This window comes from Euleptes europaea, chromosome 5 (assembly GCF_029931775.1).
Source record: "Euleptes europaea isolate rEulEur1 chromosome 5, rEulEur1.hap1, whole genome shotgun sequence".
Classification (NCBI taxonomy): Eukaryota; Metazoa; Chordata; class Lepidosauria; order Squamata; family Sphaerodactylidae; genus Euleptes; species Euleptes europaea.
Window position 1 is genome coordinate 87833712 of NC_079316.1, and position 72089 is coordinate 87905800.

General features: G+C 42.8%; 2 protein-coding genes across 2 annotated transcripts in view; both read right to left on the reverse strand.

Annotated features, from left to right (window-relative positions):
- Window positions 1–24237: 24237 nt before the first annotated feature.
- IPMK (inositol polyphosphate multikinase) lies at window positions 24238–54202 on the reverse strand. The gene is made up of 6 exons (XM_056850560.1): window positions 53995–54202; window positions 41332–41417; window positions 36685–36781; window positions 35884–36056; window positions 26404–26485; window positions 24238–25054 (listed from the first exon to the last, which is right to left on the reverse strand). The coding sequence occupies exons 1-6, from the start codon at window positions 54200–54202 to the stop codon at window positions 24432–24434; spliced, it is 1269 nt and encodes a 422-aa protein (XP_056706538.1). The 3' UTR covers window positions 24238–24431.
- A 5690-nt stretch (window positions 54203–59892) lies between these two features.
- CISD1 (CDGSH iron sulfur domain 1) overlaps window positions 59893–72089 on the reverse strand; it is a 12605-nt gene continuing 408 nt past the window's right edge. Inside the window, exons 2-3 of the mRNA XM_056850564.1 lie at window positions 64347–64552; window positions 59893–60189 (exon numbers count right to left, since the gene is read on the reverse strand). Of these exons, the coding sequence (XP_056706542.1) occupies window positions 60100–60189; window positions 64347–64552 (296 nt within the window). The 3' untranslated portion in view covers window positions 59893–60099. The remainder of the gene's footprint in view (window positions 60190–64346; window positions 64553–72089) is intronic.

Here is a 72089-nt window from a genome sequence, read left to right on the forward strand (position 1 = left end):
ACGCCTGCCTGTGCCTGCTCAAAAAGGGTAACTCCTACAGCTTAAACTGGAGAATTGCATTGTACATTGGCTATAGAATTGGGACATTTTCTCCAATCTGCCTGAAATCTGGTAGGGAGGCCCCCTTGAGGGAGGGGTTATGATTCCTGAAAATGTCATCCTCGCTCAAAGCCAGGGCATGGTTGGCCGCCTTTAAGTTACAACTTAAGGTGCACTTTAGCACTTTAGCACATGCTAAAGCATGACCCTTTTAAATCCTCATGGGGGAAAAATCTTAGATGAGAAACTGTCATTGTTTGGCTTCTCGCAGGATATGTTATTAGATCTTGGGAAAACTGAAGCTTTCACCAAAATTAAAAAGCGCATTAAAGAGCTTGATTATAACAGCCCTACTTTTCGTGCTCGCCACGTTTGTTCATCTCAGTTCTTCGAAATACCGCCACCACGCGGTTTGCCCGCTTATACTTACTAGCTGACAGCTTCTCGTCTTTCTAGAGCCTTCTGTTTAGCTAGACTGAATGCTAATCCCTCTATGGTTATGCAGGGCAGGATTTTGAATATACCATACCCAGACAGGACCTGTCCTTGCTCTTCTGGCTCTATTGATTCATTAGCTCATGCCCTCTTGGAATGCCGCTTTTATGAGGAACGTCGATCACGTTATATCTCTCCCCTTTTAACGTATAAATCTAATTCCTCTATCTCTGACATAATGCCTTTTTTATTAAGTGACAGGGATCCCAAGGCTACATTGTCAGTGGCAAGATTTATTTCAGTCCTTATATCCCTCAAACATTAGATATATGCTGCTCAAGATCAATGGATCAAGGAGCTTCTAAGGGATAAAGGGAAGGAAAATGTCATCCAGATGGAGGGTTCTTACACCCAGAAATAGGTACTGAAATGACCATCTTATTGAAAGCCTCTGAAACCATTATCAGATTGATTTCCTAATGCAAGTAGAATCCAAAAGAGTCCAACTCTTGTTTTTTAAAGAACAAAATACAATCCTGTCCCAAATCCAACCTCTTATTATTTTTTTAACCTCTGCAGCACTATTAATTGTACATAACCACCAGGATATAAATGCAGACATAGCCCAGCTGCCCTGCAGAACTGCAGACATAGATGGATCTGCCTGGAATGGAACCAGCAGCAAACATGGAGATGTAAAGTGAGGGATCTAATTTATTCCTGCATGGATGGGTGGGGTGGTGGATTTCATTCCTCCAAATAATCTATCGTTACCGCCACTTTAGCAACTCAGCAAAATGTTGCTTAGTACCAGGTTTCATTTATCTGCCACAAAGCTGAAACTGATTTGGTCGATGTGATGTCTCGGGGCGATGGCGAAAGCAGAAGGCAATTTCTATTCTTTAAGGTTTCATATTCAAGTGAACAGCAACTCCTGCTGCTACTACAAAAATGCATAATAGCATGGGTACACAATGCTGAGCAGCTGCAACAGCAACTGCGCAGCCCGTGGGACTTCCTGCTGGTCTGCAGCCGGATGTCGGAGCTGTGCTTCCAGCACCGCACCTGCGACCTCAGCTACCAGGTGCTGACTAGGGAGCAGGAAGCCTGCCTGGACAGCTGCACAGGGAAGCTGGTACATTCCAACCACTGCCTAATGGCCGCCTACATGCGGCTCATGCCTACCCCGGTGCAGCACCGCATGGCCAACTACGAAGCCTCCAATGCCCACCTCCTTGTCGCGGGTCCCGGGCCCTAACCGCCCCCTCCCCGCTCCAATAAATGGCCTTTTCTCCTCAAAAAAAATATACATGTACACAATGCAGATTCACAGTTTAATTTCTAAACAGACAGCTTATACTGATCAAATGGCATCCTTCATCTTCAGTCCAAGTTCTGTCCCTACCAGAGTACAGAAACCTTACATACTTTATTTAGGTTTTGTATTGTTTCCCTACTCTGATTATTTGGCAAGAGATTCCTTGTGCGCTGTGTATGCAAAATCCAGAAGAACATGATCAAACTGCTGAAGCAGACATGAGAAAGAACAAATGACCCAATTAGCCAATACTCTTCATTTTTATGCGTCTAAAAAGGTCACAAGGACTCACAAAATTCCAAGGGTTAAGGCAGCCATAATGCAGTGAAAAGGCAGTAAATGAGGACTGGAAGTACTCAACGTGACTCTTACCCGGCACCTATGCTAATGGCTATGTGCACATGGTGAGAAGCAAAGGTGACAAATTGAACCATGTTATAGAATAGCAAAATATGCCTATCACTGAATATTATGAGCAAAAATAGAAACATCCGTAAGCCTGTGTTACAAATTTGGGACAATCACAGAAAGGATCTAGAGCATTAACAGCCACTAATCATGTCAATTTGTTCTCTTAAAGACCGCTGTCCCTAAGGATGTGAGAAATGTTGACAAGAAATTTCAGTTGGTCTGAATGATTAGTTACAATTACAATATCCAGTATGTGTGCAACATCATAATGGAAATCTCATCTTATAATGAAAATAGAAGGCAGTATGGAAGTGGCTCCATCATCAACCAAAAGGGAGACTGCAGCCAAGAAATCAGAAGGAGATTGAGACTGGGAAGGGCAGCCATGAAGGAGCTAGAAAAGATTCTGAAGTGTAAGGATGTGTCACTGGCCACCAAGATCAAGTTAATTCATGCCATTGTATTCCCTATTACTATGTATGGGTGTGAAAGCTGGACATTGAAGAAAGCTGATAGGAAGAAAGTAGATTCCTTGGAAATGTGGTGTTGGAGGAGAGTGTTATGGATATTGTAGACGGCCAAAAAAACCCGAATCAGTGGGTTATTAATCAAATCAAGCCTGAACTGTCCCTAGAAGCTAAAATGACTAAACTGAGGCTATCGTATTTTGGTCACATCATGAGACGACAAGAGTCACTGGAAAAGACAGTCATGCTAGCAAAAGTTGAGGGCAGCAGGAAAAGAGGAAGACCCAACAAGAGATGGATTGACTCAATAAAGGAAGCCACAGCCCTCAATTTGCAAGATCTGAGGAAGGCTGTCAAAGATTTTGGAGGACATCGATTGATAGAGTCGCCATGAGTCGGAAGTGACTTGAAAGCACTTAACACATGGAAGTGGCTTAGAAATACATATTCCGAAAGAATCAGGATATGGAACATTCGTAAAAATGGGACCAACATATTCCCCTAAGATTTCTATTAAAGCAACATTCCTATTTCAATATTGTTGTACATCCATAAAGAGAAAGTTTCCTAATGCAATGAACTATTGCAGGTATTCTATAGATGCCTTGTGCCGGGTGGCCCAAGCTAGCCTGATCTTGTCAGATCTCAGAAGCTAAACAGGGTTCGCCCAGATTAGTACTTGGATGGGAGACCACCTGCTTGTCCCTTGACTTGAAAACCCTTATAGGGTCACCATAAGATTGTGACTTGATAGCGCTTTCCACCACCTCCACCATATAAAGGATATAGTTTTTTCATATATACATCAGTAGTGAAAGATGATTAAGAAATTCCGAGAAGACCATTGTGGGTCAAAGTATTGTGGAAATAACAGCAACAGAATCTGCTTTGCTCTTTGAGTCTCTTGCATCAGAGCAGCAAGGCTCCTTCCTCTGGAAGAAAGTTCATCCACAAGCAGAACAGATCCACAGGATACAGCCATTTATAATTAAATTGTTAATTTGAAAGGCCATCCTGGGAGGGGGGACACAGATGCTTAGTTGGCAATTCACGAGCAACAGCCAAAATAAATACAAGAAAATCCCAGAAAAGTAACCTTCAACAAATTGTTTAGTAAGGTCTGGCACGTGATGCTAACAAATAAGATAGGTGTATTTAAATGAGAGTTGCAGGAGAAGGCTTAATATCGTTTCCCACTTGTGAGATAACTATTAATGCCTGTCAGCTTAGCTTACTTCTAGGGCTGCCCAAACTCCTGCCGGTTTGGGTGGCATAATAATTGCCAACCATGAATACGCCACTGATTAGGGTTGCCAACCTCCAGGTTCTCCTGCTATTACAACTGATCTCCAGCCGATAGAGATCAGTTTCCCTGGAGAAAATGGCCTCGTTGGCAATTGGACTCTATGGTATTGAAGTACCTCCTCTCCCCAAACCCTGCCCTCCTCAGGCTCTACCCCAAAAATCTCCTGCTGGTGGCGAAGAGGGACCTGGCAACCCTAAGTAGAGGGAGGGGTCTCTCCCTGGTTTTGCTGCTCAGCATGCACAGAATACTCCATGTAGAACAGCGAAAATGGAGAACAAACGCCACCCCCCAACACTGTTTCCAGGCAGGACAACAGCTTGGGGAAGAAGCAGGAGCGTTTCCTCCCCTTGCAGCAGCATTCAGAGCCCTTTGGGGCCCTCCTTTATTTTTTAAAAGCCATTCCCAGCAGCAGCAGGGAACCTGGACTCAGGTTGCCAACCACCAGGTAGTAGCTGGAGATCTCCTGCTATTACAACTGATCTCCAGCCAATAGAGATCAATTCACCTGGAGAAAATAGCTGCTTTGGCCATTGGACTCTATGGCATTGAAGTCTCTCCCCTCCCCAAAAACCTCCCGCCAGTTGCAAAGAGGGACCTGGCAACCCTAACCTGGACCCAACTCTTTAAAAACACTAATGTGTAGTTTGTAGGGTTGCCAGGTCCCTCTTTGCCATCGGCAGGAGGTTTTTGGAGCGGAGCCTGAGGAGGGTGGGGTTTGGGGAGGGGAGGGGCTTCAATGTCATAGACTCCAATTGCCAAAGCAGCCATTTTCTCCAGGGGAACTGATCTCTATGGGCTGGAGATCAGTTGAAATAGCAGGAGATCTTCAGCTACTACCTGGAGGTTGGCAACCCTAGTAATTTGGCCTTCAGACAGGGTTGCCAGCTCCAGGTTGTATTCTTATATATGTACTTGACATCTGAAATAAGAATACAACAAGGATTAGTCTCTTACAGACAATAAACTGTGAACAAATTAACAGCATTGTTATACTTACCTTATATAGGACAGAGCAAAAAAAATGGACTATTGGATATATGTGCACTAGTTGGTGTGTTGTATTTACTGGTGATGTATATTTGATAATTGACAACTTTGTAATAGAGGATTTGTATTTAAATTATATTGTGACTGTATTCTTTGGCTTGTAACTAACAATTATACAGCAGCGTCTATTTTTGCTAATTCCCTGGAAATTGGCAACCCTGTTCCCTGTAGAGTCATATAGAGTTCCCTATAGAGCCTATAGAGTTCCCTATAGAGTCGTAGGCAGTGCGCACAGACCCCCCCCACACACACACACACACACTGGTTGTCTCTCCTTGATCTATCACGAATTGTTTAAATGAAGAATGAAAAAGCCAATGATATATAAACAAACAGTAGACAGTATCCTATCCCTCTGTGTGGAAGGGGTAGTTGTCCCACCTTCCTCTACATCAGTGGTACTTAGCCTTTTTCCGACCGTGGCCCCCTTCCGACCTTGTTTCCTTCCTGTGGCCCCCCTGTCCTACTGGTAGAAAGGTAGCTATCTAAATATTTGTTTGTAAATAGCCAAGGAACAAAGAAGCATAAACAGCCACGCAAAAGGCACACGTGCAGTTCTTATTGGGAAACTGAAATTTACAACAACAAAATACCCCCCAAAAAGGGGAAGACAACACGCTAATAAACAACAGTGCTCACCTACAAGGGAGCACAAAGCCTCTACCACCGTTGCACAAGATTACAGCGATACAAAAACCCACAACTGCAAACGATGCATAGAAGTGCAGTGAAGAAAGTCATGAAGAAACAGTACCCCGCACACTGACACTGCTGCAGCCGCGCACCTTGCCAGGGACCAACGGGATGCGGACAGCTTGGTGCGCGCAGCGGTGGAGTGTGGAAGTGGGAGGGAGAAGGAAGCGGAAGCGATGTTGCCGCAGAGTGCACATGGCGATCTATCCACTGGGAAGCAGGTCACGTCTCTGTCCGCTCTACTTCTCTGTTTTCTATTTTCTTCACTTCTCCGTTTCCTTTTTTCTTTTGCTTTCTTTTCTTGGTCACTTCTCTGTTTTCTTCACTTCTCACTTCCCTCTGGGGGCCCCTAGTCTCGTGCCGTGGCCCCCCATTTATGCAATTTTCACCTGTGGCCCCCTTGGAATATCCTGGGGCCCCCGGGAGGGCCATATGGCCCCAGGTTGAGAACCACTGTTCTACATCACTGCAGCTCTTTCTGGGCCCTGGCAAGTAGAGATCTTGGTGTTACAATTTTTTTTTCCTTTAATGAAACTGGATTGCATTTTTTAAACTTAGTGGCCCTCATTGTATCGATTGACATAATCTATATTTAGATATCTACAAGAATACAATTTGGGTCTGAATTGTCTGGCGGAAAATGTCCTTGCCTACGTTATTACGTTATGAAAAGAATTTAAAAGTGCGCAGAGAATGTAATTGTAAAGGGATAACACAATCGTTTAATTTGGAGAGGGAAACCCAATTTACCCCCTTTAACGGAGTTCTTTGCAGAATTGTTTAACCACAAGACCAGCATGTCTGAAAAGCAAAGCTTTTAGTTTTCCACCCAGGTTTGGTATCAACAAGAAGAACGACAATGTATGCAGGAACACTCCTCAGGAGTTCAATTGCATTTTGGAGGAAACAGTTTCTCCTTTGGAAGGGAGAAGGGAATCTAATAACCTGTTTCATATTATTCTTTGTTCACGGCATTACTCCTTTAAAGGCTTATTTCAGCTGCAGGCGGAACAAAAAAAGCAAGGGGCTGCATTAGGGGTTCCTCGTCTTACTTAAAAACCTTAACAGGCTTCGCTTTCAACAGCATCTCTGTTCCTGGGGCTAGGTGGGAAAACCTTAATACAAAACAATAAGCCAAGCCTCTGTCAAAGTTTTCCCTCGGTGATGAATAGCTCCCCGGACTCCATGACGATCAGCATTTTTATCCAGGCCAATGGGGGGGTATTCCTTGACTGTTGTACTTCTGAATATACTTCCTTTAGAAAGTAGGGCAGCAGCTGCATTGCAGAACCATCGCCGGTCCCTTTTCTTCCCATCCCATGACGAGCAAAGCGGTGCCTTCGCGGTGCCTGGTGGAGTTCATGCAACAGCATTCAGGCCAATTCACGGAAGGCTTTTTTTCAAAGCAGGGTCACTTTTCTTTTGTCTGTTTGCAGAAAACAGGCACAAAGGCTTGGAATTCCAGAGGAGCCAGCGTGGTGTAGTGGTTAAGAGTGGTGGAGTGTGATCTGGAGAACCGAGTTTGATTCCCCACTCCTCCACATGAGCGGCGGACACTAATCTGGTGAACTGGGTTGGTTTCCCCACTCCTACACATGAAGCCAGCTGGGTGACCTTGGGCTAGTCACACTCTCTCAGCCCCACCTATCTCACAGGGTGTCTGTTGTAGGGAAGGGAAGGGAAGGAGATTGTCAGCCAGTTTAATTCTTCCTTAAATGGGAGAGAAAGTCAGCATATAAAACCCAACTCTTCTTCACCCGTTGCAGCAAAATTAAGCAAGAGCCTTGTGGCACCTTAAAGACTAACAATACTTTATCGCAGCATGAACTCTTATGGACTAGAGTCTACTTCTTCAGATGCAATGCAATGGGTTGTAGCTAAGGTTGCCAGGTCCCTCTTTGCCATCGGTGGGAGGTTTCTGGGGTGGAGCCTGAGGAGGGCGGGATTTGGGGAGGGAGGGACTTCAATGCCATAAAGTCCAATTGCCAAAGCGGCCATTTTCTCCAGCCGAACTGATCTCTATCAGTTGGAGATCAGTTGTAATAGCAGGAATTCTTCTGCTATTACCTGGAGGTTATTAAGAAAAAAATAGCACGAAGCTCAATGAATTGAAAATACAAATTCTATATAATAACAAGTTAATTACAACTAACAACTTACAAATTGCTAACTATGTGACTAGTGAGTGACACCACCAAAGTGCAACAAATATGACAATACAAACATATAAAGACACATTCAATAAATTCTTTTTGCACATGGCATTGTTGCAATTATATCAAAGTTCATAAATAGTGCATCAAGTATCCAACAATGATGTTTTCTTCTTGCCTAACAGGCTAAAGACAAGTGGTCTTGGCTTGTCAACGAAGTTTTCACAGCCAAAAAGGGAAATAGCTTTGGCTAGTCAACAAAGTTTCCACCGCCAGAAAGGAAAATAGGAACGCCTTCCGGATTGTTTTTGCAGGTTTCCGCCTCAAGGGGGCTTCATCAGCCTGGCAGAAAATACATTATGTTGAACAATGCTAATTTCACTTACAGCCAAATTTAATATAAGTGTTGAAATAAATGTTTAAATAAAACTTAAATCAGCAAACATGGATAGGTAGACAAAAGCAATATGTAGATAAAAATCTAATAAAAAAAATACAGAAACTATTCACTAATTTTACTAAGCTAGAGCCCCGTGGCGCAGAGTGTTAAGCTGCAGTACTGCAGTCAAAAGCTCTGCTCACGACCTGAGTTCGATCCCGACGGAAGTCGGTTTCAGGTAGCCGGCTCAAGGTCGACTCAGCCTTCCATCCTTCCGAGGTCGGTCAAATGAGTACCCAGCTTGCTGGGGGTAAAGGGAAGATGACTGGGGAAGGCACTGGCAAACCACCCCGCAAACAAAGTCTGCCTAGAAAACGTCGGGATGTGACGTCTCCCCATGGGTCAGGAATGACCCGGTGCTTGCACAGGGGACCTTTACCTTTACCTTTAGCTAATGCCTGCAATGGGTAGGCCATCCTGGGTTTTTATAAGCTACCGTAGTTAACACAGCGAGATAAAAATCTCTCAGCCAAGTTCATGTGTGTGTGGGTGTGTAAGTGGTATTCTGGATTTTAAGAAACTCTATTACAACCTTTAGCTGATTCTTTTCCCCAAAAAGTTGTAAACAGCATTAACAAAAATACATGAAAGTAGCAAGAAAGTTAAAATAAAAGCAAGCCACGATTAGTAACCATAAAATCAAACCTAATATATTTCTCTAGACCTCTTCAAACTTGTAAGTGAGCTATTGGGGGAGGAAACCCTCACGCATAGGTTCCAATGTTTATATCAAGTCCAATTGTTATCAACGGCATTCACTCCATCACAGCCATAAAAGCCCTCTGAAAAATGAATTATCAAGAAATGAAAAGCAAATAACTTGGAACAGTGGATGAATTCTCCTTTCAGTGACTGTAATTGGAATTCTGGCCTGCATGAGCTAACTACAAAAACAATATAATCTTTATTTTTAAAAAAGTGAAGGAGGAAGCAGAAGATTTTAGAGCAAGATAAAGGATGGATCCCAAAATAGAACACAGCTCTTGCGGAGATAAGGCATCTTTGCAGCTGCAGGTCCCTCCGTTTCTCTACCAAACAAAAAACACAGACACAAAAAACCATGTGCTGCATGGAAAAAGTCCTTCTACAAGAAGCTCCCAGCCTGAACGCCACAGAACTTTTGTGTTCTTCCGGTCTCGCAATCTTTCTTCCATATCCTTTGCCTGGCCGCTGCCCAAAAATAAACCTGTGAGAAGTCTGACTGCTGCCGCAATCAGATTATTAGCACAGATTATTAGCAGTTTAAAGCGTTTGCAGGAAAGGCGGTAACCTCTCCATTTCACAATAGAGAAGAAAGGGCGCTACTTCAAACAACAGGAAGAATTGGGCCGGGGAAGCCGTTAAAACAGGAGGAAGGAGGAAGGAGCTAGTTCACACACCCTGTGGTTTGTTTCATATTTAGGAACTCAAAGGGCCGGATCCGATGGTGCAATTGTGCCAGTGTATTGGCACTTCCACGGGTGGAGGTGGGGGAGATTTTTGCCAATTCCCCCTTACTGTTACAGATACCCCACTTTGCCTGTCCCACAAATAGGGTTGCCAGCTCTGGGTTGGGAAACACCTGGAGATTTTTGGGGTAGAGCCTAAGTAGGGAGGAGTTTGGGGAGGGGAGGGACTTCAATGCCATAGAGTCCAATTGCCAAAGTGGCCCTTTTCTCCAGGGGAACTGATCTCTATAGGCTGGAGATCAGTTGTAATAGTGGGAGATCTCCAGCTAGTACCTGGAGATTGGCAACCTTAACCACCATGCTGTTATGTGAGGGTTTTTTTAACGCCCCATATGAGCATATAAACCTGCATTACACTGGGTCAGACCACTGGTATCTTTAACTCAAAACTTTCTGCTTTGATTCAGTGCAGCTTTCTAGGGTCTCAGGCAGAGACTGAGTGATGCTACCTTTAAACCACTGGGGAACTTGATATATTCAAGATGGTATCCAAGTCCACTAAAATAGGGGGGGAAATCTAATATATTCCTGCAAGAGATAGGACAGAACTTTGTTTTCCTATCTAAAAACTGGATTGGGGCCACAAGGACGCCACCATTTTTGCAGCCACCAAATGAAAGTGGGGAAAATATTTCAGGTAATCAGATATATTGTTTTGATCTTGTGGATAGTTCTCATATTTATGTGCTAGTCTATCACCTCTGCTGCCTCATCTTAAAAAAAAAAACAACACACGAAACATCCCAGAAGTTGTGTGAATTGGTTTGTGTTTTATTATCTTTTTTTTTATATATATATAGATTTTATTGGATTTTATACTAAAAATTTTCCATTGCATTATACAACATCTATGACAATATAAAATTTCAATTCTAACCTAAAGTTGTTATAGTTCCATAACATATAATAAAGAAAAAAAAGGGAAAAAAAGATGTTTGTGTTTTATTATCGAAGCCAGGGAGGGTGTCTCCAAATGTGGAAAGAATACAGATTTGACCAGAGCACATAGATAAACCTAGATGCTCGGGCTAGCCCAGCCTCATCAGATCTTGAAAGCTAAGCAGTGTCCGCCCTGGATAGTACTTGGATGGGAAACCAGGGTTGGTATGCATAGCCAGGCAACAGCAAACCACCTCTGTTGATCTCCTGCCTTGAGGGTCACCGTAAGTCATCTGTGACTTGACAGAACTTTCGAACATTATTTACAAGAAAGGGTTGGAAGCAGATGGTTCTTTGGCCATCAGGAACTGTGTTTCTACGCACACATTTACAGATAGACCAGGATGTCTAAAATGACAGGAGGTTGGAACCCAAAGTGCTTTTCTGCTGGCATAAGTGCACTTAACACCAATGAAACGACACATAGGCAAGAGGAGGCAGAACGACTTGTCAATTTCCACACTCCCTCTACAGATGCCTGGGCCATTTAGGAGGGTCCTGAGACTCAAGAGAAGAATTTCAGGAGGCAGGGAGGGGAAGGAGCCCTATGCTGTGAGCTTTGTTCCGCCAGCAGTGCATTGGATCCAACCCATGCTATTGCTGGAGCAGTTCGGATTGACTCCAGCCCTCAGAGAAAATGTGAAATCAAGAACAGAAGCAAACCCACCCACCACAGACAGAAAGAATGCCATCTTCCCTAAACACTATCAGTGTGGCCAGGTGTTTACAACAATCCGAAACACCGTGTCAGTTAGGGTTGCCAACCTCCAGGTAATAGCTGGAGATCTCCCGCTATTACAACTGATCTCCAGCCTATAGAGATCAGTTCCCCTGGAGGTAATGGCCTCTTTGGCCATTGGACTCTATGGAATTGGACTCTATGGCATTGAAGTCCCTCCCCTCCCCATACCCCGCCCTCCTCAGGCTCTGCCCCCAAAACCTCCCACCGGTGGCGAAGAGGGTCAACCCTAGTGTCAGTACAGGCAAAGGGAACCTGTCGTGCACCACAATCCGGGCTTTATAGTGCAATGCTAAAGAGAATTGTCGAAGGCTTTCACGGTCAGAGTTCATTGGTTCTTGTAGGTTATCCGGGCTGTGTGACCGTGGTCTTGGTAAAATACCAAGGCCATGGTCACACAGCCCGGATAACCTACAAGAACTAGAGAGAATTACTCCAGACTAAGCCCATAACTCTCCTGTTAATCAGCCAGGTTTCATCAGTTAATCCTGTACCCATAGCCCCGATGGGTTGGTTGCACAGATTTCTCCAGCATACAACTTGGAAGCAGAGGGTGTGTTTACACTTTGCTTACATCTGGCAGATTTGTACCACCATTTGGGTGCATGGCCCTACGGTGTGTACTTTGCAATGCAGGATTAATAGGGTTGCCAGGTCCCTCTTTTCCTCCGGCGGGAGGCTTTCGCGTTTAAGCGTGTGCGCACGCACGGCACGTCCGGTTCAGAACCGGTTCAGAACCGGAAGTGCCGCCTCGCAAAGGGCCTTTACCTCTTAGTTTGAGTGGTAAAGTGGCCGTTTACCACTCAAACGAAGAGGTAAAGGCCCCTTGCGAGGCGGAACCTCCGGTTCTAAACCGGAAGTGCCGCGCACGGTATGTATGCACGTTTGCCCGCCGACCCTCAGGTGGTCAGCGGGCAGAGGGGGCAATTGCCGGGGGTTTGCCCGCCACCAGCGGGCACCTGGCGACCCTAATGATTAAATATATATCACACCTCACTGAAACATGTTGTCTAAGTGTCTTCCTTGCCACTTACGTGTCTATTTTTGTTTAATGACTGACTATGTTGGGGAGGTTGCAGAAATGAACTTTTGTGCCCAAAAGCCTACATGCGCACACACAACTTACTTAGCTCTCACAGATGCTGAATTACATCTGTTTTCTTGTTCTATTGGAAATCCCTCAAAGGTGACATAGCTCAGACTTGGCAACAAAATACATTTTTAATTGCCAATTAAAAGCCCAACAAATTGCAAAGTTCCTCTAGCTGTTACTTCTAGAAATGCCTCAGTGTGCCAAAACAAGGGCTTTTGAGAAAGTGGCTGGCCGTTTGTCCAAGGCTGCAGTTTTACAAGCACTCTAAATGCAAACCATGCTCTTGTTTCCCCCACAAGATAAGCTATCAATTTTTTTTAGAACATGCAACTATAAACTGGCTTTTTTTGGACAGGTTTAAAGTGTTGATTTAAGTTTTAGATGGGGCATGCAAAACTCTAGACAGCAGCTCTGTCGTTACTTCAGAAGCTCATGCTGAAGCTCTGAAGCGGGTAGGCGCATCGACGCAGCTCACAAAACATTTCCAGAATGAACTACCGCATAGCCACCATATAACATCTCAAAGCTGTAGCTGTTCAGGTAACAGGAACAAACTTGTAAATGTTAGCAGCGCCATCTGCTGGCCACTTGGCCACATTTGCATAGCCTCAACCTTTTTTTTTTTTGTAATAGAAACCATTCCAAGTGAATCGAAAGGCATTTTTGTATAAAATATTGTCGAAGGCTTTCACGGTCAGAGTTCATTGGTTCTTTAACCTACAAGAACAGGTTAAACTTGGTTTACAACCAAGACCACGGTTACACAGCCCGGATAACCTACAAGAGCATTTTTATATACTTGACCAAGGGCACATCTTGAGTTCCTGAGAGGAGCTACAGTAGTAGGAAGTCAGACCCAAAGGGGGAAAAAACCACTTTCTGTTGCTAAAGTTTTGAGTGTGTGTGTGTGTGTGTATGTGTGTGTGTGTTAAGTACCATCAAGTTGCCTCCGACTCATGGCGACCCTATGAATGAAAGTCCTCCAAAATGTCCTACCTTTGACAGCCTTGCTCAGGTCTTGCAAATTGAGGGCTGTGGCTTCCTTTATTGAGTCCATCCATCTCTTGTTGGGTCTTCCTCTTTTCCTGCTGCCCTCAACTTTTCCTAGCATGACTGTCTTTTCTAGTGTCTCTTGCCTTCTCATAATGTGACCAAAATAATAGCCTCAGTTTAGTCATTTTAGCTTCTAGGGTCAGTTCAGGCTTGATTTGATCTAAAAACCCCTGATTTGTTTTTTTGGCAGTCCAGGGTATCCGTAACACTCTCCTCCAACACCACATTTCAAAGTGGTCGTAGGTGTGACAATTCTGCTAATCTATATGGATCCCCCCTCCCCCAGCATCTACAAGTAGTGCTAGGAGATGATCCGGGCTCTGAACCTGACTCCCATATGAATAGACAAATATGTACAATGAGGTCAACCACAGCTATGACTGAAGATTTTGCAAACCCCTCGTTTTGGAGGAAATTTTAATTTTAAAAAACGGGACTTCTCTACATGCACAAATATTGCCTGAAAAGTCAGCATTTTGGAAGAGTAGGGTTGCCAGCTCTGAGTTGGGAAATACCTGGAGATTTTGGGGGTGGAGCCTGAGGAGGGGGGAGTTTGGAGAGGGGCGGGACTTCATTGCCATAGAGTCCAATTGCCAAAGCGGCCATTTTCGCCAGGGGAACTGATCGCTATCAGCTGGAGATCCGTTGTAATAGCAGGAGATCTCCAGCCACCACCTGGAGGCTGGCAACCCTATGGAAGACTCCCTAACATCATGGCAGCCACCAGCCAGGGAAGCTTGTGGGTCCCCCCCCCTTAAAATGATGCAATCTAATAAAACAGTAGATAGAACAGATAGCGATAAATAAGAAAACGGACTGAAGGAGCCACAGCACACTGGGAAAAGAAATTGCCCTTTGAGCACCCAAAGACCCAGGAAAACAGTTTACCCAGCTCCTAGACAGTAAGCAGGTTGGTGTCAGGCAATCTTCTCTTGGGTAGGAATTTCATACGTGGGGTTCTATTGCAGAAAAAGTCTTTGTACCTGTGATCACCAGACTCACCCGCAATGGCAGAGTGCTCGGGCCTCTGTTGGAGCATTTAACAGGCAGGTTCATATGGAAGAAGGCATTCTTTTCAACACAGTCCCCAGCTGTTTCTGGCGTGTTGATTTTGTCACTTGTTGATATTACAACACATCCGGAGACATAATTTTATTTTTGCACTAGATACTTGTGTGAGCAAAATACCATGTTGAAAGACTAGGGTTGCCAACCTCCAAGTAGCAGCTGGAGATCTCCTGCTATTACAACTGATCTCCAGCCAATAAAGATCAGTTCACCTGGAGAAAATGGCCACTTTGGCAATTGGACTCTATGGCATTGAAGTCCCGCCCCTCCCCAAACCCCGCCCTCCTCAGGCTCAGCCCCAAAAACCTGGCAAGAGGGACCTGGCAACCCTATGAAAGACCTATGGTTGGTGTTATTAATTCACATATAGCCACACAAGATATAAGTTATACAAAATTTCAAATACAATACCTTGTAAAGTGCATTTCCGGATGTGTTTGGGAGTAATCATGTTCTGTGTAAGTTGACCATTGAGGAAGGCCCAAGAGGCCAAAATGCATATAGTCTATTGGTCATTTATATTTTACATATAATCAATAATGTTAATTATTTTGTCAGTTTATACTTGTGATTTTATAAGCAGTCCAGGCCCAGTGTTTTTATCTATTATATTGTGTACACCTAATAAATATATAAATATATTTCTAAAGAATTTTTAGTTCTCAGCTCAACCCTTAGGTTCCATGTATATTATTCAAACAAGCACCCTGAATTGTGCTTGAAGGCAAACCAGGAGCCAGTGAAGGTCTTGGCACACAAGAGATGCTTCCTTCCTGTAGCCACCCTGTTTGCAACCTGGCTACCACGTCCTGGATCGAAAACCAAGAATACACAGCGGCCATCCAGCTGCCATGAAGGATCCAACAAGGCATGGAGGTGACGGTCTTGCCAATGTTGCCTCCTACCACAGATATTCAGAGGTTTAATCCCCTTTTAAAATCATTCATGCTAGAGGCTATCACTACATGCACTCCCCGTGAATTCCAACCTTTTAATTATCTTGGTTCCCCTCTTCTGTACTTTTTCCAGCTCTGCAGCGTCTTTATTTTATTTTTATTTTTTTGAGATACAGGGACAAGAAATGTGCTCAGCATTCCAAATGAGACATAGGGGCATTACAATACCAGCTTTATCATTTAAAAACCTTTCCCTAATAATCCCTAGCATGGAGTTTGCTGGTTTCACTGCTGCAGCACCATTTGCTGAACTTTCATTGAACTGTCCACTACTCTCCCAAGATCATAGAATCATAGAGTTGGAAGGGACCAACGGGGTCATCTAGTCCAGCCCCCTGTACAATGCCGGAAGTTCACAACTACCTCCCACACACACACACACACACACCCCAGTGACTCCTACTCCATGCCCAGAAGATGGCCAAGATGCCCTCCCTCTCATCATCTGCTTAAGGTCATATAATCAGCATTGCTGACAGATGGCCATCTAACCTCTTCTTTAAAACCTCCAGGGAAAGAGAGCTTACCACCTCCCGAGGAAACCTGTTCCACTGAGGAACCGCTCTGTTAGAAAATTCTTCCTAATGTCTAGACGGAAACTCTTTCAATCTACTTTCAACCCGTTCCTTCTGGTCCGACCTTCTGGGGCAACAGAAAACAACTCGACACCCTCCTTCAAAGGTAAGATCTCTTACTTGTGGCCAAGAGGTTGTCACATCCCAAGAACAGAATCTACAATTTTGCACAATGTTATTTAGCTTGCCGTGGAAACTTGCATTATGCGGTTTTGTGCATACCGCTCACGACAACCAGATCCACCCTTTCTGCCACAAGAGCAGCTGTTAGAGATACAAAAAGCTCCCAGAAATAGGCCTTACTTAGGAGGCGACATTCAAGCGTACTAGTCCTAAATCAGGACACTGTTTCATTAAATTTTACTGCTCTTGTAGCAGCAGGCAGTATTTCTAACCTGTTGACCATGACATTAACTTCACACCTGCCAAAACAAAACAGGCTGAAGGAGATCACCAATGTCATCTTATTTCCCTCATAGAAGAGACAGGCGGTTCTCCTTCACTGGCAGATCTTGATTTATTGTTTCTTTCTAAAAAAAAAAAGCTGAGAAAAACAGAGGGGCATTGGGACAATGAAGGTGATAAGGGGCTAAAAAGAAAACTTGCAGCGTCGAGGTTTCCACCAGTCGGGACAACATCCCATAGATTATTTTCATGCGGCAATATGAACAAGACTGAAACATGGTTGCAAAAGTTTCAGCAGGATACACGGCCTCTCCTAAAAATAAGCAGAAAATCTCTATTTTTAAATCGTCAAATCTCAGATTTTAAGCATTATGGTATCCCCCCCCCTTGCCCGTCAGATAAAAGTGTGGCTTATTAGCTGGTTGTCCAACGCCTCGCCCGCCGCACTTTTCTCCTCAGACTTTTAGCTCCCCTAACTTCTTCTCTTCTGTTCCCAACACCGCTGCCGAGGTCACTCCCCTCATGGTTCCGTGCATGCAGTTCCCCCTCCTTAAATTCTTGCACACCGGTCCCCACCGAATCCGGTAGCTCTCCATCCTTACCACCAAAGCACTTTGAGAGTCCTCGCCTCCCCCCTGTATAACTCATCCCTGTTCTTCAGTCCATCAACACCCTAACATCTCTTGAGCCTTTCCAGAGGCTCCCAGACTGTGCTCCACGGAGCACTCGGTGCTCCGCGAAACATCGCCTCGTGTTCCGTGAAGAGATTGGAAAGAAAAATACTACAGTCCACAACAGCCACGCGGATTAGCTTTGGATTTCACGCATTAACAGATCGCTTCAGGATACAATGGTTCCATATTAACGTACCACACCCTTATTAGCACATTATCTTGATACTTACAGGACAATGATCAGCCCATTACCTTTGATACTTTTTGCAGGACAATGATTCAGCTCAAACCCAACCCCCTTCTGACTATATATTACTCTTCCTACACACTTGACACTGAGAGACACTGTCCTTCAGTGTGACTCCTCTGAAGATGCCTGCCACAGCTGCTGGCGAAACGTCAGGAAAGAAAATACCAAGACCACGGTCACACAGCCCGGATAACCTACAAGAACCAATGAACGCTGACCGTGAAAGCCTTCGACAAAAATACTACTGTCATTCAGTTTAGTATATAGATGCTAGATGAAAATTAGTGCTCCGTGACGAATTTCTCTCCTGAAAAGTGCTCCGTGACTCAAAAAGTTTGGGAACCACTTTACGTTTAAGCCAGTGTTTCCCAACCAGTGTTTCCCAAAAGTGGGTTGCAAAGCCCCTGAGACCGGGTCGCAGGCCAGCCCTCCCTAATGGCGACTCCTGGCCCTTTGCATCCTTCTTTCTTTCCTCACCAACTTCTCACATTCTCATCTTTCCCTCCCTCTTTGCGACAATAAGGGGGGGGGGGAGCTGTCCAACAACTAGTAACTTCATAGTAGCAGCTGAAAGAAGAGGGGGGTTGGAGATTAGGTGGGAGCTGTTCAGCATGCCGTGGAAAAACCAGAGGATCGAAAGAAGGCTTGTGTGTGCATGCATGGGCTCTGTCTCCAGCAGCCCGACCTCTTGCCCAGCCCCCTGCAATGCCTCACTGCCCCCCACCCGCTGTGGGAGATGTGCCACCAATCTCTTCGCCGTAATCTGTCATCTTTGCATATCTCCTAAACCCAGCCCCCCCCCCCCGCCCCCGTGCGCCTCCTCAAATTCTGGCTCTGGCCCAGCTGGCAGAGGAGGAAGAGATGAACCCCCACTTCCTTGGGGCTCATAGAGGGGGCAGCTGCACCCCTTGTGTGATGTTTGTTGGGTTTCTCAAAAACATCTGGTTGGGAACTATAGAAAATGTAGTGCTGGAACAGATAGTGAAAAATAGCCCAAGTACACGCACAGCTGCATTTGCACGGTCTTTGCCCATTATCTTTGCCTCTGTGATTCCCCACCCTCCATTTTCTCCCCATCAAAATGTATACTGTAAAATTTGCAGGGCAGGGACCTGTCTTTTGCTTATGCACAAAAATACCATGTATACAAATGCATCTATACAAACACCAGAAACATCTCAGTGGCCTGATATTTCTCCCCTTGGAATTAAGTGGTTTAGAGATGTGACACTCAGCTGGCGACAGAAATTAAGAGAGAGAATTTCTTCATATACTGGAGTAGTATATGACTTAAAAATGAAGGGCCTAAGGATAATTTAAAAGAAAATTTAATAGTCAGCCAAATATACAGCTATTAGAGTTACCTAAATATCACATAAATTACAAAAGAATTGGTATATAGCATAATAGATTTTACTATAAAACAACTGATGTCCCTTGGCAGTCCATCAAGCCCCCCCCCCATCATTTACAATTAAACACTCAAAAACCAAAGGATATTGTGCCAACACAATCCAGACCTCTGAGTCACAGAAAATAAAACCAGACTAAGTACATTCATTCACTCAGATACAAAACATTTAAGTTGTAGAACTCCCCCTCCCACCCCCAACCGGTTTACACAGCTTTAGGTGCAATTCCACATGCGTCCATTTATTTTCCAGCACAGTTCCCAGAGCATTAAAGTGCTTATGTGCACTCCGGTTTCATTCATGTTCAGGTGTGCAATATCATTATTTGGACATTTTAACTCAAAGTCAGTTCAGCCAGTTCAGATATTTTATATCCAGTGCCAACATTTATACATGTTATTTTTCAAAGCATATTGAGACAATGATTTAGACAATGTGTGTAAAATGTACATTTTGTTCCCAAGACCACTGGTTGCACTCTCTGTCCTGTTGCTGGATTTCATATAAAGATTTATCTCCAACACAACTAAATATTTAAAGGAGAGATGGTTCGGAAAACATGGAAAAAGAATGTTTCCTAATCCTACATGAAAAATTTCTCAGATTTGCTGTCAACACCAGATTAGTAGAAATATTCATAGTATGAAAGTTTTAAATGTGCACTAACTCTTCAGTTAACAAAATGGTCACTCACAATTACAAATGTGCAGTATTTAGCTCACAGATATGTAGTGGAGTAATATTTCACAGCTGAATGGCTCACCATTCTACATTTCAACTCAACAGTTTATCAGCATGAGCAGTAGGTACAAAACAAGCAAAAGACAAAATTGAATGTAAGGCTTCTGGATGGATGATGTGCAAGAATTGCTTGCACTTTGTGTGAAGTACAACTGATTTACTGCCGTCTACTTTAGACTCCCCCCACCTCAAACCTCTGACTAATCAAATTGTTCTCCGTGCGTTATTCTATAAAAGTCTCATGTCAAAGATTCACATTTAGCTGGTTTCATAAATCTAAGTACTAGTCCACAGTCAACTTTCCTGGCTGCAGATGCACAGATGGGGAGTGAACTGCTGAATCCCGCATTTCAGCAACCCACTGCTTCCTGGTATGCAAGCATGTATCTTGGTGGCTGTCCTCATATATGAAACTCTTCAGGTTTTTTAACGCAGTCTGCACGTTCCTGGTTAGAGATAGTTTTGTAGAAGGCCCGTTTCAGAAAGAACTGGAAGAGTGAGCCACGGCCTTGGACCCCTTATTTTACGTGTACTGCTCTTGAGACTATCGCCATAGAAGCTAGCCCTCCAACTTTTTGTTGGTTTCTTGTTTGGTAACTGGGGTGAGGCTGGGGGAAATGACATATTTGAGCACAGCAGTTTTCCCTGTGAACTGGTTTTAGCACAACAGATTATAAACAATTAGAATAATGCTCTCTAGTAGTAGTGGAGCATCAGCGTAGTTAAAACTCTTAAAGCATTGCAATTACATCACCTTAGATGCTACACGAGGTCACTGAAAGGGTACCAAACCTGAAGCAAAAGGCACTCAGCAGAGATGGTTATTGCAAATGGTGTAAACTATAATGATTAAAAATAGCTAACAAATGGGCACAGATGTTCATGTGAACTAGCTGTGGTCCTTCTAAGGGTCATTTTTCAACAGGTCATATAATGAGAATCAATTTTAAAAGACTAGGCTCAACAAAATCTACAGTGGTTGTTTCTTCCTAAATTAGTACTTGAGAAATTAATTTTTCTGTTAAAATATGTGCTACATTTTGCATCTTAAGTAACAAACCACTCACTTTCCTATATAACCCTTGTTGAGTTTTGTGGCCGTAAACCCTAGTAACAATTCTAGGGAGTGAGTTCTAACTGACTCCATGAGATTTGCTTCTAGGTTAAGATGCAAAGGACCAGACTTGTAATCCACCAAACTGTTCATCTGAAAAAGCCCCTTCCTATAATATAAGCATCTCATATGGAATAGTATGCATGGTATAGGAAAAAATACGGTTTTACTGTACAATTACAGCAAAAAATATCTTCTTTGAAAATACAGCCTCCATGTGAAACACCATTATACACAGTTTCATAGTTTTTTTTTGTAAAACTAGTTAGTTAAAATATTTAAACATTTCATAATACCATTATTTTAAATTTAATTTGAATCTATGCAACAGGAACCACCAATATCCAAAAATACCGAGAATGAAAATGTTTTGTTATAAAAATTATACAATTTAAATTCTATCAGGTAGGACTATACACAATTTTTCGTATAACGTATTTTAAAAGAAATACTTTCACAAACGCAGCAAAAAGCAATACTTTAAGAGCCTGCCCTTGTGGCAAGAGCTGCCTTGTCAAATTCAATGCCATTTACTTTCACATCTTCATGGTGCTTACCTCGGCCATTATTTCATATTTCCCTTCCAAACAGGTCCACGTTACTTTGACAACAGTTTAAGACTAATGTATACTGAAGTACTCCTCAATCTGTGCAGGGGCTCCAATCCCAAACTCACTGGGTGCTGCTATGCACACCCCAAGCTCTTGTCTGTACAGGTTTCCATACTCACATCACCTTAAAGTGGGCAGTTCCATCTTGCCTAAACAGACCGGAGCTGACCACTCCATACGTGAACAAGAAAACTTTACACGTGCCGGATACCCCTGTGTACACTGCGCAACTCGATTAGGCCGCCTCTGTGAAATACAGAGACCACTTTCACCATTCTGTATTTCATCTTATACCAGCAGGATATCATTCTTAAAAGCTATCCTGTGAGCAGGAAATATTGCGATGGAATTAGCTCAGAGATTTTGGGAATGAAGAGCATGATAAAGCCAGCTAGCATACTTTGTTGCGATTTTTGCTCACTAGTGAAAGTCACAAAAAGATTAGTTTCAAAACATGACATTAGACGCCAATATGTGAAAAAGTCAGAATGGACCTGTTTGTTGTTGTAAGTCAAAAGTGAGTTATTCCCAAAACATTTTGGCTTTGCCCAACTTCCAATTTAAAGCATTCTGTCTTTCAAATTCAATAAACGTTTTCACCAATTCATGTGCAGAAAGTGAAAATTAGCTGGGATTATTTTCTATGAGACAATCTGACAATGTTGTAGTTGCGGTGAGTATTCTAAGGAGCGCAGCAAGCCACCACAAAATACGAATGCAACACAGCACAGAGGTTAATACCCTACAGACTGCAGGATTCCCCCCGGCACAACACAAGAAATACCACCTACCGCCGTTAGATGTATCTTTCTCATATAAAAATACGCTATGTTAAAAGTTCCTGCTGGTAAGAATGTTGACCACTAGACTAAGCTACCAATAAGAAAACTGATAAGACAAGCCAGCACAACAACTGTTTGGGAATATGGCTTAAGTTATTTAATAGAACACTGAGTATACCTAATCACTCTCAAAAGTTAGTATCACCTACATTTTTAATCTCATACCTTTTTGTTTTTTTGCCATTAAGGCTCTCTTTAAACCTGTGTTAAAAATTTATCTCTATCATGTTTCTGTATGAATACTGGATCCAAAGTGTTGATCTGTACCTGCTTGCTATATTTTTGCTGCTTCCAATTTAATGCAATTCATACTTTAGTGAACCTCACGCAATATGTCTGCAACACAACTCCTTGATAGTGCTGTTTGTCCTATCATTGCAAGACACGTTACAAGGATTCAGGTCTAACACAATGTTGATATTAAGCCTGGAAACCTACGCTTCATTCTATTTCAATCTAAGTAGTCCAGAGAACAAAAGAAGGCAAGAGGAGAGGAAGTGTTTGAGTAATTCTCTTACAGAAGTTCTAACCTAGTAGCCCAATTAATTTTTGCCTGCTCAATAAGTTTATCTGACAAATGAACACGGGTTGCTTCTACGTCTTGTTATAGGTTTGAACTCAAGCAAGTTGTTCTGCTTGAACCAACAACTAAACAGTGTTTTTTGTTACAGAAGAGACTTTCCCACAGCCAAACCATGATAGGCTCCTAAATTCTGCACACATCAGTTCTGCAAATGTTCCCCTACCGAATGGTGAGCACTAGTACCAAAGGTCATTCCATAAACATTTCAAATAACCATTCTACTTCCCCACCCTCCTTATTGCCTTTTCTCCATACGTTTATGCACATGCATATATCTCCAGAATATTAACCCAGGTTTTCTTGTGACATAGCAATGTTTATCCAGGACAGATCCTGGCCATATAAAATTAGATCATGTTGAAACTACTTATTGTGGCCACTACAATTCTTTGGCAAGAGGCAGTGTATTTATACTGAATAAGTGGAAACAGCATCTTCAGTTGGAGACCAGAGACAGTTCTTTAGATCTTCTCTTCAGTTACATCCTCTTAAAATCAGTCACACTTTCACTACATTTTCCACTGGTGAAAGACACTTCTGCCAGCAGGAGGAGTAAGTATTTTCTAATGCCCCCATGTTACTGAAAAACCCCATCCTGTTTCCAAAGATCCAGCAACCCGAATGCATGATTTTGGAAGACACTGCAGGCTGCCGGGGGGGGGGGGGGATGCTTAAATTAGTGTCAATGCACTCTGCTCATGTTAGATAGACCCCACCACCACCAAGAAATGTCTTATTAATGCAAAATATTTCCACTTATTCACTATATAGTGAATTGCCTATAATAAAGAATGAACTAAACTCAGCCATAATTTGATGAGTTGCTTCAGATGTTCCCTTCAATTCCTACAGCAGGCTAGTGGACTATATAAACAAGACTAGATCTTTTCTAGTGCAAACAAGACAGGGCCTCTGAAAAACAGGCAATTTAACATACAACCCAGTACATTTCTTATAATCTTTATATGGCCAGCAAGCCCTATTACATAATTTTTGAAAAGCGTTGTATTGACAGCACCTATATAAGAACTACTCTCCAAGAGTTTAGCTATGAGATGAGCCAGGAAAGGATAAGAGCCCCCAGCCAGATTCAAGAATGCAGCAGTATGATTGTACCTCCCTAAAAATGCTGGTTCAGTCAGAATACAGATTTTTTTAAAAAAGTATTTATCCTTTACATGGAGTCATTCCAGTTTTGAAGATGTGGCATATACCCCAGGACAATTCTAAAGGATTCAACTAGTAACCCGTTATTTAGAGATATGGCTCAGTGTTCTGTCTGCATGGACAGAATTTGATTACGCCAAAACATTTAAGGGTATGAACAATCTCAATCCTTTTATCAGATATAAATTCTCTTCCAATTTAAATCTAAGCTTCGTTTGTTAAATGCTTATTTCAACTACCAGTTAAACCTCATTCATTAGCTCTTCCCTTATTTTACTAAACTATGAATAATTTTCCTGAGTAAGATTATAAAATATTTTCATTATTCTACCAAAAGTACAAAGACAAGTAAAACAGGGAACAATACAAACCAACATATAACAGGATCACAAGTGCAGAAAGGTTGTTGCTTTTCTTTGTAATTGGCCCCCAGTAGAAATCATAGTAAAGAATTCAGGTGTCTAAAATATTCTGAAGGACAGTAATTAAGTTCTTCAGCCCATGAACATAGCCCTCGTCTCTCGCGTTGCTGGGGAACACATGAGCAAAGTCTATCATCCGGACTTCCACCTCTGCGCCGTCGGGCACCACAGCGGGCCTGTGGCAGAAAACCTTTTCCAACTGAGGTATAACATTTCCATTCAGATGTTCTTGTGAAAAGCACGCGCTGCTCTTCCATATGTTGTCTTGTTCCACAGTTTCAGCCTTAAGGGAAATCTGACTTTGGTGCCTTCTGTGAAGTGCATACATTTTAGAGAAACCTCTGCCAACAGAGGACTCGAACTTGCCGTTTTCTGGAGAGCTGATGACACGGATGTTGTTGTTGTAGAACTCCAATGTATTGCCGTCTGGGCTCTGGCCCTTGGACGCTCTCCTCTTCTCGACCAAAGCGCTGTCATTTATCCACGCTGTTGTCATCTGAGATGAGCCGTCGTAGACAAACAGTAAGGAGCTTGCATAAAAGTTCAGGTGCTTCTGGCTCTCAAACCACTGCAAGATTTCTTTAATCTTCTGAATACTGGCAACAATGGCATCTTTTCTCAGGTAGTATCCATTATGGAAAAACCGAGCCACGCCTGCAAGAAAGACAACGCTGCAATTAGTAGCTGCTGATATGGAAAGTTCAAATAGTCTCAGTACACAAAAGCATGTTTGAAAAACCAAAAATAAAGAGCGATTTTGAGCTGTTATTATAATAGAACACGGGCCCAAATCATTTTTTATAGATTTTAGTAATGCACAGTCAGAAAGTAGAGAATTATGTTCCACTTAAAAGTATTTTTTTTAAAGCCAGCTTCTCTGCTTTAGATACCTCACGGTCAAAATATTAATTTAGTGTGGTAAGTTATATCTGGAAGTGTTTGAGATGATTGGATGTTGATCCAATATGCATCTCAGTCATATGCATATGTATGGTTCTATTGTCCAAGCCGGTCTTCCTCAGGGCCAATAAAGGCCAGGTAGTTAGCATGACCCAATATACACACATAGGACTCCTCCAATATGATATCATCCCTGTTTTTAAAGTCATGCTTGCCTTCAGAGGAAAGTCTGATCTGTTTTGACAAACTGTGGCCTAGCAAGTCCCTAGTTCAAATGTCAACTCTGATATGAACTCACTATGTGCCCTCAAGCTAAGCCTCTCGTTCTTATACAGGGACAATAAAACCTTACAGGATTACTGTAAAAGTTACAGAGAATGAATATGAAGCAGACTACTCAAAACATTATAGATACCCAGTACTTTAAGTTACACTTCAGAACAAGGATACTTTTATCCAATGTATACATTTCACTAAGAATGGAAAAGGGAATCTATCCATCTTCAGCTATCCCCTCTACCCTGTCTACATCTCTCTTCCCACTTACCCCTGATAGCCTCCAGTAATATTGCCCTCTAGAGCAGGGGTCCCCAAGTTTTTTGAGCCTGTAGTTACCACGGGAATTCTGACAAAAGGTGGTGGGCGCAAGATGACTGTCAAAGGAGGCGGAGCCAACCACACAGAGGAAGCCCAAAGACAAGAGAGAAGGGGGTAACTAAAAAAAATACAGTCGGAAAGAGGAGAGAGAGAATAAAACCAAGGAAGCTGCCTTTGAAACAATGCTATTTTAATCTGCATAGCCAATCAGATCTTCAGCAGCCAATCAGAAGCTCTACTGGGCCAGGGCCCCACCTGGACTCGCCCACATTCTAAAAACACTTGGTAGGCACCAAGAAAGGCTTCTGTGGGAACCATGGCACCTACAGGCACCACATTGGGGAACCTCTACGCTAGAGGTTGTTTAGTTTTATTTTGCTCCTAAAAGTTGAACTACCAAGGATGCCACATATGGGCCATAAGCCCTAGCTATAGTACTATTGTAATAAAGATCTGAAATTCTGTGTTCGTTTAACACACTGGATTAACAGATACGCAAACATTACCATCTTTTATTGTCTCTTTTGTTAAGCTTCTTCCATAGTGCTGGTTTTGAGTCTCATAGCTGTCAGAATGAATGTGATAAACCTTTAGAAAAACAGAAAAAGAAATCAAGTGGCTCTCTGGCTCCTTTCTCCAGAATTTCTCCTTGCCCTAGGATCAGTTCCAAGGTAATATTCTGCATGCACGGGACAAGTTTTCTTCAGTATAAGTCACCCACATAATTAGCTCCAAAGCAATCTGTACACTGCTGATGCACTGAAACTCAAACACAGCTCAAAAAGGAAGTCCTTCAAAACACTGTAAAATGTTATAATTGCCTCATCATGCTCCAAGATAAACTCCAGACTTTTACACAACAGATATATTTATGCCCATTTCAATCTAGTTTCTAGTTGAGTTTTGGAGCATGTCCTTCTCCAGTAAAAAGATAGAGGAATGCAACAGCACTGATACTCCTAGACCTATGGACGAGTACCAGTGTTATCAGCCATGACATCTTTTGGGCAGGCTGTCAGAGATGGCTGCTACTCAGTTGGTTGGCACATGCTACAGGGTTCAGCAGGACTCCATCTTTTTCCCTGCACTGCCCAGCATGCGAATGTACAGTTGGAAAATGTTGCCCAAAGATCTGAAGGGTCCTCAAAAGAAGATGGCATCCAGTATGATGTCTCCTTTTCAACTGAGTCACATGAACACATGAAGCTGCCTTATACTGAATCAGACTCTTGGTCCATCAGAGTCAGTATTGTCTACTCAGACCGGCAGCAGCTCTCCAGGGTCTCAGGCAGAGGTCCTTCACATCACCTACTTGCCTAGTCCCTTTAACTGGAGATGCTGGGAATTGAACCTGGGACCTTCTCCATGCCAAGCAGATGCTCTACCACTGAGCCATAGCCCCTCCCCAGGTGATGTGGTGAATATCCTGAACAAGTATCTGGAGGCAGTAAAGGGGCTTGAGGAGGGGAAATCAACATTACCAGATAAGACAGGTACTGTAGATCAATAATATAGCTAATCAAGTTTTATTTATTTATTATTATTTAATACATTTGCACCCCACCATTCTCCCCAGTGGGAACCTAAAGCAGCTTACATAATTTTCCTCTCCACCATTTAATCCTCACAACAACCCTGTGAGGTAGGTTAAGCTGAGTGTGTGTGACTGGCTCAAAGTCACCTGGCAAGGTTCCATGGTACGAGTGGGGATTCAAACCCCCGTCTCTCAAATACTAGTCTGACACTCTTAACCACTACACCACACTGACAGTCACCTCCCTCCCCCCCCCCAAAAAAAGAACAGGTTCACAGTTTGGAAGTACTACAAGATCCATATTGCGGATGGAGGTACATCTCCTCTGTAATACCTTCACCAGATTTGCTGATGTGACGGCTGCAATCCCTCCTTGAAGGAAGATATGGGCCTTTTATGCAGGGAAGTTTCCCCATGGTCACCCCCACTAACTGCTTCCTTTTGATTGTGTGTGTAAAGTGCCGTCAAGTCGCTTCCGACTCATGGCGACCCTATGAATGAAAGTCCTCCAAAATGTCCTATCTTTGACAGCCTTGCTCAGATCTTGCAAATTGAGGGCTGTGGCTTCCTTTATTGAGTCAATCCATCTCTTGTTGGGTCTTCCTCTTTTCCTGCTGCCCTCAACTTTTCCTAACGTGACTGTCTTTTCCAGTGACTCTTGTAGTCTCATGACGTGACCAAAATACAATAGCCTCAGTTTAGTCATTTCAGCTTCTAGGGTCAATTCAGGCTTGATTTGATTTATAACCCACTGATTTGTTTTTTTGGCAGTCCACGGAATCCGTAACACTCTCCTCCAACCCCACATTTCAAAGGAATCTATTTTCTTCCTATCAGCTTTCTTCACTGTCCAGCTTTCACACCCATACATACTAATAGGAAATATGACAGCATGAATTAATCTAGTCTTGGTGGCCAGTGACACATCCTTACACTTCAAAATCTTTTCTAGCTCCTTCATGGCTGCCCTTCCCAGTCTCAATCTCCTTCTGATTTCTTGGCTGCAGTCTCCCTTTTGGTTGATGATGGAGCCAAGGAATAGAAAGTCTCGAACAATTTCAATTTCCTCATTGTCAACCTTAAAGTTGTGTAATTCTCCTGTAGTCATTACTTTTATTTTCTTGATGTTCAGCTGTAGTCCTGTTTGGCACTTTCTTTTAACTTTCAGCAGTAGTCATTTCAAATCTTCACTATTTTCTGCCAATACTGTAGTGTCATCAAGCATATCTCAAATTATTAATGTTCCTCCCTCCAATTTTCACTCCACCTTCATCTAAATCTAATCCAGCTTTCCTAATTATATGTTCTGCATATAGATTTGAAGAGATAGGGAGATAAAATACATCCTTGTCTGACACCTTTGCCAACTGGAAACCATTCCGTTTCTCCATATTCTGTTCTAACTGTGGCCTCTTGTCCAGAGTACAGGTTGCGCATCAAAACGATCAGATGTAGTGGCACACCAACTTCCTTTAAAACCAGCCATAGCTTTTCATGATCCACAGTCAAAAGCGTTGCTGTAATCTATGAAACACAAGCTGATTTTCTTCTGAAATTCTCTTGTATGCTCCAGTAGCCAACGTATATTTGCAATATGATCTCTAGTGCCTCTTCCTTTTCTGAAACCAGCTTGAACATCAGGCATTTCTCATTCCATATATGGTAACAGCCTTTGCTGTAAGATTTTGAGCATCACTTTACTTGCATGAGAAATTAATGTGATGGTCCGATAGTTGCTGCAATCTTTGATGTCTCCTTTCTTGGGAATTGGAATGTAAATGGATCGTTTCCAGTCTGTGGGCCATTGTTTTGTTTTCCATATCTGTTGGCATATTCTTGTCAAGACTTTGATTGACTACGTTTCTGTGGCTTGGAATAATTCTATTGATATTCCATCTGCTCCTGGTGATTTATTTCTCCCGATTGCTCTCAATGCAGCTTTCACTTCACTTTCTAAAACTGTAGGTTCTTCTTCAAAAGATTCTTCTTGGAAAGAATTTTTATCCTTTCATCTCTTCTATACAGTTCTTCAGTGTATTGTTCCCACCTTTTCTTTATTTTGTCCTGTTCAGTTAATGTATTTCCATGCTGATCTTTCAGCATGCCTAACCGTGCTTTAAATTTCCCTTTGATTTCTTGGATCTTGTGGAACAGATCTCTTGTTCTTCCTTTTTTGTTGGTCTCTTCTATTTCTTTACACTGGTTATTATAATAGGTCTCTTTGTCTCTACTTGCGAGTCGCTGGAACGTTGCACTTAGACTTTTGATTCTATTTCTGTTACCTTCTACTTTTGCTTCTCGTCTATCTCTGGTAATTTTAAGAGTTTCCTCAGACATTCATCGAGGTTCTTCTTTTCTTTTGGCTACAGGAATAGTCTTTGCACATTCTTCCTTGATAATATCTTTAGTTTCCACCCATAGTTCTTCAGGTTTACATTCACTTGAACTCAGTAATGCAAATCTGTTCCTTACATGGTGTTTAAACTCTTCCGGAATATTGCTTAGATTGTATTTTGGTGCTATCAATGTTTTGGTGTTTTTCTTAAGCTTTATCTTGATTTTCGATATTAACAATTCATGATCTGTACCGCAGTTGGCTCTTGGTCTTGTTTTGGCCGAGAGAATAGAGCTTCTCCATCTTCTGCTTCCAATTATATAATCTATTTGATTTCTATACTGGCTGTCTGGTGATGTCCGTGTATACAATCGTCTATCACGTTGCCTGAAACATGTGTTTGCAATGAACAGATTGTTGTCTTCACAGAATTCTATGAGGCGTTCTCCTGCTTCATTCCGTGCTCCTAGCCCAAATCTGCCAACAACATTTGATTCTGCTTTGTTTCCTACTTTTGTGTTCCAATCACCTATGATTATCAGCATATTTTGTTTAGGTGTGTGATCAATTTCTTCCTGAACACTGGAATAAAAACTTTCAATTTCTTCCTCATCTGCATCTGTAGTTCGGGCATAAACTTGAATGATGCTTATGTTGATAGGCTTTCCCTGAAGTCTGATTGATATTATTCGGTCAGACTTTGCATTATAGCTTCTGACTGCCTTTGCTACATCTTGCCTCACTATTAAAGCAACTCCGTTTCTTCTCTTTTTGTCATTCCCTGAATAAAACACTTTGTAATTTTCTGATTGAAAATGTCCTAATCCAGTCCATTTTAATTCACTTACTCCCAGGACTGAAATGTCCATAAGTTCCATTTCTTGTTTAACAATTTCAAGCTTACCCCGATTCATGTTTCTCACATTCAATGTTCCTATTATATGCATCGAACAGCTTCGGACTTTTCTTTTGCATCTATTCATGTCAACCACTGAACGTCCTTTCAGCTTTAGTCCAATAGCATCATTAAGAACAGCGCTACTCGTACTTGTCCTCTGCTCTACCCCAGTAGCAGATTGAGTGCCATCCGACCAGGGGGTCCCATCTTCCAGCACTATATCTTTTTTCATTTTGGATTGTCTCATCATAGGGTTTTCAAGGTAAAGGTTGGTCAGAAGTGGTTTACCAGTGCCTTCTTCTGTGCAGTACTAACCAGGGTTAGCCGTAGTGGAACTGCCGTTGTCTACGAAAGATCCTCCGCCAGTGTCACCTTCCACTACTGCTGCTGCCCAGTAGCTAACCTTCAGGGATTCCTCTGCCCCTATCCCCATCGGAACTGCCTGTTCTCTTCTGCGGATGTGGCCATTGATCCCTTAAGGGGGTGGATGCATCTTCGTCTGGTGCCTCAGCTGGGACCATTCCGTCTTGAGTGACTCTGCTAGGAGTTTAGTCTCTTGATAGAGTCTAGACCCCTTACGGTATTGCTCTCAGCTTCCCTGACACACACAAACCCCCTCACCACGTTAAGGTGTGCATCCAAAAGGTTCACCCAGTGAACCTTGGCAGTGCCTTCTGGCAAGGATACAGAGATTTGTGGTGTCAAAAGGAAGACATGCATCAGTACTATGAGTGCCTTCTTCTCATACAATCACCGGATCCAACCAAATGTCTTATGTTCATATTTTATAAGTAGTGTTTGAGACTTCTGCTCCTGCTGGTTTTACTGCTGTTTGTATTGATATGTGCTTTAATGATGGTGAGCTGTAAGCTTCCCAGGCCGCAGCTTGGATCCTATACTTCTGCTCATAGAGATTAGACACTGCCCAGTGACTAATCTTTCTTTCCTGGGTAAAATAGTTGAGAGAGCAGTGGCTGAACAGCTCCAGATTTTCCTGAAGAAATCATCCACCCTTGACCCCTTTCAGTCCAGCTTCTGGCCTGGTCAAGGGACAGAGAGCCCTGCTGTGCAGGGGGAGGGGGGCTATAAATATAAGTATAAATACATTAAATTAAATTAATAGCACAGACCTTTACTCCAGACCTGGATGGCCCAGGCTAGCCCAATCTCATCAAATCTTGGAAGCTAAACAGGGTCAGACCTGGTTAGAAATTGGATGGGAGACCACCAATGAAGTCTAGGGTTGCTATGGAGAGGTAGGCAATGGCAAACTACCTCTGAGCATCTCATGCCTTGAAAACCCTATAAGGTCACTATAAGTCAGCTGCAACGTGATGGCACTTTCACTACCACCTTCCCTACAGAGTATCTTCCACTGGTGCTAAGCACTTTCTGCTCACTCAAGATGCCACAAATAGAAGGAAAGTATAGAATTCAAGCCCAAGTATGCAGGGTAAAAATGTTTTAAAATAAAAAAATTAAAAACCTCAAAGAAACCAAGGAATATAAGAACATATAATGAATTTTAACATTCAGGTGTATAATATATGCCAGTGATGGAGGATATCTTAGTATTCTGATGAGGATCAAAGCTTAACTCAGTCATACTTGTTTGTTTACAACCAATCATAATCACAAAACAAGGCCCCTTTAGAGAACACAACAAGCATGCTGAATTAAAAAAAATGAATATAACCATTACAAAGACTAATGGGTCATTGTCTAAAACAAGACATTCACAGAACATCACTTTCACAGCAACACTATATCTAATTCTCAACATGGCCCCATCTGAGGATACTTAAATCCAGAGATTGGGAGCATAGACAGACAAGACAGTGCCTACAAACCTAAGGAAAACCCAGGTTTGCAGAAGAATTTGAAATCTAAAAATAAATATATTGGGGGGGGGCTAACCCCACACAAAATGATAAGAGTGCCTGTAGCTTTAAAAACAAATGCCCTCAGTGGCTGTTGCTAGGCAACCACAAGACTTCAAGCCTTTTGTTTGTGTCAGTAAAAGGCAGGGGAGGGAGGACCCTTTCCAGGGCTGTTCTGGCCTGGGCCACCACTGGGCAACTTGTTACTAGCACAGACCTTTACTCCAGACCTGGATGGCCCAGGCTAGCCTGATCTCATCATATCTCGGAAGCCAAGCAGGGTTGGACCTGGTTAGCAACTGGATGGGAGACTTGCATGACTCACCCAGGCATGGCTTCTTGGTACTGTTCAACTGCAGTCATTCCCGAAAGCCAGGACCTGAGAGACCCATGTTTAAATCCCCACTCCACCACAGTGCTCAGAAGGTCACCCACACATTCACAACCTAACTTTCCTTGCAGGGTGGATCTGAGGATAAAATGGAAAGGAGAATGATGTGAACTGCTCTGGTTCCCCATTGTGGAGAAAAATGGGGCATATGTGAACTAAATAAATACAGCGGAAGATGAGGGACAGATAAAAAGGTAGAAGAGAGAAAAGCAGAAAAAGTTCAGGATATTGGGCTGCCAGGAGGACAGGGAGAGAAAATATTGTGGGGAGGGGGGTACTGAGGAAAGTGAGGTGCCCACACAAGTCGTTGCAGGTTCTCCACCATGCAACTGATCCCATCTCAGCCCAGTAACTGTCACCGCACAACTTGGCCAGTTTTCCCAAGGAAACGCTGCCAGGGGGAGGAAAAGCTGAGCACAGGAGAGCAGATAAAGGTAGGTTGGCTGGCGGATGGGAAGGAGAAAAGGAAGCAGAAAAAGGAGACTAAAGGTGCTTTCAGAAAAGGGAAAGATGACACAGTGGGGGAGGGGGAAATGTCAAGCCCCTTGCAAGCCTTTGCAGGTCTCCCACTTGTTTATATTGAATTCTCTCAGAAACAAAAAAGAAGAGCAATTGCATTAACACAATATTCCCTGTTTTTTAGTGGCTACAGCCAACAGAAGCGGTAGGGTGTTCACTAAGCTTCCTCCTTCATTACGAGATTCCCTGTTCAACTGCCAGCGTCTTTGAGAGGTATCTACAACTACAGAAAAAGTGCATGAACTGAACTTTTACAATCTGTGTGTCCCCAGATCGTTATGCATCACTTACTTTTGACATATAAATAAGGAAACAAATTTTTATTGCAAAGTTTTCCTACACAGTGCTTAGCACAGGAAAAAAAGTAGCACTGAATTATATAATCCTATCAGTAAGCACAAATGTCCTATGGTAGCTTTAACAGTGAGTCCGGCAATAACTGGATCCAACTGCCTGCAACCCACAGGAGGCTTATTAACCACCAAATAAAAGTATTCTGCTCTCATGCACAGCTCTTTGACTGTATGAAAATGTACGCTCTTGGAGGCAAAATGAATAAGTAAGGAGATACACATGTGAAAAATTAACAGAACCCTAAAGCATCATTAAATGCAGGACACAAGTTCTGTTACAAGATATTTATTCCTGAAGTTTCACTGAGGGCTCCATGTACATCAGATAACAGAAAATATGTTATTTACGTTAGTTGGTCCTCAGACTGAGTAATAAGGGAGTAAAAATCTGCTGCCTGAAGGCTAAATCTCTTAGCTTTTAATATGCTTCAGTGTCAGAACCCAGTTTATAAATTCAAAGGCAAAATCATTCACATGATTAATGAATCAGGATAAGCCAATTAACATTTCACTAAAGGGATGTTATGCAGGAGTGTTATAGTATTAAAAATAGTATGAACTCAGCAAGTGCACACAAGACAGAAGATGCATTAGAGTAAGGCAGAAGTGCTACTTTTCATCCTAACTGCGGTCTCCGAATGTCAGCATTAGGTGTGACTGTTTGATATACCGATACTTGAATTAACTTCTAACAAAGCACATCAATGGGTGTCCTTAAATGAGTGTCTGAAGGTGGTAACAAGCATGAAGACAACCAGTAAACTGAAGCTCAATCCAGGCAGGACTGAGGCGCTATTGGTCAACAATATGGCTGATCTGGGAATGAGAAATCAGCCTGTACTGGACGGGACTTCAGTTCACCCATTTAGGGCACCTTCAGATCCAACCCTACAGATGAAAGTGTAGGAATTGTTGTTGGCCAGGTAGACGGATCCAACAGCTGAAGCCTGTTGCTTGAGAAACATGATCTGACCAGTTACCCATGCTCTGATCACATCAAGGTTGGATTACTGCAATGCACTGTACCTGGGGCTTCCCTAACACAGTTCAGAAGTTTCATTACTACAAAATGTCAGAGAGGTTCCTTGCTGGTATAACATACAGGGAACCCTTTATACTGACCAAGAACAATCAGTTCTGGATGCTGATTTGCTTTCAGGTCCAATAAGAAAGTGCTGGTTAAGATCTTACTGGAGTTGCTGATAGTCAAGATGGGTAATACCAAGCCAGAAGGATCAATGCTCCGGCTCAGTATACAGAATATTATTTTCTTTAAAATCTGGATAAAACTAGATGCTCCTTGCAAATACAGTGTTTGTACTTACCAGAATCAAACAGTGTTTCAGCATTATTCTATGTATATGTTACAGGGAACTCTGTATCTTGAGAATATATGCAGGAGGTTTGAGTTAAATAACCAAGAAAACACAGACTGAAAACACAGATTTCATGATTGACTAGAATATGAAACAAATCTAACTCAAGCATCTTTTTGCCAAAAGAATTAGAATAAAAATATATTGTATTTATTATACAAATCATGATAAACAATGTTGGCAAAAATGTTAACCTCTTGACAATGCTACTGACTGGGACAACTGGGGAGAGAGAGAGAAGCTGAGAAAGGCAAGGAGGTCAAGAAAAGACTGTGATAAAGGAGAAAGCAATGCAGTAAAGTAGGGGATGGAAGGGAAGGGCACATTTAAATTACAGGACACATCCAAATTTACATTACTATTTGAGACTGAGAGAGAATGAACGAACAAACAAACACATCTTGGAAAGACCCCGTTAAAATCTCCTCCAATTAAAAAGACCTCCTCTGTTTTCCCCTAGGACTGTAACCAGGGAGATATCAGGAGTGGGCCATTTTTACACACACATGCACACCCTGAGGAAGGCTGTCTCTCCTGTTTGGTAATTTACTTGTCCCCAAAATGAGGGAAGCAAGGAAGACTCCACTCTCCATCTAAGTACAATCCTAGGACAAAAATATTTTCTGAACAGGACCTTAACTGTCCATTTCTGGGCAACAGCACAAACCTATCAAAAGTCCAATGAAGAATTACTTCTTACCCGCATGCCAAGCACCAAGAACCCAATCTCTTCCATTAGTGGGTACTTGCTGACCTGCTGTTTAATCTTCTCAGCTGAGGCATATGGATCGTAGCTTTTCTGGCCTATTTTTACATCCATTATGCATGGCTTTTTAAATCTATGGGTCACATCTTCCAGTTTCAGGTATAAATCTGTTAACAATCCGGAATAAAGAATTATGCTAATTGCATTATCTAAATCAACCAACCCATTAGATGCCACCAGAAACCAAAAACAGTTTACACAAAGCAGCACAGTAGAATCTTACATCTACCTGTTATTTTGGATTCACACATTGCACAGCACTCCACCCCCACCCAAACAGTTATTTACTAAGCTTCCCTTCTACTCTTTTAGTTGTCTGCCCCCACACGTATCAGCCCACATTCCAATCCAAACCCGTTTTTAAGGTTTATTCAAATATTGCTTTGCTTAGCCTTATTTTATATGTGCTTCTGCATAATTGTACTTATATGAATATTCCATGACATCTGTTTTATTGCTGTGGGCAACTGAATACAGATACGGTATTTTGACATACGAGCACTGCACTAGATCTGAAGATACTAAATTCAATCTTATTCAAAAATCAATTTAGTTTGCAGAAAGTTGCCACTATTTACCACATACTTCCTATTCGTCAGAGCATATCAATATAGAGTTTCATACAGGACTTTATCAAACAGCACTGAGGTTATCCATTTCAGACATTATGAAAGGAATCTCATAACTGCTTTTATCTAATTACAGCCTAGAACAGAGTCACTTAGGCAACAGTACCGTTGGGAGCAGTAGGTGGAGACCAGGTCCCATAATATTTTGGCAAATATTTTCGCAGTTCTAAAAACACAGGATCTTCACAGTCGACAGCATACACCTGAAATAAAACAAATACTCAAAACAAAAATCTGTGTGAAAGGTACTCACATGCCTCTTTGTGGCAAGCTAGCCTTAGATATGTAAGGTTCCTTTAACTTTAAAGCCTTACACAGAAAAGAAATATCTGTTCAGGGTTCCCCTTCAAAAATAAAAGCTATGAATGTTTATAAAAATTGACAACGATCAAACCTTACAAACAATACAGGTTCAAGCACTGCCAACATACAGTGAAAAATAAAACCCCTACAATTTGACACAGCAATAAACACGCTGGTAATGCTAAACAAAGATTATGCAGCACCTGAAGGGGAAAGTAAATGCACAGGCATTAGGGAATCTGTGGTGAATAACTTAGGTCTCATAGTTACCACTGGTTTAGCCAGGGTGGGGGTTTCTTTGGGAGGTGGGAGTGGTAATCTTTCTTTCACCTTAATTGGAGGTAAATGAAGGATGGGATCCAGATCAACATTTCTGAGGGTACCCGGACTGCTACCCACATAGTGTGATTTTCTTGCCATCCCTTCCCATTGCATCCCAAAACGGAAAATTGTGCCCCATGGGCAGAAATCCCACAAAATGTCAGTCTGGACCCAAGCCCAAGTAATACACTTGAGTGATCTGCATTTCCTAAAATTACTAAAATAATATTAAGTGTCAATTTTTATTTTCTAAAAATAATAGCTTTTAGAAAAGTATTATGTTGGAATGGTAAAGCCATCCCATGGGAAGTATTTGATGTAAGAATTCTTAAATCAGCTTTATCAACTATTGGTATAACCTTCATGAACAAGAGCAGCCGCTACTGAAATATATCTACAGACACTTGTCAGGATCTGAACAAACATGAAGCCGTTAAAAGCTAGGAATTTTGAATTCTCACTGACTACATTGTTATAGGAGCCCCGTGGCGCAGAGTGGTAAGCTGCAGTATTGCAGTCCAAGCTCTGCACATGACCTGAGTTCGATCCCAACGGAAGTGGGTTTCAGGTAGCAGGCTCAAGGTCGACTCAGCCTTCCATCCTTCCGAGGTCGGGAAAATGAGTACCCAGTTTGCTGGGGGTAAAGATAGATGACTGGGGAAGGCACTGGCAAACCACTCCGTAAACAAAGTCTGCCTAGTAAACGTCGGGATGTGACGTCACCCCATGGGTCAGGAATGACCCAGTGCTTGCACAGGGGACCTTTACCTTTACATTTTTTATGATAGTTAAGATGAACATCTGCTCCTAAAATATTAACATAAATATGTTATTAAATGTTAAATGAATATGGATTTCCCGGTTTTGCATTTTTTATTCACCATCATACTGTCAAGTATAGAACTGATCGAGAACAAAACAAGAAAATCTCTTCAGTGTTTCAGCCAACCCAAAGGGGCTGTGACACCAAATCCTATCAGCTCTGTGACTTAGATTGATACAATTTTTAGAGAAGATTAAAGTTTGACTTTTACTGGGCAACTCCTGCAGAAACAAAAACATATAATAACAGTTTATTTCAAAGAAGATTACAGATACTTCTTACAGTAACAATTAATGGACACTAAAATACACTAAAATACACAGGGACACTTGTCTATGTCTGATTTTCAGTCACTTCTTTGAAGGCACATCTGGAACTGTGGAAGCCTCACTTAGTAAGGTGGGTTTATCTCCCTGAAGCCAAGAAAAGGCTTCGGAATATCACCTACTAGGCTGACACAGTTTAATTTGGTCTCTTTTCCACACATCCATTACATAAAGGCCTAGTAAATTTTAAGCCATGAGAGTGAAATCAAGTGCACTCTTGAATAATACTCTTTTTAAATACCAAATAACAGTTTATTTCAAGCAAGAACAGAAAATTAAGTTACAGAATGTACAAATTACTGCCTGCCCGATCTATTCTGTGTTCCAGTGAGAGAAGCCACATGACAGAACACAAACTACCATACGCTCCCCCTACATAGGCCAAGAAATGGCTGAACCTCACTAAATGTTAAAATCCGACCGTACATTCCGAAGAATCACTTAGACAGGGTCCCTACGAAATTAATGGAAGGAAAGTGACTTCCTAGTTTTTTATAACTTGCCAAACTGGAAATTAATTAGAACAATATTATCTTAAAGCAGTGAAGCAGGGAATCAGCAAAATCTCTTCTCCACCCCAAAGAAGAGCACTGCTAGATTTACAAAGACAAAAGGAACATAAGAAGACACTCAGTATACAGAAAACCAAAGACAGAGAGCCCGTTTTAGGGAATTCTGACTGGGGGAAATGCTCATTAGGTATTTACTACTGGTCAAGCTTTCTTTGAGTAAAACTCCATTTCCAATTTTTTTCCTCCTGTTCTCAGCTAAGTGAATACCAGGTGTCAGCAATTTGGTAAGAGCAGCCCTCCCAGCGCTGGCCCTGATGAACTCAAGGCCATTCCAGAGGAACTCAACGACCCTGATAATTAATTCACTGGTTACAGCTGTAATGGTTGGGCAGTTGAAGTTTCACTCATCTTCCAGAAAGCTCTCTCGGGACAGTGTCTTGATTGGTTGTAGGAGGTCAGCAGATCAGTGGCCTATAAATGTAGACTATCCTCATAGGCATCTCTTATTTCTTTTGGTTTTTTCAACATCCTTTTCCTTCAATACCTAGGTCTTTTGACTCTGCTGTGTTATTTTGCAATGGTATCTGCTTTGGATTGTGCTGCATGAATCTGAATTTTATCTGCCAGTACTTCAAAATACTGTAAAAACCTTCAGTAAGTGTATCTAGAGAGTTAGCTTTGAAGCCTTACGGGAACTATATTGCTTTTAATCTTTTCTCTCATTTCTTTATAATAAAGCTTATTTAGCTTTATGGTGTTAGTGGCTGTGAGCTGATTGGTCCTGACCAGGGTAATCTCAGGTAAGTTACCAAAGGAGTGTCTTGTTCCAGGGTCTCAGGCTGGAGATGGAGGAATAATTCACTCAGAACAAGGCGGGGCAGCCTTGACACCACCATACATTTATTAAAACATCCTTTAATTCAAACTAAGGCTAATGAGTGACTTTTAGAAATACAGTTTTCACGTTGTCGCTGCGCTATAAAATTCTGCTCTTATTACATTTTACGTATTATTCAACAGACTCATCACAGTCACCTGACTGTGGAGATGGCATCCAGTTCCTTACACTGAAAAAGTTGGAAGAATCTGATCCACAAGCAGCAAATATGCTTCACTGCACAAAACCATCCCTAAATGGAGTAGCTGTGCACTGCTTTTGGCTTTAATAAGGCATGGAATCATTTGCAACTGAATGTTTCAGCCAAAGTCGCTCAGAGCTCTTGTTCTAATGAACTATTTACATTTCACTCCGTGCTCACATTAGCATTACTCTAGGCAACTGCTGCTGGAAGGTACATAATGCTCACCATCCAACTCTGCCACCAAAAGCATTCTTTATCTCACTCCCCCCACCATTTCTTCTTCAGAAGAGTATTAGCTTTTATTCTATACGCAGCCTGCAAACTACTTCTAGGCTGCCTGTGCCCTGGTACCTGGTTAATCACTACTAGTCACAGCCCAGCTACATGCTTCCTGTCCAATGTGATCTGGTTAACAAGACAGCAAAAATATTCTAGTACACATTAGTAATTACGATGGCTATTGAACGATATTACATATGAGTACCAATAGATCAACCCTGGTTAATCACTAAGGTGTTTCAGTTGCCAATGGCTATCACATCTTAGTACAATGCTCATTCAGGGGAAGAATACTGAGTGGCAACTACACAAACTACACCAACATTAAAAGGGCATCGGATGTATGGACAAGGTAAACCCTGATTCAGAAACAGATTTATTGCTGCTTGATAGCTGCATTATTTAATATATACGTTTTGTTCCATCATTTAAGATATTGTGGAAGCAGATTTCCCTCAGTAATGAGGAAACTGCCCACACGGACACATTCTCCATTGGCATTTGCAATAAACAGCCAGGCTCAGTGCACCTATTTTGTACAGCACTACGCGGCTGCACAATTTAAATAGAGGGCAGTATCCGGCCACTCTGTGTGTGGAATGCAGCTTTCCTGTGTTCCTCTCCATTCCTGCAGCACATTCCAACCCCTAGGAATGACCATTCCAAAGGTTGCAAGTCTCACACCAAGGAGCAGCCATGCTGGTTGGGCAAAGTGAGGAAGGGCGAGGGGGAAATGGTTTCTCTTTCCTTTTCAACATAAGAATTCAATATAAACAAGAGAGAATCATTTCTCCTTTCCTTGTCCTTATGCTGTGCACCAGAAACAACGCCAGGTAGAATCTGCAGATTGCTGGTTACACCACTACACCATCTGTACTGGTTACCTAAAGAACTTAACATTTGCACTACTGGGGTAACTCTTCTAGAGAAAACCTTAAAATATATCATCACATTTTCCAAGAGTGGCCACGATCACCATCTTTAGAATTTGCAATCTGGGTCCGCAAGTGTATTCAGATTCAGAGGTTTTCTGTGAGAGGGTGGTTCTATTTGACATCAAGGCATAATTTCTTCACTTAAGAGGATGACTTGGAAACACTTACTTACCTTGCTGTAGAATTCTAGTTCTCTGGGCCCTCGAGGTGGTGGCTGCAATTGTTTCAAGACAGTGCCATCAGGATGTTGCAGTATTCCTGGGGGTCAGGGGGGGAAAGCAAAGTTTGTTCACAGCTGAACTCTGAAGATAATTTTTTGTGGTTTTCAGGCTAACTATAATTTCAATTATTCAGTAGTAAACATTTGAGTTTTTCCATAAACGAAAATTGGCAAACATATTAGCAATCCCAAAAAACAAAAAGTGACTCTAAGAAAGTCTGCATTAAGAAAATTATAAGACCAATAAGGAAGGCATCTCAACTTTCAGCCAACAGAAATATCTGGTTTCTACACTACCATACACAGGCTTGTTTTCCAAGAAGAGACAGTGAGAATACTAAGAGATGCCTCAACAACACACATATGAACACAGAATGTTTTTCAAAGGACCATTTAGAATCTGGCACACATCCTGCAGACCAGACATGTCTCTTCTATTGAGCAAGAGTCTCATGATTTTACAGCTGACCTCCTTCCTATTTTCATTTCCAAACACTGTCTTTTGTTCTGGCCAGTTTCAGCTTCACTGAAGTTTACTGAACTTTACATGGTCAATTAAAGCTGTCCAAGAGCCAAAATTCCCAGATCAAAGAAAAACAACTTGCAGCTTAGATAATTTGTAAATTATCACTTACCTAATCACCTTGCAAAGAATTAATCTAAGTGCAAAGTGCTTTGCTTTGATCTACTAAACTATATTCTTAATTAACCTTACAGAATCTGCTGCTAGATTAAAGGTAAACCTTTTATGTAATCTATGCAAAGTACTTCTTTGCTATGCTTGAACCACTAAATGAGGTCTGATCTAAAAGATTTGATGGCAACTCTTACAGGGAAAAAACAAGCACATAATTTTTAGAGCAGGATGACAAAGGACGGCAACAATTTTCTTTTTTGCATTTAGCTTAATTCAGGAACAGCCTTTGAGCAAATGCAAATGTCACAGATGCTCTGGGTAGGATGCTTGTTTTGTTTTGCTTTCATCACTGATTTAATGAGAAGACTAGTGTGTTCAAGATCAAATGGAGGAGCCTAAATAAGCCCTGCAAATAAGTCCATAGAAGTTATCTGTCAACATATATTGTTCCTGGTCTCTCTGCCCATAAATACTCAGGTTAGTATAAACTACAGAGAGGAAAAACAAGATTTTTGTTTGTTTAGCTCCCCTGCCTAGAAACTAGTTAAAACTGGCCTAAAATACCCTCTGTAATTTCAACAGCTTTGTAGACAGGCATCTGGTCATGAAGGTAACATTACAGGTGAACTGATATAATAATAAAGCATAAGCAATATGTCCCTGAAAAGTGTTTTTTTAGGTGGTGCCTGGAGATCTCCTGCTATTACAACTGATCTCTAGCTGATAGAGCTCAGTTCACCTGGAGAAAATGGCCGCTTTGGCCATTGGACTCTATGGCATTGAAGTCCCTCCCCTCCCGAAACCCTGCCCTCCTCAGGCTCTGCCCCAAAAACCTCCCGCCGGTGGCGAAGAGGGACCTGACAACCCTAGTTCCTTTTTATTAATCCAGTTAAAGTCATTGCTTCTTGTAAGCTTTTAGGAATGCCTACCTTTTATAACAGCAATATCACCAATTAGGATGGCTGAGAGTCTGGCTAGATGGCTGCATTACAACACACACAAAAAGCAACACATCCACATATGTATTTTTCTCAAAAGAACAAGGACAGAGATCTGACCTGTAGCATGTGGTTTCAGTCTGAATTCCTATAAAAGTCATGCAAGTGACATGAATAAGTAAATGATGGTTCATCTGAAAACTCTACACTGCTGCTGCAGTTTCTGTTCGAAGGAGGAATGGCCAATATGTATTAAACCTATAAATATAGCAACGTAAAACTGAGACTGCAAACTTAACTAATTTAATTAAAACTCTGGCATTTAATTGGGTCAAACCAACCCCAGTGGTGCAGTTGCTCTACTCAGAGGCTGGCTGAGAGAGACCCAAGGAAACACATAAGTCGTTGGTGCTGCTGCTACCACCATAGATTTCTCTCTGCGTCCTTATCTCTTTAAAGCAAGAGCAGCAGCAACCAGCTCCTTCCTGCTCTACTCATGAGCAACAGTGGAGCTGCAGCCAAGTGGCCCCTACCTCCACTGGGCCCAAGCAACCGAGTCTGTGGCTGTCTGAGGCATATCTGACCTTCAGCTACAGGGAACACAGTCATAGATTGGGGCCTTACCTCCTGCCAATCTTTTCTACTTATCTGCAAACCCTTTTGTGGCCTTTGTATTTTTTACTTGGAAACTATATCTCAAAGAGAACTCACTCCTAATGCTGAATCAAGTATCAGGAGGCTGCGGGGGGGGGGGGGATGACTGCTCTCTTTAAGTACCGGTATTTGAAGGGCTGTCACTTAGAGGAGGGCAGGGAGCTGTTCCTGTTGGCAGCACAGGATAGGACTCGCAATAATGGGTTAAAATTACAGATGGAAAGTTACCGGCTGGATATTGGGAGGGATGTACAGTAAGAGTTGTTCAACAGTGGAATCAACTACCTAGGGAGGTGGTGAGCTCCCCCTCACTGGCGGTCTTTAAGCAGCGGCTGGACAATCAGGGATGCTCTAGGCTGATCCTGCAGTGAACAGGGGGTTGGACTAGATGGTCTGTATGGCCCCTTCCAGATAGCTCTATGATTCTATCCCTAGGCTACTAACTGAATTAGTGAGTGTCAGCTGGACCCCATCAAAAGTGGGAAGCACAATGTGCTTCAACACTGTAGCCTTCTCAACCAGCATCTTCTCAGGGTTCCGTTTCAACTTATTAACCATTAGCCATTTAACCACAGCAGTCAGGCACTGGACCCCCACAGCAGGGATCAACAAACCCCAGGCGTCAGGTTGCCACGGTGCCTAAAAGTTTCACTGTGCTGCCTAGTATTTTCAACAATGATTTTACTGTAGCAACTCTCAGTGGAAGCCCTAACTGCTGAATCCAACCAGTTTTCCACTGGTAAAAAAGGGAGGGAGGGTCCCCGTTGCTCACCAAAAGGGCTACGTTTAGGGTAGTGCATGGACAAAAAAACATGTGTAATCAGAACTGTAACATGGATAGGAATTGGCAGAAACAGAGCACACAAGCAGGCTGAATGCAACCCAGACTTTATTTATCATTTCATATCAGAAAGTTTTGTTGTATAACATAAAAATAAATGTTCATGAAATTTTTGTAATTGCTTATTTGTATGTGAATTTGTATGTATCAACTTAACTTGATAACATTCAGAGGTGGATGAATTAACTTCTTAAGCAGCTGCTTTCTGTACTGTTCCAATATTCAATGAAACTGAGCTTTTGAAACCAGCTCTGGGCACTCCCCTGGGTGTGAACTGTGCCACCCCCTGGGTTCTGGATAGATCAAATCAAAGCCTGCAGCTTTTCAAAATGTCGTTCGAAGGTGTTTTCCACTATGAAATTCACCTTTTCCTCAGTTAAAGCCCCTGGAGCCCCACTCCCATCAGGGGGTGGGGGTACTTTACCCATTGAAGTTTTGGAAAGTTTTTTGCCAACTAAGTGATCGGAGGAACCGGCAGGGACCTTGGAGGTCAAGGCGGCACTCAGCTTAGTGTGTCGTTTTGAACGTTTCCCGCTTTTGCCGCTGCTTTTTTCTCAGCCGAGGTGGAAGGAGAGGAAGCTTCCTTGGCTTCCCTCTCTGAAAGTCCGCCAGAGCGGCTAACAGGGGGAGCCGGCTTGCTATGGCCGCTTAGTGCTGCATCGTGATTTGTGTCGGAGAGAAGTTTGACTTCCTCCGATACTGAAGCCACCATTTTAGGCGCGTCTTTTTTTTTTCCTTCACAAGCCCGATGCAAACTGGCTATGCCACTTCGGAACGGGCCGGGAGGGCAAAGGCACACAAAAACCCAACACGGGAACAATTAGGAGGGGAGGAGGGAAACAAATGGAGTAAAACAAGAGGATAGAAGAATTCACCTAGCTAATCTCCTAAGTTCTAAGTTCCAGCTATGGCTGGACCGTCCTCTCTCCAGCAAGGCAGGAGAACAACTGGAAGTTCAGGCATTCCTCGCCCACCAGACAAGAAGTAGTTTTTTAGTCCTGCCTCTCCAAGCAATGGGGCGAGAAACACCCAAAGCTCAAGATGACCTTCCTTCAGAGCGGGAAACACTGAGGATAAGACCAAACCTTGTGGAACCCCACAGGACAAATCCCACAGTGATGACAACTGGTCTCCTTTCATGGCTGACTCATTTGACCCAAGATCTCAAGTCAGTCCACAATAAATTATTTTATATTTTATTGTTGTTGTGATTTTAAATTCTACTTTATTTCTAAATTTGAGATTAACCCTTTGAACAACTGGTCTCCAACTCCACCCCTCTGAGTTCTGCCCCCCCAAAGGATTTTAACAACCTTTATCTCCACTGCTCCCTCCAAACGCCTCAACAAGAAGGTATTATCCATTGTAAGCTGTTGATAAATTCAGCTAAAGCAACAAAGAGGCATAGCCCTTGACTACCTTCAAATGGAGATCGTAAACTAAAGCCACCACAGCCACCTCCACCCCATAAACTGGCCTGAAACCAGACTGAAAGGAATGCCATCATGTATTTTTGACCATCAAGTCGCAGCTAACTGATAGTGACCCCATAGGATTTTCAAGGCAAGAGACATTCAGAGGTGGTTTGCTATTGTCTGTGTCTGAATAGCAACCTTAGCCGTCCTTGGTAGTCTCCCATCCAAGTACTTACCAGGGCTGACCCTACTCAGCTTCCAAGATCTAACAAGATTGGTCTAGCCTGAGCTAACCAGGCCAGGGTTTCCATTACTTACAGTGCATTAATGCCATATGAATGTTGCATTATACCTTTTCACCCCATTAATATCTGACCCAACAATCAGGATTGGACAGAACTTTCCAAAGCTAGCAGACTCTCCTTTTGGTTATGGCTATGAAGGGGAGTGGACAAGAGCTGCCCCCAACAATGCTGGTCTACTCCCTCAGAGAAAGGACTAGCCAAGCTATGGAAAGGTCTAACACCCCTAACAATAAGAATGGGACAGAGTTTTCCAAAGCTTGCCATGTCCCTACAATTACAAGAGGGGAGAAGTGTAAGAACAAAGCTGTTGGGAACAACTGCAGCAAAGCTAAAAGACAACAAGACAAAGGATTTAAATCTGCTGAACATACTAGGCACCACAATGAAATTTCTACATGCCATGGTGTCCTGGCAACCAGGATTTGTCAAGCCCTGGCTTAGACGGGAGTGACTCAGCACTGGATTGCACTGTATATCTACGTAAGTATTTGTAACACTTGAAGCATTAATTAGTATCTTGGCTTTTAAGTCTAGTTTCATACACTAGATCTTATTCTTCTCAATATGGCCTAAAAAGATTCTGCTCCCTTCTTTAAAAAGAGACTACACTAAATCTATATTTCGTTTGTTAAAAAATAACTAGGGGTCATGTTTTATTACTATTTATAACCACATAATAGATAGGACAACCATAAAGACCAGCCTTTGGACTTTACAGCTGGAAAAAGCACAATGAAGCCTTCAGTCCTCAGGTGCAATTTGGAAATAATATTATGAGCAAGAATTTTTCATGTTGTTGCTGCACAACTACTCCCCAATGCATACCCTGGAGTGAAACTACAACCAACTCTGTCACGTAAGTATAATATGAGTATGGCTTTCTTCCCACATATATTATAAATATAACAGTATCCTTCTGGACCACCGTTCAGGGTTGGGACAGGGAGCCACTGTTTGGCGGTGGTTTCAGCCCTACCTGAAAGGTAGGTTCCAGAGGGTGATGCTGGGCGACTGCTGCTCAGCCTCTTGGCTTCTAGGGTCTCTCAAGGTTCGATCTTGTCCCTCATATGCTTTAACATCTACATGAAACCATTACAAGAGGTCATCAGGATATTTGGACTGGGATATCACCAATACACAGATGATCCTCAGACTGGTGCCTGGAAGCAGTTTTGGGAGAAACGAGGACTAACAAACTGAAACTCAATCCTGACAAAGCAGGAGGAGCTACCGGTGTAAGGAAAAGACTGAACCAGTTATTAAGGTATCTCCTGTTTTGAATGGGGTTGCACTCTGCCCTAAAAGAGCAGATCCATAGCTTGGGGTTGCTGCTGGACCCAAGTCTTGGGTTGAATAAGCAGGTTAGCCACGCTGTGACCTTTCCTGGGCAAAAAAAGATCTTGCCGCTGTGGTGTATGCCCTCATAACGCCTAGATTAGACTACTGCAATCCAGTATATTCAGGGAGATCCTTTAAGAGTGTCCCAAAGATATAATTTGTACAGAATGCTCGCCAGCTGAGGAAGCCACTCCCTCCAGCCCCAAGGTGTCAATGATAAAAGACTGTTAAATAAAAGAAAATACTATAAGAGTGCTATTGTTGTAAGCATGTTTGTATTTTAAGCAAAAAATAATGTAAAAAATAATATCATTAATTGGCTTTGCCTGTGTCTTCTTTAAAGTTTGTATCTCCGGTACCTGGCATTAAATTTTATGGTACACATGGCCCAGCCCAACTAAATGACATTTGTCATATCTGGCCCTGGTAACAAATGAGTTCACCACCCCTGCCCTATATAACTTGAATCCAGCATACCTTAATGACCACCTACTCCCATATAAACCTATCCAACAACTCGATCATCTTCAGAGACCCTGCTTTGGGTGCCCCAGGAATCTGAGATGGCAAGTACCCAAGAACAGCCATTCTCCATCATGGCACCAAAATGACAGAATTCCCTCCCAAGGGAGACTGATTTCCCCCTTCTATCATTGTCTTCTACCAACAGGTGAAGACTTTTCTGTTTTGCTTGGTGTTCTCTCAGTGACTCTCCTTCCATTTTATATATTTGTATTTCGTTGAATTGTTTTTACTACATATATGAATATATTTTAAAAACTGTTTTAATGTTTTGACTGTTCACTACCTTGGGGAACCTGAAGTGGGCGAAAAGGCAGCGAAAAAAATATTTTCAATAAAATAAAAACATCAACTGATTTTAACTCCTCCCATTGATAATCTCAATGTAAATTACAAATGGGCACCCATGTTATTCCATGACTGCAGATACTAATATGGAATAAAATTATTTTAGGATGCTATGACTTGTTACACAGCAGATTAAAGAAATACATGGTCTATATGACTTGTTACACAGATGATTAAAGAAATATATGATCTATATGTCCAGTATGCCGTACCTCTCTTTATGTGAGCGCCTCCATCTTTTGACATTAACTGAGGAAGCCTTGTTGAGTGTTATTCCTTCAGATAAATAATTGAGGGAGGGGAGGGGGATACATGAAATTCATGCCCAAAAACGTCTTTTTCCTTGTGATAGGCCATTCTCAAGTTAGCTGGTTTTTAGGTAGCGGTAAATCATGGTTTTGCTTTAATTACTGTGCAATATAGCAGGTATGTGCCATTGTATGTGCCAAGGTGGGATATGTGAGAGAAAAAAACATTCTAACTGCTTTTTGAGCATAGAAAAAGAATGGTTGAAAGGTGGTAAGAAGAGTTATATAACATAAAAGGAACAACGTAATACTTGTGCAATCATTTTCTGTCACATCCTACACACAGCCATTAAAGGAAAAGGAAAGTGACTTTAAAGCAGAAAGTCTTCAGTTCAAATTCCATCTCTTCCTTTCTAGGTCCATGGTGGGCCCCTTCCCTCTCAGGCATGCATGTCCCATTCCTTCCTTTTTCAGAGCAAGTCATGTTTAATATTACGCATGCAAAAGGAAACAGAAAAGATACCTGCCCAAGAACAAAGTAGGGTGGGTTAGGAGCCTACAGGCATTATATGCGCACTAAGCCTGCAAGTATTTATCTAGCATCAGCTGGAAGTCCAAGGGCTCGATTAAAATAGGCAGACCAAGGAAAATTAACAAACCCAAACCTGCTCCTTTCAACAATGTATTTTACATGCACAAACATCTTGAACAAATCTTTTTAAAGGTACTTGACTGGTAATTTGAGATACACTTCAAAAAACCAAGTTATCCGCTTGCCTAATCCAAAACACTGAGACTAAGAAAGTTGGGGAGGGGCTGTGGCTCAGTGGTAGATCATCTGCTTGGCATGCAGAAGGTCCCAGGTGCAATCCCCAGCTAAAGGGACTAGGCAATTAAATGATGTGAAAGACCTCTGCCTGAGACCCTGGAGAGTCGCTGCTGGTCTGAGAAGACAATACTGACTTTGATGGACCAAAGGTCTGATTCAGTATAAGGCAGCTTCATGTGTTCAAAGTCAGTTTAATGGTGTAACTTCTAAATACTTGTTTTATTATCACATCTTCCCTTTTTTCTACTTACCACCCATGCCTATTTTCCATGAGACAATCTAGGACTTCAAGGATTATTCTTTTTCCCCACAGTGATGAAAACTCTCCCTGACAAATACCGATTGTTCTGTTTATGCAAAACAGAAGGTACACATGACTGTTTATTCTTCCTGCAGCTTCTCTGTGTCAACCTACAATATGTAAGTATGATCACCATAACAAATTTTTACCATCCTCCAGACTTTTTAGTTGGGACAGGCAGGAAGAGAATTGTTCCCCTCTTCAAAATTTCCTCTTCATGAATATTAACTCTGCACGTATCAGATTAAGAGATAACATGTGGCTAATCAACAAGAAAAGCTGGAACCTTATACAACTCCTAAAGCTTTAAACTAGAGTAAGGGAGATCACATCATAAAGGCCAAAAAAGAACGAAAAGGAGATGCAATAATGGGCAAAGCCATAACAAGTGAGAAAGGAAATTGTTGTGCAGATTATAGCACTTTTATTAATATATACAAAAAAGCAGATAATTATTGCTAACTACTAAGTACAGTTGCCTAACAAGTGATACAATCAGTTGCCTAACAAGTGATACAAACAAAAACTGAGCAACTCAGGCTGTTCAATATTGCATGATAAATCTTATATTACAAGTATTACAATTAAACAGATAAAGGTATCATCATGAATTCATTATCCATCAGAAAATCAGACATCAGATAACAACATCACATGTGACAAGACAAAAATTCAGAATGTCCCATATACACCCATAAGATCGCCAGAACAAAGGAATAGAACTTACATGCATGTTCTAGATGGTCAGAACTTACATGCAAGTTCTAGATGGTTTCCAGACTTAAAAATCAACTTTTTGAACTTCAGTAGAAAAGAGCAAGAGTCCAGTAGCACCTTAAAGACTAACAAAATTTCTGGCAGGGTATAAGCTTTTATGAGCCACAGCTCACTTCTTCAGATTCTTTATGAACTTCAGACTTTCTCAGATATCACTGTTCCTGTTTAAAGAGTGCTATTTGAGATGCAACATCTCATCAAATTAGGTATCAAGGCACTACCAAAACAGAAATCAGCTTTGGGGCAACACCTTAAGAGGTGGACTAGAGACATGTGTACAATTCCGGAGTCTGTCACATAAACGTCTGGATGGCCATAAACAAATTACACTTTTTCAGCCTACCTAAGGGGATTACTGGGCAGCCAACAAAGTTCTGTATATACCACGAGAAAACCACATTGTCACAAATTAATCCACCCAAGCAGAGCATTGAGGAAATAAGCCATACAGGATGCTAGATGAAATGCGAGATACCCCTGTGATAAACAAACAACACCTGCCACTTATGAGTCTTTAAACTTTGGGCTTTTATTTCCCTAACATTGCCACTTGGTCAGAGTTACACCTTCTAAAGCCATTGACTTTAATGGATTTAAAAGTGTGTAATTGTGCTTAAGCAACCTGAAAGTCCAACTTAGCCTGAGTTTCTGAGCACTTGGAAGCTAAGCAGGGTCAGCCATAGTGAGTATGTGGATGGAAGACCACTAAGGAAGAAGAAGAGTTGGTTTTTATATGCCAACTTTCTCTACCACTGAAGGAAGAATCAAACCGGCTTACAACCACCTTCCCTCCCCTCCCTACAAGAGACACCCTGTGAGGTAGGTGGGGCTGAGAGAGTGCAGAGAGAACTGTGACTAGCCCAATGTCACCCAGCTGGCTTCGTGTGCAGGAGTGGGGAAAACAACCCAGTTCACCAGACTGGCATCCGCTGCTCATGTGGAGGAGTGAGGAATCAAACCTGGTTCTCCAGATTAGAGTCCACCGCTCTTAACCCCTACACCATGCAGATTTGGGTTGCTACCCAGAGAAAGGCAATAGCAATCCTCCTCTGATCATCTCTTGACTGAGAGGCCCTGTGGATGGGGTCACCATGAGTTGGTTGCAACTCATTGGCACGTTCTTGCCCTGACTTGGATGGCCCAGGCTAGCCCAATCTCATCAGATCTCAAAAGCCAAGCACAATCAGCCCTGGTTAGTACTTGGATGGGAGACCATCAAGGAAGTTCAGTGTTGCTGTGCAGAGGCAAACCACCCCTTGCCCTGAAAACCTTAGGGTTGCCTTAAGTCGGCTGCAACTTGACGGCACTCTCCACCATTAACTGTGCTTAGGATGCCCCCGTAAAACCCCTAAATCTTAGCAGCACAACCAGTGGAAGGGCCGGAGTTAAAAGAGAGAGATTTAAACCAGGAAAAACGGGGTGTGTGATAAATAACACGTGCCACCCGTAAAACTTTTTTTAAAAAACATTTGGGGCTTTTCTTTCCCTGAAGCATCTAAGCCTCAGCAGCACACACGACTGGAAGCGTTAGGGCACTGCAAAAGGAAAGAGAGAGAATTCCCAAACGCTAGAGGTAATCTGGTTGATATTTTAAGTGAATTAAGACTTGGGACTGTAAATTGCGGTCTGCAGTTTTATCTGGCTAAGGGCTGTCAATAAACAGTCGGAGAAAAAGATTTTGATAAGACAGGGATTTTTTTTTTATTTTTTTTTGGCAAGCAAGAGGAATCGGGCCGGGCATCTCCAGCTCACCCTTCCTGTTAAATCCCCCAAAAGCAAATTTGCAGATAAACTTGCATGGGGTTGTTGTTAAATCCCCCCAAAAGCAAATTTGCAGATAAACTCGCATGGGATGGTGGTAGTGAAATCCCCCCCAAAAGCAAATTTGCAGATAAACTTGCATGGGGTGGTGGTTGTGAAATCCCCCCCAAAAGCAAATTTGCAGATAAACTTGCATGGGATGGTGGTAGTGAAATCCCCCCAAAAGCAAATTTGCAGATAAACTTGCATGGGGTGGTGGTAGTGAAATCCCCCCTAAAGCAAATCTGCAGATAAACTCGCATGGGATGGTGGTAGTGAAATCCCCCCCAAAAGCAAATTTGCAGATAAACTTGCATGGGGTGGTGGTTGTGAAATCCCCCCCAAAAGCAAATTTGCAGATAAACTTGCATGGGATGGTGGTAGTGAAATCCCCCCAAAAGCAAATTTGCAGATAAACTTGCATGGGGTGGTGGTAGTGAAATCCCCCCTAAAGCAAATCTGCAGATAAACTTGCATGGGGTGGTGGTAGTGAAATCCCCCCTAAAGCAAATCTGCAGATAAACTTGCATGGGGTGGTGGTAGTGAAATCCCCCCAAAAGCAAATCTGCAGATAAACTCGCATGGGATGGTGGTAGTGAAATCCTCCCCAAAAGCAAATTTGCAGATAAACTTGCATGGGGTGGTGGTTGTGAAATCCCCCCCAAAAGCAAATTTGCAGATAAACTTGCATGGGATGGTGGTAGTGAAATCCCCCCAAAAGCAAATTTGCAGATAAACTTGCATGGGGTGGTGGTAGTGAAATCCCCCCTAAAGCAAATCTGCAGATAAACTTGCATGGGGTGGTGGTAGTGAAATCCCCCCTAAAGCAAATCTGCAGATAAACTTGCATGGGGTGGTGGTAGTGAAATCCCCCCAAAAGCAAATTTGCAGATAAACTCGCATGGGATGGTGGTAGTGAAATCCCCCCAAAAGCAAATCTGCAGATAAACTTGCATGGGATGGTGGTAGTGAAATCCCCCCAAAAGCAAATTTGCAGATAAACTTGCATGGGGGGGTGGTTGTGAAATCCCCCCAAAAGCAAATTTGCAGATAAACTTGCATGGGGTGGTGGTTGTGAAATCCCCCCAAAAGCAAATTTGCAGATAAACTTGCATGGGGTGGTGGTAGTGAAATCCCCCCTAAAGCAAATCTGCAGATAAACTTGCATGGGGTGGTGGTAGTGAAATCCCCCCAAAAGCAAATTTGCAGATAAACTCGCATGGGATGGTGGTAGTGAAATCCCCCCAAAAGCAAATCTGCAGATAAACTTGCATGGGATGGTGGTAGTGAAATCCCCCCAAAAGCAAATTTGCAGATAAACTTGCATGGGGGGGTGGTTGTGAAATCCCCCCAAAAGCAAATTTGCAGATAAACTTGCATGGGGTGGTGGTTGTGAAATCCCCCCAAAAGCAAATTTGCAGATAAACTTGCATGGGGGGGTTGCTGTTAAATCCCCCCCAAAAGCAAATTTGCAGATAAACTTGCATGGGGTGGTGGTTGTTGGGGGGGGGGGTTTGGAACGTTCAGCGGCCACAGCTCGCTCCCACCCCCCTGGCGTGGAACGCCCGCTCCCCTCCCCCTCCCCGAGAGACCCAACTGTCGCCTTCGGGTCCTTCAGCGTTTCCCTTCCCTCCCTCCCTCCTCCAGCGCCGGCCGACTCACCGCCCTTATCCTTGCCGTACATGTGCCCGGCCACCTGATGGGAAAGGGGCACGCAGCCGTTGAAGAACGGGACCTGCCCTCCGCCCTCTTCCTCCTCCTCCTCGGCGGCCGGCTCGCCCCGCCGGACGCCCTGGGGCAGCCGCTCGGCCTCGGCGCGGCGCGGGGGCTCGGTGGCCATTTCCCGGGGCGGCCTCCGCGGCTGCCACATCCTCCCCCGGCCGCCTTCAAGGGCCGCCGCCCGCCCGCCGCCCCGCGAAGGCCCGCGGCTCCATCGCGGCGGCTCCCCCTCTCCAGAGAGCGCCGCCGACCTCCTCGGCCGCTCGGGGCTCGACTGACGGAGCGGCGCCGGGCGGGGGGGGGGGGGAAGCGCCTCGCCGCCACTGAGCATGCGCGCCCCGAGGAGCGCGTGCGCCTTAGCGGCGGCTGAAGCCCTCTGCCCGACGCTTGCCCGGCAGTGTCTCATGCAGCCCACTGGAACGCGGGGCGAAAGAGGCTGCGCTTTAATTGCTCGGGGGGGGGCGGGGGGGGGCTAGGGGACTTGGGAGGCGGGGCTCGTGACAGCGCAGCCCTTGCTGTGGTTGTGCATGGAGGGAACTGCGGCCAGGTAGAGGCGAGGGACCCTTACTGCTGATAACCTTAAGCAGATGATGAGAGGGAACGCATCTTGGTCATCTTCTGGGCATGTAGTGGGAGTCACTGGGGTTGGGGGGAGGTAGTTGTAAATTCCCTTATGCATTGCGAAGGGGGTTGGACTAGATGCCCCTGGCGGTCCCTTCCAACTCTATGATTCTAAGGCACTGGTTCCCAACCTTTTTTTTGACCAGGGACCACTAGGACTTTTTTGTTCCGTGCAGGGACCTCAAGGCTCAAAATAAAAATTCAGAGAATTTGAAAATAAACTTTAATCATAACTGTTATTCAAATATTATTCTAAGTTTAATGTTTAACTATCTATTTTTATAATAGAGAACTTTTAATTGAAAATATTAATTTATTATGGGTTTATAACTTTGTTTCGCGGACCTTAATTTAGTTCTCGCGGACCCCTGGGGGTCCACGGACCCCCGGTTGGGAACCAGTGTTCTAAGGGGAAAGCGCTCTGCTCATAAGGGGAAAGTGCTCTGCTCAGAGACATGGCTTGCATTATTAGGGTTGCCAACCGCCAGGTAGTTCTGTGAAAGAATAGTATTCAGCTCACACTATTTATGCAAAAGTGAAATATTATGTACAAGCGCAAGGAGCCAACAATAATGGAGATATATGCAACAAAATATATATGTACAAGGATACAGTGTAGCTAACAAGCTACTCATACAGATGGTCAGTTTCAACCTGGAAAGTCCTTTGGAGGTAAGTACAATAACTTTTCTATTTCTTTCTTCCAGAAAGATAGTGAAATTGAAGCATAGACTCAGCTGGGTGACGTCAAAGCTGGGGAGCGACTTTCGGATGATTTCCACGCTTTCGCTGTCTAGGAGACAGCTTCTTCAGCCAACAGCCTCAATAAAGTAGTTTTTCCTTCAATAAACAGTAAATATTCCTAGCTTGTATGTCTCTCTCTTTTCTGCGCCCGGTTGGCTGCTTGAATGAAGTAGTAGCTGGAGATCTCCTGCTATTGCAACAGATCTCCAGCCAATAGAGATCAGTTCACCAGGAGAAAATGGCCACTTTGGCCATTGGACTCTATGGCATGGACGTCCCTCCCCAAACCCCACCCATCTCAGGCTCCACCCCAAAAACCTCCCACCAGTGTTGAAGAGGGACCTGGCAACCCTGTGCATTATTATGATCCAGAACAGAATCTTGGAGCAGAAATCTGGTCTCTCTTAAGTGTGGGAAGTTTGGGCCTTGGGTTTACCGCTCTCTAGGTGCACATTTTCCCCATCTAAATTATCAAAACTCTGCACAGGGGCTTGTTACGTTCTGAGAATTCGGGTGGGGAAAATGTGCATCAAGAGAGCGGCAAATCCAAGTCAAAACCTCCCGTGCATAAGTGGCCTGGCAGAAATCGGTTCAGTTTGTTTTGAGCCAGGAGGCAGGGAGCCCCTATCCAGTTCCAGTGCAAACTAAAGTATACAGCTGTAGAGAACAGCAAGACGAAACTGATTCAGACAGCCTAAGAGATGCCCAGTGTTCAATTCTATGTAGAATACCATAGCATAGGCCTCACCTCTGGCAAGGAATGGACATGCTCATACTGCACATTCCCACCACCTTTAATCAGACAGGCATTCTGGGATAAATCGTACATGATGTATTGCCAGGTCCCCCCAGCCACTGGCAGGGGGTAGGGGTGCCAGTTCCACACTGGAAAACTCTTGGGAGATTTGAGGGTGAAGGCTGGGGAAGACAGGGACCTCGGTGGGGCACGTACAACGCCATAGAATCCATCCTCCAAAGCATCCATTTTCTCTAGGGGAACTGATCTTGTAGTGTGGAGATGAACTGTAATTCTGGGAGATCCAGGCTAGCATCCCTAGTGACAAGACATAGCCTTCCAAAGGTGGGGGGGTTAGCTTGGTCCCCACTGTTTTTATCTGAGAAGCCTACCCACTCTTAACAGCAAGATTGCTTTCAGTAGGGGACGGAGTAAGACCTTCATGGAACAAAACAGGAAAGAGAGCATACAGACGTACCAAAGGATTTCGGATAATCTTCTTTACTGCTATCTACCATCTTTTCCCAAGCAGTAAAATGGATGGCTTGTTACCAAAATGGACAAACATTAGCTATTCTGCTGACAACCTACTTTGTGCTACATAGTAAAATATGCTTGACTGCAGCCATGGGATCATTCACCAAAAAGATTAGCAGTAATATAAGCAGTTTAGTAATTTACCTTCATAAACCTAGAACTGTTGAACTCCAGCACAGAGAAGTTGGGTGCCAACTCTGTCCAGCAGCTGTGTACAAATTGTGCTGTAATAACAGGCAATTGCAGATCAAAACATAGCATCTAAAGGCTTAGTATTTAACCCCTTCCCCTCATGCATTTTAGAAATGTTGCTAGTTACTCTAGAGCATGGAGTCCAGAGCTAGAGGCAGGCTTAATCAGAGTCAGGATTCAATCTGTCCTTCATGCCAAGCCTCAGTTAGGAAGATTGCTTCTGAGTAGAACCCAGCCCCACATCTAGGAGTGGGAGGGAAAGGTTTCACACACAAGATGCTAGCCCCAAGCTAATTTGCACCACACCAACATTAGGAAATGCTAAATGCATGCAAATCTCTAGTGCTAGGCTTCTTTTGAATGAAGAACTGTCAGCTACCACCCTTAGTTCAAATACTCCAGTTACTTCATTGTGTAAACTGAGTTCACTCCCATTTGGAACTTTTCACACCTCAAACACTTACCTCAGGTAACAGCCATTAGTCCATGAAAAATTACCCAATACTTTATCTCTCTACAGTAGAGATATGCAGTGATGCTAGGAATCATGCATGAATCATGATTTCAGAGGAATGTCCCCTCTCACCTTATGACTGGGCTGTTCCTGAGAAACCTTGGTATAGTACGTGTTACGAACTCAAATGCAATAGAACAATTCTTGCATAATGTACTTACAGGTCACTGTCTCTATTACTATCACTTTAGCAGAGCCCACCCCAAATAAAGCAGGTTTTCAAAATACCTTTTGCCTGTCAGGGAACAATGTTACAAATATTTTATCATTAGTGGTACATAGATTGTATTTTGGCAGAAGAAATTATGAACGCCAGCCAGCAACACAGGTAGAATGCAAACTGAGGCAGTTAAGCCTATAGACAAATGATGTAATACATTCCAGAAAGCACCATATGTAGCCCAAAAATCAACATGTTGCATTATATGAAAAGGCTCACCCAAAACAGAAAAGAGAACCTAGGACAATATGGGGGGGGGGGAGTATATGCTTTACGGTATTCCTTAACACTTTGAAACTGTACTTCTAAATGTTCTTTGGAATCTCTTCAGAGCGTCATTAAATGTTCTCTGGAATCTCTTCAAAGCTATTTGTTTGTTCAGGAATACTTCCATCCTATATAGGGATTTTTAAAAAAGAGGTTCTTTTTTGGGGGGTGGGTTGGGTTTTTTATGATGTAGCATGATGTTCAGTCCTACATCATGCAAAGCATTAACAATTTCTTATTTTCTATCCAATACAAAAATGTGTGTGTGTGGGGGGGGGGAAATACTAACAATGTAAGTGTTTTCGGAAGACTTTCTCAGGTTCTGCCCCATGCTCTACCCTGAGCAATACCAAAGCAGAATTTTAGTATATTAAGGATCCGTATTGATGCCAGAAATTATGTATGAATCATGCTTTCATAGGAATGTCCCCTCAGCCTCTTTTGTGAATGCAATGCAAAATAAAGTTCAATACAATTTTATGCTTGTTCCCAAACCATTATTAGATCTGGTAACATGGCCTCAGCTAATGTCAATAACCAGCCCATTATTATGGGAAGGAACAACAACCATACCATCCTATGCATGTTTATTCATAACCTCAAACTGAACAAAGCTTACTGGTAAGATGCACAGGACTCATTAGGTCAAGTTCTGGCTGAGATCAGCTTCTATATCTTTAGCTGTTTTCTGGGAAACAGAATAATTAGAAAGCAGCAACTGTAACATTTTTATCTCTCCAGAAAGTGGTAGGTGGGCTGATAAGTACACCACAATTTCTTCCACATGATATCCTTGTACACAGTGAGATGAGATGTTTGCGTTTTGTATACAGCCTTAAAGATCATGAATACATGCTGAAAAGTATTCTTTAATGTGCAGTCAGGGAAAGAAAGGCAGAAGGAGACCCATGGAAAGACTTGATAAAAGAAAAGAGGGCAGGTACTCGACATTCAAAATAATGGGCTTTTAAGGCAACACTCACATGAGATTAGGAAGGTTATCAGCCACTAACAGAATAAATTAATTTGCCACACCCAAACTACGCAAACAACTAGTTACACAACTGTGGTCCAGCGATCACATATCCTTGATTCATGAAACTGTGAATCCCTGCAGCACTCAAGGAACACCCACTTGTGTATTCCATTAACATTAAATATAACAACTTGCTTTAGACAGGATTAAAAACCCAGCTGCTTAGCAGTTAAGATTGCCACATTTCTATATAATCATATCCTTACAGTGAATAGTAACTTGCCATTTCAAAGCAGGTAAGGCAATATAAACCCTTGACCTAGAAGGCCCAGGCAGACCTGATCGCATCAGATTTCAAAAGCTAAGCAGGGTCAGCCCTGGTTAGTACTTGATGGGAGACAACCAAGGAAGTCCAGGGTTGCCACCCAGAGGCAGGCAGCGGCAAACCACCTCTGTTCATCTCTTACCTTGAAAACCCTACAAGGTCACCAAAAGGCAGCTGCAACTCGATGGCGCTTTCTGCCACCACCAAGGCAATATATCACAATTTTAGATCAAAGTATCTTATCTCTTCCTTTCCATGTACCTGTGAAGTGTCATTGTTTTAGAATAAACATGAAAATAATTTCTAGTGGGTATATCTATCACTCTTTCTTCAGTGACAATCTATAGAAGTTCTAAACTGGGAACACTGACAAGCTTTCATGCTTTAAAGAAGAATTAAACAACATGGGCATGCCACAGTTTTCTAATTATTGCATAGCAGTTAGATTGCAAACCTTCACAACGTGGCTTTCCTTTCTGAATGTCATGCTATTCACTGTTCCTAGTACACAGTGTTTGAACTGGGTGGGGAACTGCGATGTTCTGTATCTTTAGACTTACTGTTTCAGGTTCTAAACAGCAGAGACGTTTTTCAAGAATGCCGCCATGTATTTGAAAATAATTTAATGCATCAATACACAGTTCAAAATACATTCTAAGGGTCTTTCTTTACACCTTACGAGAATGAACACTTTACAAGACAAAATCCGGAAATCACAGGTACTCATCTCCAACATTCTGTAGTGTTTAAGCAAGGCAAACAGCATGGCACTATGTATGCTGCGATCTGCTGTGTATCACATCTAAAAAAAAAAATCTTCAGTGAAATGACTTAAGATCTCCGTTTACTTCAATCACAGGTGGGCATAAAGCGCTTCAACAAGGTCATGTTTCGTGGTGTCCAAATCGTTGGGTGTTTATGCATCTTTTCTCTTGATGATCAGAGGCCCCACATTGTCTCCTGTTTCATCGTTGTGCTTTGTGTGAGACCCATCACACAATGGGAACTACGAGGGGAGGGAGAGAGATTAAACAATCGTAACTGCACACATTCTTTGGCAAGGCAAATAAACTGAAGACTGTGAAAAACGCTGGTTAGCACATCGGTCTACAAATGTAACAGATTACTACCCACAGCATCAGAAAGCATTAAAGATGTATTTGGTGCAACACAAGAGAAGACCTGCCAAGGCTTTCAACGAATTAAATTGGTCCGAGGATCAGTGTCAAGATTTGGGTTGCAAAGTACTCCCTCCAAGGGTAACAGCACTAGCTTAACTGTAACCTCTAGAAACAGCAAGCAAATGCTTGGCGGACCATTATATATTTCCCTTGCAAGATTAATACTGCTTCAGGAAAGTGGCAGGAATTACATCATTCTGGTTTAATTCAATCAAGGAGAACGGGAATCAATACATTAAATGCAACTTGCCTGGAGATGAAGACGCAGAGAGAAGTTATCCTTATAACCTAGTATACCATGAGGGGGCAGAGGGTGGAGATCTGCATTACTATATTCTTCTGAAGCAGGGTTGCACCTACTCATCACTGGATATTGGGCTGTTATAGCAATCATTTGCAATCATTTGCAAATAGACTGCATTCTCCACACAGGAAAATCAAGCTATGAACTACTGCTATGGTATCCATGATCATGCAGTGTCCAACAAATGTGTGGGTACAGCTCAAGCTGACAAGTGACAGTGTGGGGAGAGGACAACTTTACCCCCCTGTACTACCCTTCCCAATGCTGCATGGATGGGCAGCAAGAAGACAGGCAACGTGGGGAGAAATCTTACTCCTTCTAATAACTTAAGCTAAACACGACAGCATGAAGTCTCTCTTGAAGCACACCTGTAACACTCCATTACCAGATCATTTTAACAACCCAACATGAATAAGTGGAATGCCCCTGCTTTAGATGTATTTATTTCATTTATAGCCTGCCTTTCTCACTAAGACTCAGGGTGGATTACAAAAATTTTAAAAACCGTTCAATCAGGCAGAAAGGACCTTAAATAAACAATGCCGTAGAACAAGGATTACAGAATCGGGATGCAGTGCAAACAAGAACAAATACAATGAAAAGGAAAGAACTGTCTAGGCATGACATGCCCTAACTCAGAAAGTGGGTTACAATGGTAAAATAGAATGCAGTTAAAGGAAGGTGGCCCTGACCTGGATGGCCCAGGCTAGCCTGATCTCGTCAGATCTCAGACGTTAAGCAGAGTCAGCCCTGGTTAGTATTTGGATGGGAGACCACCAAGGAAGTCCAGGGTTGCTGTGCAGAGGAAGGCACTGGCAAACCACCTCTGTTAGTCTCTTGCCATGAAAACCCCAAAAGGGGTCGCCATAAGTCAGCTGCGACTTGACGGCACTTTACACACACACACACACACACACACAAAAGGAAGGTGATACATACAATAAACATTGCAATAGACTTTGCCCATTATAAAGCAACCTCCTGGACTGTTCCATTCTACCACAGTTCTATTCCCTTGATAAAAAAAATGCCCTCCTGAACATTTGTTTTGCACATTCTGTGAAATCATAATAAGGTGGTGGACTTTCTGACCTACTCAGGCAGGCCATTCCACAGAAGAGAAGTAGAAACAGCCTCCTGCGGCTGTATTATTACACAACGGTAACTGTTTTCTAATTTACCAACTTCTTATAGAAGCTAGTAGAAAAGGGCAAGAGTCCAGTAGCACCTTAAAGACTAACAAAAATATTTTCTGGTAGGGTATGAACTTTTGTGAGCCACAGCTCACTTCTTCAGATATCTGAAGAAGTGAGCTGTGGCTCACGAAAGCTCATACCCTACCAGAAAATATTTTTGTTAGTCTTTAAGGTGCTACTGGATTCTTGCCCTTTTCTACTACTGCAGACAGACTAACACGGCTACCCACTGTGAATTATAGAAGCTAGGTGCTCCAAAATCTTCACACACTGGGCTGGTTCAGACATAATTCCAAACTATGGCTTCACACTGCATGTTGCTTGCATGCTTACTCTCCTCTCCTGGCTTGCACAGTTGGCATCTAGTGACTTTAGTGCAATCAGAAACTTCCCATGACATCTAAACCAGCAAAGAGTAGTTTGTGCTTCTCCTCCAAGCCAGGATTGCAAACTAAAGTTTGACGCTACTTTGCAACACAGGCTTGGAGGAGTAGCACAAAACACTGTTTGCTGGTTTACATGTAATGACAAACTATACCATTTGAACTAAACTTCTGGCTTCTGACTTATCTGCATGGGAGAAAAGAGCAAGAATGCAAGTACAGGGCCTTTTTGTATAGTGCAGAGCCAAGGGTTCATACTGCATTTGAACCAACATCCTATACATCATCTACAGTGTTAGCTGGATAATTGGCAGGAACAATTCCTCCTCGGGAGCACTCAGTACTGCACTCCACTGAAATAATCTCCCCCTGCCCAGTTTTTCCATTCTAGTACAGAACTTATTCATGCTCCAAAGGACAATTTCATCTAAGATTGTGTGAGAGCCTACAAATCTCTTCCCCAGCACTGCAGAAGCTAAGATTTTCAGTCTGCAGTAAGGTCCATATGGTAACACAACTGAACTTCTATGAAATCCTGGCAATTAGAAGAACAGTTGGCTTTTATTTGCTGACTTTCTCTACCACTTAAGGAAGAATCAAACTGGCTTACAATCACCTTCCCTTCCCCTCCCCACAACAAACACCCTGTGAGGTAGGTGGGGCTGAGAGAGTGCGACTAACCCAAGTTCACCTAGGGGGCTTCATGTGTAGGAGTGGGGAAACAAATCCAGTTCACCAGATTAGCCTCTGCCGCTCATATGGACGAATCATACCCGGTTCTCTAGATCAGAGTCCACCGCTCCAAACCACCGCTCTTAACCACTACACCACACTGGCTCTCTCAGTTAGAGCCTAGGCAGGTTGGCCACCATTGACTATGACTTCTAGCATTTATCAGATAACTTTATTTAGAGAATGTGACAAATGCTTGATGAGGAGCATGGCTAGAATACTGCTTTAAGCACCATGATGGAGAGAACACATGAAGCTGCCTTATACTGAATTAGGCCCTTGGTCCATCAAAGTCAGTATTGTCTACTCAGACCAGCAGTGGCTCTCCAGGGTCTCAGGCAGAGGTCTTTCACATCACCTGCTTGCCTAGTCCCTTTAACTGGAGATGCTGGGGACTGAGCCTGGGACCTTCTGCATGCAATACAGATGGTCTACCACTGAGCCACGGCCCCTCCCTTAAAGAGAGTCTTTTCTCTCCTTAAAGGGAGAGAAGAGGGCACACACTAATAGCCACTGAGAATTGGGACTCATCCTTTCCTCATTCTCTCACATGTTCCGTCTTATTATAGTTTTTAGCAGCCATACCAAGCCCTAAAATGTTTTTAGCATTCCATTAATGTTTAGTCCAAAGTAAGTCCCACCAATTGGACTTACTTGCAGATATGATTGAGACTGCATAAGTAGCATCTCCTTTTTTCAAGCCTTAAATGAACTAGTATTTCTTCAAACAGCATCTGCTTTTTATCTTGCAATGCTAAAAAGGTTTTATATCTCTTAGTGACAGGGAAATGCAATGCCCTAAAAAGGAGTGCTACTGCTGAGAGAGTAACCTGAGTGAAAGGCCATGTAGATTAAGTGATTAAGAAACAAATTCACATTACCGTATCTTTTGGACCAGAGACTAGATTGGCAGAGGTTGAACAAGGCAACAGTAGCACATAATGGACATGACGTGGCTGGATCTAAAGCTGTCCTTTCCTTGAGCAGAAGGCAATTCCATTTTTTATTTTTTATAGATTTTCCACTTTAACTACACCCCACACTGTTCCAAAGGGTCCTCCTATCTCCAGGAACAATTCTTCAAGTGGGGGCAGGGGACTTCAGAAGGAGCAATGTGAGAAAAATTAGTTCCATGAGCAGACTCCCTTTAAGTTTTCTGGATCCAACCTCACATTCTCAAATGGAGAAAGTAAGATGAGCTAGTATAGAAAACCACTTTCATAACCCTTTCCAGAATTAAATACTTCCTTCAACTCCTAGATCTTATCCTGTTATTTCCTCCAATTCTTCACTGCTTACAAAAGATATTTGGGTTCTGGAGCGTTCATCAAACCCACCTACGGAGTAATACCATTTTCTTCTCTTACCTTCTTAGACCTCCAGCAGCGACAGTACACAGCTTTATCCCCCAGGTCTTCCATATCAAATGCATGAACTATCTTGGGATTATCTTTCTGGATATGCAGGTTGACCATCGAACTACAGCAGCGGTCCTTGCTGAGAAATTTTTTGTAAGCAAGATACCCAACGGCTGCTGCTCCAGCAGCAAATGAGACTGCTACAATCCATTCAACTGAAAAGAGAAGATGGAGAAATTATCAAAACCGTCTGCAAGAGTACCGCAGCATGGACATCATGGGCCCAAGAAGTATGACATTCCATATGGTCTCCATTTGTAGTAGTTGTCGCCTTGCACAAATCTCTGCTTCCATGCTTGAGCCGCAGAAACTAAAGCAACCTGGTTCTTCAGCTTAACAACCCAGTCCTATGAATGCTTCTCTCAGGAGCTTATCACTAAGCACCGCAAGATTTTACTCCCAAGCAGTGTGCCTAGTACTACAGTCTGTCAGAGCACCTGTGAGAATGTTTACCCATAACTAAGCCTCACTGAATTCAATTAAACTTGCCCTCTGAAAGTATGCTTAGGATTATAATCTTAGCCTTTGTTCTGACATCAGACACCACCAAGTATACCAATGACTTTAGAAAGCAATATTTGTTAGATTACCACTTATGGGGCAGGATCACCTTCATTTATTTTTTATAGAGAGAGAGAAGAAATCCATTTTTGGAATACTGGAAACAGAGTATTAAAATCTTACAGTAACAATTCACAGAAGCAGGAATTTAGAAACTATAAGTTTCTTTTTTTTAAAAAATTATTTTCTTATATAATTAATTAATACAGTTAATTAACATTGTCATTTAATCTCTTCTAAACCTACATTTTAATCTACAATATATAATAGTACATAATTTTTCTCTAACTTCCTCTTCCCTCTTCTATCGCTAATTTATCTCAGTAATCCTCTTTGCAATTATCTTCTAATTCATTATAAAATATTCTATACTTATTTCAAACTACTTAATTTCCTCTTTCACTTAATAATACAATATTACTATTATTAACAATTGAATTAGACTAAAACATAACCTTTGATGTTCTTCATGTTAAGTTCATTGTCACAATAAAAAATCCATGCCTCCCACTCCCTCACATATTCATCATTTTCATTTTGATTTACCAACGCTGTCAATTTCGCCATTTCTGCTAGTTCGAACATTTTATTTATCCAGTTTTGTCCGGTGTCTCCAATGTTTTCCATTTAGCTGCATAGACCGTTCGTGCAGCGGTGGTGGAGAAACCAAATGTTTCCAAGCAGGCCAGGCCCTGTTTGCGACAAGTACTAATGTGTTCCCACACGCTAAATGTTAAGAAACAGAAGCTGAGTATAAAAGACTCATGTAGAATTACAAAATGAGGGAGCAAATGTTATAGGATAGTGGTTAGTGCAGGGGTGTTGAACTCAATTGTCATGAGGGCCTGATATGATATAAATGTCACTTGGTCAGGCCAGCCTAGATCAGGAGTGGAGGGGCTTCGGCGGGCTCGCAGATGAGAGCTCTCAAGGGACCCGATCCGGCCCGCGGGCCTTACGATTGACACCCCAGGGTTAGTATGTCAGTTTAGGATCAAATTTGAAACCATACTCTGCCACGGAAGCTCACTGGGTGACCTTGGCCCAGTCACACTTTTTCTTAGGTTTTTTGTTTGTTGCTGTTGTTGTGGGTAAAGAGTCAGGAAGAGACTTCTACCATAACCAAACATAGCTAGTACCACACACTGAGAATCCAGTGGATAAAGCTGTATGGCAGGTATGGTTTGCAGAAAGATAGGAAAACATTAATTCTATGACAGATAGATAGGGAAAACATATCCTGAAGGTAGGAAGTCTGAGCTCTAGTGACTTATATACACTCAACAGGGTCATAACAATTGTATTAGGATCATCTTAAATAATCAAAGCAGTGAAGTAGCTTTTGTATCCCGCAGAATTCTTCTTCAGACATCAAGGAGGAGAGAGAATGACATATATGTACTTGTAGGGCATAGTCGAAGCCATATCTGCATGTGTTAATCTCAAAGTGATTCAGCACTAGGCTGGCCAGTTTGTACCCAGCGCAGATCACAAATTACTAACTTAAGCTTTGCAAAGACGCTGCATGTCCTCCTCTCTTTTCTTTAAGAGAGCCTGAGAAAGTGTTCTGTGACATGCTAAAACCAACTCACTGTTTTGTGTTTTTACTTAGGCCTAAAAAGACATTATGCCATTATTCCTATTTTTCCCCTACTGGCATGCAGGCAATAGAAATTTGCCTCCTGGGATAAGGTTTCTTTTCCCCCCAGAGAACAATCACAAAGCTATAAACACACAGTCTCACAGGACAAACAGCCTACATACTCTTCAACAGGTTCTAACACCACAAGAGTATGCAGCAAACCCACATGAACATGAGGCATGGATCTCCAGCAACAGGGAGAAGCTCACTACATAAACAAGACTGGGAAAATACTAATAAAATAAGCTTATTTCACTTATGCAAAATAACACGGCTTCTAAGCCCTTTCGTTTACTACACTGATTGTTCCTATTTTCAACTTATTTATTTTTCCTCCACCCTCCATTTTCCAAACTAGCAAAAAAAAAACCTAATATAAAACTAGGATATCTTATGGTGAGGCAGATTGCAGCTCCATCCCCATCACTAGATATATCTGAAATTCTGTTCATATAAAACAATGTCTACTTCTAAATTTAATCAGTATATCAAAAAGTACAATTTTACTTGCTTACAATAATAAAGTATGTCTCAGATATATGCAATTATGCAAGACTTCTGCTTGTTTCCCCCCCAAAGGAAATCACCTAGTCACTTCTGGAAGTTTTCGATCTCTAGCTGTCCTGCCTGTATGAGCAACCAGATATTTAGTTTGGCTATCTTTTCCTCAGAACAGAGGGCTATGAAGCCTCTACGTCAAGATGCCCTCAGCCTGTTGAACCATAAATCAGGGTTCCCCAACACGGCACCCACAGACACTTCACTGGGTGCCCGCCACCTGCTTCAGGAAAGTAGGCAGGGCTAACTACAAAGCAGGCAGATGCCAGATCACTCAAAAAAGAATCAATCAATAGAACATGATGAACAATTTTGTTGACTCCTGCCTTCCCTAGCAAATAAAGGAAAATAACCCAGAATGAAGACGCCCTTCTTACCTAGAGCGAGAAACATACATTTTCCACTCGTGCACACCACACTGTCTACTCACTTATCATAGGGTTCCCTGGGAATTGAACAGAATTATTCCAAACTGTTCATTTACACCTGAGGAGTAGGTGGCAGCAGAATACCGAAAAACAAAAAAAAAGGCCACTTGACCTAATACACTGCTTGATGTATGCACATCCTCAAGAGCCCGGCATGTAACAGAAGGTGAGACAAGGAAGCCATGTTGTAGTATATAAGGAATAAATAAAACTTACAGGGAGCTTCATTATACTAGAAGGGCTTTTATACATTTTTCACTGTTTATTATGACACAGTTATATCATTAGGATGTGTGCTAGATTATAACTGTATGACTGACCACTGAGGAAGGCCTTCTCAGGCCGAAACGCGTTTGGTCCTTTTTGGATCCTACTTTGGTCAATGTAAGATTGTACATTGCAGGTGTTTAAGTTTGCATATATTGAATGTGAAAATCTTGCCTGTGCTAGAGGCTTTATGTTTTTAACTTGACTGTGCACCTTATTAAAATTTATATATTTGTAATTTTAGCATTTTTTCAGCTCAACCTCTTCGGTTTGGAAGCAACAGAATACCCTCAAAGGAATCAGCTACAGATTCACATTATCCACGTTAATACCCACAGGAACATTATCACTGTCATTTCTTTTTTGTATTTACATTATTTCTAGGCCACCTTTCTCACAGGGACTCAAGGTGGATTATGCATATTGAGTCAGTACAATCAACAAAATGGGACATTCAATAGCCAATGCATTAGGATTTTAGAAGGCTGGAACCACAAGAACAGAAGCATAGCATAAGCATTAACATGACACATTAAATGATACAGAAATTAAATAATAGGATCCTACTTACAATAAGCCGTACATGGCAGTATAGACCACAGTCCTGATGATTTATCCAACTAAATTTGTGAACCATTTTGTGCAGTGCAACCTTATTACCCGTGCAGAAATCCCTCTTGAATAGTTCAGTTTTGCACAGTTTGCATGAAGCCAGGAGTGGGGGGAGGAACTTTCCTGACCTCCTTAGGCAGGTCATTCCACAAGGAGGGAACAACAGAGAAAGCTCATGAATTGGTTCACTTGCACACTGGCACTTGCAAAAGCCTCTGCTGACGTGAGCGACTGTCATGGCGAAGCATAGGAACAGAGGCAGTCCTTTAAATAAGAGGGGCCAGTTCCGTGAAGGACTTTGTATGTGAGAGCCAACACTGAGCTTGGGAAACAGGTAACCTTGCCTTAAGCCCATAACCTGAGAGACACCCCACCCCACTCCATGTGTGTACATCATAGCCTGATAAAGAGTTCCAGATAGGGTTGCCAGGTCCCTCTTTGCCATTGGTGGGAGGTTTTTGGGGCGGAGCCTGAGGGGAGCAGGGTTTGGGGAGGGGCTTCAATGCCATAGATTCCAACTGCCAAAGCGGCCATTTCCCCAAGTGAACTGATCTCTATTGGCTGGAGATCAATTGTAACAGCAAGAGATCTCCAGCTAGTACCGGGAGGTTGACAACCCTAGTTCCAGAGAACTCAAAAGGTTGCAGCATTGAACATAAGAAAGGCCCTGCTGGATCAGACCAAGGCCCATCAAGTCCAGCAGTCTGTTCACACAGTGGCCAACCAGGTGCCTTTAGGAAGCCACTAACAAGACGAGTGCAGCAGCACCATCCTGCCTGTGTTCCACCGCACCCAAAATAATAGGCATTCTCCTCTGATATTAGAGAGAATAGGTATGCAGCATGACTTATGTCAAAGATAGGACATTTTGGAGGACTTTCAGTCATAGGGTCGCCATGAGTTGGAACCGACTTGACGGCACTTAACACACACACACACACACGACTAGTATCCATTCTAACTAGTAGCCGTGGATAGCCCTCGCTTCCGTGAACATGTCCACTCCCCTCTTAAAGCCCTCCAAGCTGGCAGCCATCACCACATCCTGAGGCAGGGAGTTCCACAATTTAACTACGCGTTGTGTGAAAAAAAAAACTTCCTTTTATCTGTTTTGAATCTCTCGCCCTCCGGCTTCAGCAGATGACCCTGCGGTCTAGTATTATGGGAGAGGGAGAAAAATCGGGGGGGGGGGTCATTCTGGTGGTCCTACCAAACGGTACAGCCATTGTGAGATAATTCACAGTGGGTGGCCGTGTTAGTCTGTCTGCAGTAGTAGAGAAGGGCAAGAGTCCAGTAGCACCTTAAAGACTAACAAGAATATTTTCTGGTAGGGTCATGAGCTTTCGTGAGCCACAGCTCACTTCTTCAGATCTGATTCTTCAGAAAAGGGCAAGAGTCCAGTAGCACCTTAAAGACTCACAAAAATATTTTCTGGCAGGGTGTGAGCTTTCGTGAGCCACAGCTCACTTCTTCAGATCTGATTCTTCAGAAAAGGGCCAGAGTCCAGGAGCACCTTAAAGACTCACAAGAATATTTTCTGGCAGGGTGTGAGCTTTCGTGAGCCACAGCTCACTTCTTCAGATCTGATTCTTCAGAAAAGGGCAAGAGTCCAGTAGCACCTTAAAGACTCACAAAAATATTTTCTGGTAGGGATGAGCTTTCGTGAGCCACAGCTCACTTCTTCGAAGAACTCTAGCTCATACCCTACCAGAAAGGGCAAGAGTCCAGTAGCACCTTAAAGACTCACAAAAATATTTTCTGGTAGGGTATGAGCTTTGGTGAGCCACAGCTCACTTCTTCGAAGAACTCTAGCTCATACCCTACCAGAAAGGGCAAGAGTCCAGTAGCACCTTAAAGACTAACAAGAATATTTTCTGGTAGGGTATGAGCATTCGTGAGCCACAGCTCACTTCTTCAGATCTGATTCTTCAGAAAAGGGCAAGAGTCCAGTAGCACCTTAAAGACTCACAAATATATTTTCTGGTAGGGTATGAGCTTTCGTAAGCCACAGCTCACTTCTTCGAAGAACTCTAGCTCATACCCTACCAGAAAGGGCAAGAGTCCAGTAGCACCTTAAAGACTAACAAGAATATTTTCTGGTAGGGCATGAGCTTTCGTGAGCCACAGCTCACTTCTTCAGATCTGATTCTTCAGAAAAGGGCAAGAGTCCAGTAGCACCTTAAAGACTCACAAAAATATTTTCTGGTAAGGTAATGAGCTTTCGTGAGCCACAGCTCACTTCTTCAGATACCATTGTGAGGTTTTTGTGTTCTGATCCGGACCAAGGCTCTGTCTGCCTGCAACCTCGTTCTACGTTAACCACTAAACGACACCCCCCCCCAACACACACACGCACCCATCTTTCAAGAAAAAAGCACTAAGAACCTATCATCGCCCAGGGTTTTCAGCACGCCCAGCCGTCACGACGACTCTTTTGTCCTCCGCGTCCAAGCAGCAAGGCGGAGGCGCGAGGGAGGCGCGCACGTGGTCCACGCGCCACGCGTCCAGGAGGATCTCGCTGCAAGGCGCCTTTAAAGCGCACGTGCGCCCCAAGTAGAGGAGGGCGGTGGCTCCCACGCCCTGCCAGGTGAAGGCAGCTCCCCTCGGGGCACGGCAAGCATCCCTTACATTACACCCCTGACATCAGAAACCACAATATTCAAAAACCAGGGGGAGAACATTTCAACCTTCCAGGCCATTCTGTTGCAGGTTTAAGAGGAGCGGTTCTCTTACAAAGGGATTCCGAAGGGAGATTGGAAAGAGAAACTGCTGAATTGCAGTTGATATTCAAACTAAAGCCAATGCATTTACCTGGGCTGAATAAAGACCTTGCATTCGTGGCCCATGACCAATGCTGATTTCTCCACCCCCGTCTCTCCCCTGGACATCACAGACTCTTCTGCACACCACACCTAACCCCATCACGTCCGCCATTCACCTTTACAGACTGTTAACATTTACATACGAATGCTCCACAGTGGGTCGCCGTGTTAGTCTGTCTGCACTAGTAGAGAAGGGCAAGAGTCCAGTAGCACCTTAAAGACTCACAAAAATATTTTCTGGTAGGGTATGAGCTTTCGTGAGCCACAGCTCACTTCTTCCTGAAGCTCATACCCTACCGGAAAATATTTTTGTGAGTCTTTAAGGTGCTACCGGACTCTTGCCCTTTTCTACCACAAACATATTTTCTGGTAGGGTATGAGCTTTCGTGAGCCACAGCTCACTTCTTCCTGAAGAAGTGAGCTGCGGCTCACGAAAGCTCACACCCTGCCAGAAAATATTTTTGTTAGTCTTTAAGGTGCTACTGGACTCTTGCCCTTTTCTAATACTAATGCTTGTCTGAATTCACTCTCCTCTACTTAAAAGACATTCTAGCTGTATCTGAAGAAGTGAGCTGTGGCTCACGAAAGCTCACACCCTGCCAGAAAATATTCTTGTGAGTCTTTAAGGTGCTACTGGGCTCTTGCCCTTTTCTAATACTAATGCTTGTCTGAATTCACCCTTCTCTACTCAAAGACAGATGGATTCACATCCTAGCTGTATCTGAAGAAGCGAGCTGTGGCTCACGAAAGCGCACACCCTGCCAGAAAATATTCCTGTGAGTCTTTAAGGTGCTGCTGCACT

What these genes read in the sequence shown, in the direction of transcription:
- IPMK (XM_056850560.1), bottom strand. Translation starts at nt 54,202, where the DNA reads ATGTGGCAGCCGCGGAGGCCGCCCCGGGAAATGGCCACCGAGCCCCCG. An exon ending in GTACGGCAAGGATAAGGGCG is followed by an intron (nt 41,418 to 53,994) that starts GTGAGTCGGCCG and finishes CCTGACCCCCAG; the next exon opens with GAATACTGCAACATCCTGAT. An exon ending in AACTAGAATTCTACAGCAAG is followed by an intron (nt 36,782 to 41,331) that starts GTAAGTAAGTGT and finishes GTTTTATTTCAG; the next exon opens with GTGTATGCTGTCGACTGTGA.